The 72,089-nt window shown below is 36.2% G+C and overlaps 4 protein-coding genes across 4 annotated transcripts in view; all 4 read left to right on the forward strand.

The window, feature by feature from the left end:
• The first annotated feature begins 10,795 nt into the window (after positions 1-10,795).
• Positions 10,796-18,737, forward strand: LOC117332159 (semaphorin-5A-like). The gene is made up of 6 exons (XM_033891043.1): positions 10,796-10,835; positions 11,010-11,180; positions 14,899-15,069; positions 15,499-15,663; positions 16,065-16,196; positions 16,403-18,737. The coding sequence occupies exons 1-6, from the start codon at positions 10,796-10,798 to the stop codon at positions 16,594-16,596; spliced, it is 873 nt and encodes a 290-aa protein (XP_033746934.1). The 3' UTR covers positions 16,597-18,737.
• Positions 18,738-24,205: 5,468 nt separating this feature from the next.
• LOC117333355 (properdin-like) lies at positions 24,206-30,857 on the forward strand. Its single transcript, XM_033892619.1, has 8 exons — positions 24,206-24,293; positions 24,708-24,844; positions 25,290-25,404; positions 25,773-25,949; positions 27,128-27,298; positions 27,763-27,927; positions 28,309-28,440; positions 29,816-30,857. Coding segments are annotated over exons 1-8 (1,116 nt in total). The 5' UTR covers positions 24,206-24,292; the 3' UTR covers positions 30,034-30,857.
• A 1,841-nt stretch (positions 30,858-32,698) lies between these two features.
• Positions 32,699-44,038, forward strand: LOC117332990 (splicing factor ESS-2 homolog). The gene is made up of 8 exons (XM_033892092.1): positions 32,699-32,893; positions 33,888-34,050; positions 34,544-34,642; positions 35,696-35,844; positions 37,350-37,470; positions 37,975-38,333; positions 40,376-40,491; positions 42,423-44,038. The coding sequence occupies exons 1-8, from the start codon at positions 32,786-32,788 to the stop codon at positions 42,742-42,744; spliced, it is 1,437 nt and encodes a 478-aa protein (XP_033747983.1). The 5' UTR covers positions 32,699-32,785; the 3' UTR covers positions 42,745-44,038.
• A 19,754-nt stretch (positions 44,039-63,792) lies between these two features.
• LOC117332160 overlaps positions 63,793-72,089 on the forward strand; it is a 16,964-nt gene continuing 8,667 nt past the window's right edge. The window contains exons 1-7 of the mRNA XM_033891044.1: positions 63,793-64,647; positions 64,805-65,851; positions 66,505-67,062; positions 68,002-68,686; positions 68,863-68,979; positions 69,705-70,015; positions 70,142-70,243. Of these exons, the coding sequence (XP_033746935.1) occupies positions 63,793-64,647; positions 64,805-65,851; positions 66,505-67,062; positions 68,002-68,686; positions 68,863-68,979; positions 69,705-70,015; positions 70,142-70,243 (3,675 nt within the window). The remainder of the gene's footprint in view (positions 64,648-64,804; positions 65,852-66,504; positions 67,063-68,001; positions 68,687-68,862; positions 68,980-69,704; positions 70,016-70,141; positions 70,244-72,089) is intronic.

Here is a 72,089-nt window from a genome sequence, read left to right on the forward strand (position 1 = left end):
TAAAATCTTATCGGTGCCTTTGGATTCGTGTTACATTATATCATTTGACGAATCGTTTGTTTGTCCAAAGCATTAAACCTTAGAAACTTAAAAAGAAAAAAATATCGGTAGTTGTGACCTTTTTGACAGACATGGCATTACTTGCGTCTCCCAATTTCTTTCATGTTATAGTGATGCAGATATGCTCTTTATGTATTTAGGTCATAGACTAAGGTATAAATTAAGAGTAATCTGACTTGGTGTGCGGGCGATATCATAGCACGTAGAAGGTTAGCTACGTCAGATTACATATAGGGTGTGTACAAAGGGACGCAACTCTTACTGTTCCATACACTTCTTGGCATGCTTGGCGACCATTACGTTGAAGCACTATTACGACCCTGATGCTAAACACGAATCCAATGCGATCAATTTCAACACAGTTGTAGCTAGATACATACACATATCTTCAGTTTGCAGAATTGAATATCTCGAGTTTCGGCCTTGTTTCCATAATATTAAGTTTAAGACGGAACTATTTTTTGAATGACGCCCCGGCTTACATTATTAATGGTCAATTAACAGTTTAATCTAATTAAGCATAAACTGCATTCCCTTTCGGGGTATTCAGGCATTGAACTATTACCAGATGCTCGTATACTGTCGATATGAATACAATTTGGGTAACAGATAAATGGAATATACTAGCATCTGGTAACAGTTCAATGCTTATATACCTACATTATATATATATATATATTTTTTATTGAAACAAAAATATGTTTGAATTTTCCGCATAACGTATAATTGACGTTAGTAAGATCTAGCCCAAGAGCGTCCAAATTTTACAAAAGAAATAATACAGTTCCTCGAAATACATAATGTAATGATGGATTTTAGAATCGAATAGATATTTAGACATTTGCACAAAACTAGTCATAAAATACACCAACACATTTGTCTGGACATGTAGTTTCTTAAAGTCATCAATAATTTGCTGTAGATGCTAACAGTGTCTTCTATTCGGTTACTTTGTGGTAAGACGTAGCAGGGGATAATGTACAAGTCACAAACATTAACAAACCCCAAAAATAGCCATGCTGAAATTGTCTATAGAACAGAATAAGTATAGCCACTTATTTTGTTTATACTTTGAAATGAAAATGAAGGCCGAGAATAATATTACGCTTCCCAGTTCATTAAATTTGTCTCAAAACAACTCAATTAATCACCTTAATGAAATCGATCAGTAATATTAAATCCTTAATCAATTAATGGATTTTTAGTAACAACATTATTCTTATTTATCTTTGCGAGTAAACCTACAGTTACAAACGTGCCTCAGTCGATGAAAATTAACCAGACCGACACATATATTATTGATGGCGGGCTGGGTCATTTTGTCAAGTCCCTGTGGGTTACAATATACCTACATTATACTGCCGGAATTTACAAATGCAGCCATGCATTCAACTGTAAAAGCCAGCCTTTGGCATAAATTATCGACACTGTCAAATTGTATTCTATATACACTTCCAAGATTGTTGTCAACACTGCCTTTATATCAATGGCATTTATAGACAGCACGTTTCATATTTAATGAACTTGTGCTAACTAACACAGAAACAGACTGTATTGTTATAGACATCAAGTGGTAATGACGACTGATACCAATCAAATCAATACTTAATTAAATCCTTACTAGACAGTAATGTACGTTTATACACGTTGGACATCCACGGCATTTAAATCAATACATGTATATATCAGCACGCTTTCGTTTTTAGATACATATGTTTGTAAATCACATTTTAAATCATATGTAATGACCATAGCTAAATGTAGGTGCAACCAATTCTGTAAAAACAGTATTTTCCTATGTTAAAATTTTCGAAGTTATGACAAAAAATTTTTTTTATCATTTTGTTTTTATATAAAAAATGAAACTGTAAAAAAATGAAACTGTAAAATGTATTTTGTAAGTATATATGTTTATGCCTTAATCCTGTCACAGAAAATTCTAAAAGGAGTTAACAGTGTATTGCCAAGCCTTTGTCGCGGAGTTCACAACATGGAACCGAAGTAATTTACAACCCTATATCAAACCCCCTCGGAACTATTTGACAGTTACATGCTAATACTAATTGCACAGCAATTTCGAAACATGTAATACCAACTTATATAAATAACCCATGTCGGTCGGGATGGAGCGACCCGGGGTCTTTATATCGGAAGAAACCGGCTCGGAGTAACCGGAGAAAACGTGATCGGGCAGGTGTGATCCCGATACCTTTCCGCGCAATAAAGGGAAATCAACACTTGATCTTCAATAGGTGAAAGGGGAGCATTTAACCATTAAACAACATGCAGATAATATGTTGCTGAGTTGGGTCTGCTACGATATTCGAAGGGAATAGATGGAAAACGTTAAGACAAAACTTTTAAAATGTTGATAATTATTTTGCTATCCTTAATTATACTTGATCATATTTCAGATTAACAGATCAGTATAATGCGGTACAGCTTAGTGGCCTTCTCCAGTATCTAGACATAAGATACATTTTGATAGTTATAGTTGATGGGTGGTGTAAATTAGTCGTTGTTGTACGAAGATTAAATCACACCAACAGAACACTGACATAGTTGATGAGATGAAATCTAGCAAAAGGAGTCCTGAGGGACGTAAACAAGATCATTTGTAATTCGTAAGTCCCCCAATAATTAGTTTATATCTAATAATGAGTTGACTCGATTCAGTTACATGGCTTGGCCAACAGAAACAGCTATTCACTTTAGCTACCATAACATTCACGTTAGCTTACATTGGGTTCTTAGTATACATCTTATACATTTTATGTTGGCCAGGTCATCTACTAGAGAACAACACAGCTGTTATAGCCCCTTAGCCTAACGAACTAACGCCGAAAGAACACTAACTACAGTCGGTGAGATGAAACATGGCTATTGGAGAAGACATGTAGGCAGTAAGCTAGTAACTAACGAACAAACGCCGACTGAACACTGACTTTAGGTCGATGAAATATAGCCTGACAATAGGCATAGACCTTTAGGCGGTTAACCAGTAGCTAAATAACTAAACCGATTTCAATTTTACGTTACCTTGCTGGCAAGGTTTTCTGGCAACGGCAGAAATAATAGAACGAGATTTGCCGCGATCCGCTAGCAACGTTGTCGGTTACCTTATGTTTCATTTGCATCATGGAATGTATTCGTTTGCAAACAATATTTTGAAGTCATTAAAATATCTTTACTTACTTACCATAAACATAACGTTAAATGTTCGGATTAGTTACATATTGAAATTTCAGAAACTTACCAACAAGAATATTTTTTCTGTCTCTGGCAATAATTATTATCTTAAATCTTAATACATAATCTCGTAACAATTGTCTGATATCTTTGTATGTTATAAACAGTGAGAGTGGTTTAGTACTCCTCGTGAACCAAATGCACTCTCATTAAAAGAACATTGTATGTAAAAAGTACATATCAGCCCATCTACATTTTTTGCTTTGTATGCCAACTCTTGTTCGCAATCGTATTAAACATTAATTTTTTTCTCTTCAAGCCACAACACATTCTCATAGAAATCATTTTTTATTAAAGAGGCATTAACGCGTGACTACTTATCATTAACAAACATCACAAACAGTATCATTAGTACATTTTCCAAGTACATTTTCCAATACAAGTAAACCTCGGCTTCAAGGAGTAACATATTTCCACATTGGACAGTTCGTTTAAAGTAGGCGGTTCTCCACGTAGGGAGAATTCGAACATTTACATGCAATTAGGATATCCGTATGACAAATGCTAAATAAATCGATTGTTTATATCGATGGTTGACTAGTTACTGGGGAGCTTCTTTCTGGTTAGAGAAATATGCTGTTGCTCATTTCCTGACAACAGCATTGCTTCCTCTTGAATCATTCGAAAACACATGCGTGACAAATTTGTAAACAGCACCTTGCGGGGCCCTACAACGCTAGATGGGGTCATAGGGAAATCGTACCAAATCCCTATGGAAATGATTATTAATTGAAATTCTATATAAATACATAAGTAGCCCTGGCTTCGAGGTAAAAAGTACCTTCAATTCAACAACGACACCGGTACAGATAAGGATGATAGTTTAATTTACAATTGCAATAGTACTAGTACTAACAGTGGGCCTGACCATGGCGGTACACAAACACGTCGGAGGAAGCGACAGTTCTACCTGCAATCTGAACTCAATTGGTTGAACGACAAACAGGATACGCTGTCGATATTAGCCTTTGTAATCACGAATTTGTCAACTTTATCAAGATGTGTACACAAATGTAATATAAAAAATAACCACCTCTTTGTAAACACCGGAGTATGGCTTCAGAATCTATACGGATCATGTTTGACATTGGTATGTATATCAACAACCTTAAACTAAATTGCTCTCGCATCGTATTTTCCTCTTGTACACCTGTATAAAAGGTTTGGCAGTTTCAGCATATTTAACCGTCCTTGAAACGACGAGTGTCTTTCTCTTTTCATTTTACAGTTGTTCTATATGTTTCATTGTGTAGTCTTTTCAAACAGCGCTATGATCTTCGAGATGGTTTCTTACTATTGATCTGTATAGTAGGATGAATAATTAAGACTTTGTACGATCTTGTTATCGTGCCAAATTGCTTAACCAACAAGTGTCTTTTTCCTTGCATACACTTACTCTCGTTCCGGTTGTTTGGCACAGTGGTAACACACTTGCCTTTCACCTAGGCGGCCAGGGTTCGATTTCCGATCGGACGTAAAGAGGTAAGGGGTTATCAGCCCAATACAATGGGTTTACCCTATGTTCTCCAGTTTCTTTCCACAGTAAGACCCCTCGCGCCCTTCCATCCGGGCCAACAACAGTGATTAATGTAACTTGTTTATTAATTGCAATTGCAATCGGTTTTCCTGTAGGATTTTTTTTTCTTCTTTGAACTTTATAATCTAAAGCATTTTTGTGACATCTGTAGTAAATATGCATACAGTTTACTCAACTATTTCTGACAATTGGTTTATAACGAACCCAGAGGTATACCAGATGTTTCAACAGTGTGAGAATTTCTTCGTTGATGCCGTATGCCTTAAACATATATGCACCATCCTATTGTCAGGGTCTGTTACAAAAACCTTTCTGAAACCTCTATTTAATACATTTTTACCCGTGAAATATTAAAAATTATTCATTTTTTAAAAGTCTTTGGATTAGATTTGGTTTCCCTTTAAATATTACTCTCAACGTTTTCCCTGACCTGACCTGTATGTTTAGCTACTTGATTCCTCGCCCAATATCATACTGTCCTAACACAGTTTCTGTTTTCTTTTCTCTGGCTGTTTTGTCCTAAGGGAAATTTAGGTTTTATATATCCGCCTACTTTTAGAATTTAGTTTCTTCATTGCCACATATTATCTTCCCGTGCCTAATTTTTTTTTTTTTTTTTTTCAAAATATTTTTTTTTCTTCTTCAATTCTTTTATTACTTGAAGTTCATTTTCCCGATCGATCTTCTTAATTCCTTGTCTGCTTAACCATAGGCCTAAATAATAATGTGGTTTTGGATGATAAAAGAGGCTACCTGTTTAACACATGTTCCTATTAGAAGCTGTATATCAACAGTGATGACAAGTGATCTCGAAAACGTGTATCAGAAATTCAATATCAACAGTTTTGAACCATTTAAACAGAATATCATTGGTGCCCTTATCTGTTATCAGGCATTTCAGACCATCTCAACACCAAGGTATTGTTCGATTTTGATACTCCTTTTAGTTTATTGACGCCCAAATCACACATGTACTGTTCCTAACATCCTCAAACGGTGCCGTACTATAGGTTATTCTCGTTTAAGACACTAAAGACTTGTAGGAATTCTTGTCCCCTATATGTGTGTAGCGTCCTCTCTAAACCGAAGATATCTTTATCTGGAAGGGTTATTTTGATTGTTTTTTGTTTTGTTTTTTGTTTTTGATGAAGTCAAGTAATTGAAACATCAAGATTTCATTTGGAAGTGTTCTATTTCCCCATGCGATATGAAGTCAGACATGTTGGATAAATGTTGATATGCCTAGTCGCTAGTTGTGACATTCCAGATTTGACCTAGATGTGCAAGGCGGTTGCCCAGGATGCAGTAGAAGACGCTTACTCTTTCGGAACATGTTTGGTTTTTAATTCTCTTTGCACTTTTTAAAGAGGCTTCGTGACCATGCGTTTTTGTTCCAATTTCGCCCTAGGTAATAGGATATCTCATAAACTATGTATGTATATATATATATATATATATATAAGAAATGTTATTAAAATATCATATGTCTAATGAATTTTCATTACATATGAGATCTTATTAAACGAGTCCAAGAAACTTTTTGTGTTTTTTTTTATTCATTTATTTTGTGAGCAAAAATGACATCTTATACGCAAGTTTAATAAAATTTCAAATGACGTAAAATCGAATTTTTAAATATTTTTAATCAAATAACTCAAAAAGCGTACATTTTGTCAGATTTTAAAGTCAATAAACGTCATTCACAATTCACATGCCATAACATTCCTATCCATATTATGACGTCACAATTGATTTATGATTGACACATCCAATTGAAAATGTCCCAGGGTATATTACACTAGCGACATATGCAAAAATATTTTATATGATTATATGATCAAAAGAAAATGGTATCTTATTTAAAAAGAATATATATTTATCTTATAAATATTTAATGTTTATAAGACAAGTACTATCTTTCAAGAAATGATGCATATATCTCAAGTTATCTTATAACTTGATGACATATACTATATTTCATATCAATCAGATATCTCTGAAAATTCTGTAATACAAAATATGATAACATTTCTTATATACATATACGATTATCATTATATTATCATTTCAAAGAAATCAGATATCTTGCATTATTCGGTTACTTACAAGATTAACTTTGCTCCAAAATAAATGATATGACTTTCGATAAACTGTTCATTTTAAAAATTGGCCTTGTAAACTACACTACCTAATATTTTATCGTATAATATTTTCATTTTATTAAAAAAATCTGTCTCTTGTAGAATTGATATTGGTGTTAATAGCGACTCTAACCTCCGTCATCTGTCACACTCACAAGCCAGAATCTGAAAATACTCATGAAGCAACCGAAGGTACATTGACATTTTTCTTATAACTTAAAATAAATGTTGTATGTTAAATTAAACCAAGATGCTATGCATTGCCAAGACTAAGATTGATAGTTGATTTTCAAACACTGCATTTTGCTACAATGTAATTTGTTCTATAATCACATCGATTATCAGTATAGTCGAGGTTTGGGGTGTTTACATTTTTCATTCTGTTTATTTAATCTTTGTCTTTATACGATTTGGATTGTAGTTATTTGATCCGATTTCGCCATAATAATATTCAAATTGTCTCTAGTTGTTTAACTCATTTTATACAAAACGCCGGTGAGCTAATACGCTGTGTCAGTCGTCTCTCCCTCTGTCCGTCATTTATTTCTTCAAACGGCATTCAGCCTTAAAAGATTTTAAACAAATTCATATTGAGCGCGAAGATGAATCAATTTTATATAATGGAGGTCATGGCTTTAACAATAGGAATATAAGCACACCTTAATTTTCTTTTTTCGGGAGAAATATAGAAATTAATTTTGTTCAAATTTGGGTTGTAGTGTCTTTGGATGAAGCTTTTTATCAGCAGGAATTCTTGCTCCCCTTGAGTTGAGTGTTTAAATATTGCATTTGCAGTGGGTCAGATTAGGAACCAGGAAATCAAATTTTATACATCATGTGCATAATTCTGAATGCTTTGAATGAGAAGTTTTTGAAATGATTGTTAAAATTGCGAAATGTGCGATAGAAGTCCTTTACGCCTCTTGTTTCCATACGGCTCCATAATTCGTTCACAGACTGCTGGAATATACAGGCGTATGTGGTATTCATATATATTATTCATACATAACATTCAAATTATCAGATGGTTTTTTTTTCTAATACTGACCTCTCTGTAATTGATATAATGTTAATGTCATTTTTGTAATTAGCAAATATTTCCCCGGGGGTTCTCTATATTTGCTATGCCATATCATGCGAGAGTTGTTATGACTGATTTGTCAGTTTCCATACTCAATATAGATAACTTGATCATCATTATATATTTATGACATTGGTACATATAAACGAAAACGTGATTTAATTAAATACTTACAGACTATTAAGTTAACATAGTTTAGTCATTCCTAATATGTGACCTTCCAATGAAGGTAGTCATGAAAATCTAGTTCTTACTAGTATAGCAAATAGCATTGGGAGGGAAAATACGGTCACATATGAGAGGAAGTAGCTGAACCCAGGCGATAACTAAAGCGGTTTTGACTGTTTTTCATAATAGTTTCAATGTAATCAATAAATGAAGATGTAAGTATTACTTACTGAGTGTGTTCAAATATAGATACAGTTTATAACATATATAGACCTTCTTATCCATTCCGTAACAGAAATAGTGTGTGCAACAAATCGATGTTGTTAGTTTCATTTACCAATCAGTTGGACTGGACTGTAATTGCGTATGGATATATTTCGAACAATCTACTCATTATGAATTATTTATTTATTTTGTAAAACATTGAACGAATTCTATTGAATGCAAGGGCATTTTAATATCTTACTGATGGGCCATGCATATATCCATTCTCTAACTGTGACGTTACAACTTCAGTTTTCAGTTTTCAGAAACCAATAAAACCAGTACCTATTTCTATCATTAATTAGTCAAAATATGTTAATTTGTAGAATGCTAAAAAGAAATAAGCATGTAAATTTCATTGCTGTTGTGCTGAATATCTTTCTGTAGATATTGGATGATTGGGCGTTTGGTGGTTCTAAGAGAGCTGATGTTCTCTCGACAAGTGCTGTTTTCATTGTGTCCTTTACTTGGACACGTTACTAACCTCAATACACCTCTTAGTTGCTATACGTCAGACCTCTCACATGTTGATCAATAGAATAGCCACCGGCTACTGCACGAAAACATATCCTAAAGATGCCAAAACTGCTGCCAAAAACGCAACAAGCAAAGCTCTATTTTTTTTATTTTTTTTTTTTATATATATATATATAATTTGTCAAGTAGTAATAACGACTGCATAGACAATTTAATTGTAAAATAAATTTATATATATACATTGATACTACATTCTGTGTGATTTATCAACTGAAATAGATAATACTTGCTACTAATTTCAAAGCATTGTTGAAATAAATCCATGTTAAATTAGTTTGGACACTCGAGAAACATGTTATATCCTCATCAATGTTTTAGGTAACTTTTGCAACTCTGTTTTTGCAGTCGATTTTTTTCTGACTGAAAAAATAGCAAAGTCATTCCTGAATCATGGGCATCGCGTCCGAAGGGGGGATAATCCTCGAGCAGAATGTAGTGAGACGGGAGGATGTTCCTGGGAGGAAGTGAGGGAACACTATGGAAGCCACAATGCTATCGTAAGTAGCAGTAAAGCGAAATAAACTTTATATTTCATACTCATTAAACAGTGGTGTTTTTTTTATCAATAGTAAATAGGCTTAAACTATAGTTATGCACGAGCTTATGCTGTAAATAAATGTTCTATACATATTCTATAAATATATGTTTAAGAGTTTTAAAACGTTGTTTACCTCGTTTACTGTTGATGCTACATTTAGAAAGCCGAGTGGCGAGTCCTTACAGCGGTCTACTTACGAGCTGTAACTTATGCATTATTTATATAAATATATACATTTGCTTTTAAATCACGTCTGATAATATTTTCAAACAGTGATTTTCACAGTTATATTCGCTTTTACTTACTTAACTGCAATACATATATATAATTTTTTATTGTTGTTTTTTGTAGAAGGGAGTTAATATATTGCAACAAAAGAAATTACTAATTACTGTAGTAATTGCTTTTCAGATTGAGTTCTCGCGTGAATTCAAATGTGGAAATGACTGCCAATATGATAGTTTTACCTATTGTGAATTAACGACCAGTTCCTGGAACGAAATCAGCGAAGTTAAGTACAGATGTTCTCGTGAGTATAAATGAAATTTTAACAATTGTTATTAATCGTTAAGTTCTGATAATAGAACGAATTAACATAAGAATTGGTATTGTCGATACCATTTCGGTAGCTGTCAAGAAATCGAGCTTAACTTTTACGACCTTTATTGATAGCTGGACTGTATACAAGCTTCACGTTTTCAAATAATTGAATTATTACTGGGAACAAAACGTTGAAGCACAATCAGAGACTTAGTCAATCTGCGTTATGTTAGTTAAACTTACAATACACGTACTCTTGAAATATGGTCTCATTTATAATTTCATGACTTCTCTTCGGGATTTTTTTTTTTTTTTTTGTAAAGATTTGTCCCAAATCAGTCTTGAGGAATAGAACATAACATATACATAATTCGGTTTGACATTCTTAATTCGGTATACAAAGTACCATATCCGTAACTTAATGTACATGTGCTATTCAGTTTAGTATCTTTGATTTGCCCTCTATTGGAAAGATTCACACTCCGGTCTTTAGCAGTAGTCATTCCAATCTCAATATCTCGGCCAATCTCTTCAAGACTCAGTATCACGTCTGATTCCGTACATTTACGGAACTGATCGTGTTTGTCACTGATCGTGATATCGTGATGAACATCGTCCATAAATGTCTTTGTAGTTTAGGGATGTAAAGTTCAGTGCAATTACATGTACGAGTGCAAGGAATGTACGGTTTACTGCCCGAACCCGATAGTGGGACGCAAGGTTCAAATATACTAACAGTCAGCATCGTTATAATTCAATATTCCCCTTAAATATTTAACCAATCACATGCAAACAGATCCAAAACCATAATTAGGCTGCATCTTGCATTTGTGAATTGTGCATAAATGCAATCTTCTTAATGATATAGGTATCAATGTTGCTATATATTTATAGGAGCAGGTGGATGGGGAGGATGGGGTGAATGGGACGAGTGTTCAGTAACATGTGGAACAGGAAATAGGCAGAGGGAAAGGAACTGTGACAATCCAAGTCAAATGGGTGGTGGCGCCAATTGCCGGGGTAGCTCCGTCCAGACCACAGCATGCGTATTGACAGCGTGTCCTGGTAAGTGTTAGTTGCAAACGTTGAATACGGGCATTGAAACAAAACTGTCAAAAGAAGTTTCGTACATTGGCAGGAGAAGGTGCTATATATATATATAAACAACCAAGTGCTAACGCCAAGAAAAGGTCAATAAAATTGACACCGGGGGCTTATTTCCTTCTGCTTCAAGTTTAACATTCTTACGCAGTCTTATTATCAGTAATCTATGTGTACATTTTTAGCTCACCTGGACCGAAGGTCCGGTGAGCTTATGTCATGGCGCAGCGTCCGTCGTCCGTCCGTCCGTCGTCCGTCGTCCGTCAACATTTGCTTCAAATCGCTACTAGTCAAAAAGTTCTCGTTGGATGTTGACCAAATTTGGCCTGAAACATCCTTGGGGGCAGGGAACAGATTTTGCATAAATGGTGACTCTGACCCCCGAGGGGCCTAAAGGGACGGGGCCCAATAGTGGAAATAGAGGTAATTCCTTTAAATCGCTACTAGTCATAACGTTATGAATGGATTTGAACCCAATTTGGTCAGAAACATCCTTGGGGGAAGGGGAACAGATTTTGCATAAATGGTGACTCTGACCCCTGAGGGGCCAAAGGGGTGGGGCCCTAATAGGGGAAATAGAGTTAATTCCTTTAAATCGCTACTAGTCATATAGTTATGAATAGATTTGAACCCAATTTGGTCAGAAACATCCTTGGGGGAAGGGGAAGAGATTTTGCATAAATGGTGACTCTGACCCCTGAGGGGCCAAAGGGATGGGGCCCAATAGGGGAAATAGAGGTCATTCCTTTAAATCGCTACTAATCATATAGTTATGAATAGAGTTGAACCAAATTTAGTCAGAAACATCCTTGGGGGAAGGGAAACAGATTTTGCATAAATGGTGACTCTGACCCCCGAGGGGCCAAAGGGCGGGGCCCAATAGTGGAAATAGAGTTAATTCCTTTAAATCGCTACTAGTCATGAAGCTATGAATGGATTTGAACCCAATTTGGTCAGCAACATCCTTGGGGGAAGGGGAACAGATTTTGCATAAATGGTAGCTCTGACCCCAAAGGGGCCAAAGGGGTGGGGCCCAATAGGGGAAATAGAGGTCATTCCTTTAAATCGCTACTAGTCATAAAGTTATGAATGGATTTGAACCCAATTTGGTCAGCAACATCCTTGGGGGAAAGGGGAACAGATTTTGCATAAATGGTAGCTCTGACCCCAAAGGGGCCAAATGGATGGGGCCCAATAGGGGAAATAGAGGTCATTCCTTTAAATCGCTACTAGTCATAAAGTTATGAATGGATTTGAACCAAATTTAGTCAGAAACATCCTTGGGGGAAGGGGAACAGATTTTGCATACATGGTAGCTCTGAACCTAAAGGGGCCAAAGGGACGGGGTCCATAAGGGGAAATAGAGGTAATTCCTTTAAATCGCTACTGGTCATGAAGTTATGAATGGATTTTGACCAAATTTGGTCAGAAACATCCTTGGGGGAAGGGGAACAGATTTTGCATAAATGGTGACTCTGACCCCCGACGGGCCAAAGGGGCGGGGCCCAATAGTGGAAATAGAGTTAATTCCTTTAAATCGCTACTAGTCATATAGTTATGAATAGAGTTGAACCAAATTTAGTCAGAAACATCCTTGGGGGAAGGGGAACAGATTTTGCATAAATGGTGACTCTGACCCCCGAGGGGCCAAAGGACGGGGCCCAATAGTGGAAATAGAGTTAATTCCTTTAAATCGCTACTAGTCATGAAGCTATGAATGGATTTGAACCAAATTTAGTCAGAAACATCCTTGGGGGAAGGGGAACAGATTTTGCATAAATGGTAGCTCTGACCCTAAAGGGGCCAAAGGGACGGGGCCCATAAGGAGAAATAGAGGTAATTCCTTTAAATCGCTACTAGTCATATAGTTATGAATAGAGTTGAACCAAATTTAGTCAGAAACATCCTTGGGGGAAGGGGAACAGATTTTGCATAAATGGTGACTCTGACCCCAAAGGGGCCAAAGGGCGGGGCCCAATAGTGGAAATAGAGTTAATTCCTTTAAATCGCTACTAGTCATGAAGCTATGAATGGATTTGAACCCAATTTGGTCAGAAACATCCTTGGGGGAAGGGGAACAGATTTTGCATAAATGGTAGCTCTGACCCCAAAGGGGCCAAAGGGGTGGGGCCCAATAGGGGAAATAGAGGTAATTCCTTTAAATCGCTACTAGTCATAAAGTTATGAATGGATTTGAACCAAATTTAGTCAGAAACATCCTTGGGGGAAGGGGAACAGATTTTGCATAAATGGTAGCTCTGACCCTAAAGGGGCCAAAGGGACGGGGCCCATAAGGGGAAATAGAGGTAATTCCTTTAAATCGCTACTAGTCATAAAGTTAGAATGGATTTGAACCCAATTTGGTCAGAAACATCGTTGGGGGAAGGGGAACACATTTTGCATAAATGGTGACTCGGACCCCAAAGGTGCCGAAGGGGCGGGGCCCAATGGGAAAATAGATTTAATTCGTTTGAATCGCTACTTGTCATAAAGTTATGAATGGATTTGAACCCAATTTGGTCAGAAACATTCTTGGCCCAATTTGGTCAGAAACATCCTTGGGGGAAGGGGAACAGATTTCCTTTAAATCGCTACTAGTTATTAAGTTATGAATGGATTTGAATCCAAATTGATCAGAAACATCATTGGGGGAAGGGAAACATATAGTGCATAAATGGTGACTCTGACCCCAAAGGGGCGGGGCCCAATAGGGGAAATAGAGGTAATTCCTTTAAATCGCCACTAGTCATAAAGTTATGAATGGATTTGAACCCAAATGGTCAGACATATCTTGGGGGAAGGGGAACAGATTTTGCATAAATGGTGGCTATGACTCCAAAGGGGCCAAAGGGACGGGGCCCAATAGGGGCAATAGAGGTAATTCCTTTACATCGCTACTAGTCATAAAGTGATGAATGCATGTTCTAAAAACAATTCTTGAGGTCTTTCAGACCTTAGAGAGTCTGGACTTCATTCATCTTTAAAGCAGTTCGGATTCCCACACTATAACCATATATAGCATTGTTTGAGATTTACAAATAAAACAAATTGAATATGAACATTATTTTGACATTTGGTCTAATCCAACCAGGTGAGCGATACAGGCCCTATGGGCCTCTTGTTTAAAACTAAATTAAAATCTACAGGTACTTAAAATGTTTGTGTCCTTAAATTACATTGACGACACGGAATGGTTATTATTAAGGGAGATTTAAGCGATATTTTCTATGTTATGCTCTATCAATAAAATAACAATGACCCAATCATCGTTATTAATGTTTCAATGTATCAACCACAGTCCTCATTTAGAGAACGTGGCATTACCAGAATTCGACTGAGACCAACATGGCACACAAGTATCGCCGATGAAGCAATGGCAGTTGCTCGTCCGAATAGTGGTCTCATTACCTTTGTACTTTTTTTAAAGGTCTTTATCGTATATTTTGATCATATTTTACCTACGTTATGTCAATTATGGGTTAGAATCATGGTTGTATTTCGTTATCTGTTAATATTTCTTGATAGTAGTATCTCTGCTTTCACAACATATTCCTTATATATTAGCAATATAGACACTATATTTTGCATATATATTTCATATTTTCTGTAACGGAGATGTCAAAAGAGCTACTTAATTAGAATTTTCATTTTATATGTCTTCTGTTATATTTGGGATCTACAGTTGATGGCGTTTGGGGAAGCTGGGAACAATGGGGAGCTTGTCCTGTAACCTGTGATTCGGGAAACCAGTTTAGAAATCGTACATGTGACAACCCCACACCCAGCAATGGCGGTATCTACTGCCAAGGAAGATCTTTCGACTCCAAACAATGTACTTTGGCTGCATGTCCAGGTAAAATATGATCTGTAAAGGAACATCTCAAATATTTACTGTTACATGTACCTCTATTCCTATTGTAACATGTATGTTGTCTTGGTTTTGCAATTTCAAGTTGTTGCACGAATTCGTGTTCGCCAAGTAAATCTAGGATTATGTGGATGAACAAACTTATTCAGTTATTAAACCCAAAGTTCTAACCCTTAAATAATTCATGTTTGGCTTTTGAATAGAGATGTTTGACCCTGAAGAAATGCAGATATGTGTAAGGGAAATATTCCAGGAGAAAAATCTAATCATTATGATTTAACAAGACACAACTTATGATCTTCCTTCTAATTCATAAACAGTACGCATTCAATACCTTAGTTGAAATTAAGCAGTAATGACATGTTTGTGTTAGATAATTATCTAAATGTTTTATATGCATGCATATTTGCTTAGTTCATGGAGGTTGGGCGTCCTGGAAAAGTTGGAGCTCATGTGCTTTAGTGAACAAAAATGTCAAAAGGACAAGATGTCGCACGTGCACTAACCCTGTCCCTGAAAATGGGGGAAATAGCTGTCCTCGCCGTCGTATACATTCTGAGCGGTGTGCCATTCCGAAATGTAAGCTTTTTGCATATCTGAGCTGTATAACATTCAATTATTTAGATTTAACGTGACGCTTTTTCAACATTATTGCAATGACACGATTTATTCACGTGATCACCAATGTGTTTTCATCTATGATATTGTTAAATCGCCCTTTTCCCAAAAACATGCGTAAGGGAAGTGAAATCATAAATGAATTTCACTCTTCAGAGACGACACATATTAATTATGCGATAAATTCAATCTTTGACTCTTTTAGTTAATGATATCATAATAACATAACACCCGTGCATTCGTATCTATTGCCGACAGCATACGTAAATGCCTATCGAACACTTAAATAACGTGGTGGCGAACATAGCATTAATTGCTAAACATCCATTGTTTAAATATGGTCTAATTCTTTTGCCCATTAGCTGCTCTTCGGCGCCCATGTCGATGTCCGATATCGCGAGTCGCTGTGGCTAAGAACATAAGTGCAGATGAATTAGTGGAATTGGTGAACAACATCAAAGAGGAGCTGAGCGTCGATGTGTCCAAACTATCAAGTAAGTATATCAGAACAATAGCCAAATGTCAAAATCTATTGAATTATGCTCAACTACAGGTGGCAGTATTTCATTAGCTTGAAAATAGTCTGAATACGACGATGATTGTGATTGATCTTTTAAAGAGTATAGCAAAACATTACAAGCTAAGTGAAAGACAAGAATAGATAATATATGTCATTAAAGGTATTGGATTTTGTTTTCAGAAACTATCAGAAAGAAAATATCTGTGAAAGATACAAGATCGTCAGTAAAAACAATAGGAGTTCTGGGCACAATCATGTTGATCATCCCGTTGTCGATTGTCATCGGTCTTGATCTTCTAAACGTTTACAGATACTTCAAACAAGACAAGGTGGGGGTCGAACCAGGAGATGGACCTGCCGGAAGTCAACAGTGATGTAGAATACTATATACCTTTTATCGATAAAGGGTACTTGTCGCTTATGATAGGTGACAGTGATGTCAAAAGCTTCGGAAATGACATCGGCGAAAAGACGATAAAAGCATCACCATTTGTGATACTTAAACAAACATGTGTGTGAAGTTTAAGGTGATATAAAGATGTAAATACATTCCCGTGCTGTTTATGACGAATCACGTACGTTTGTTTTTGCTGAAAAAAAAAGACCCAAAAAAACCTGATACGTGTGTTGATGTTGAAACATAAGTGATCCGTGTGTTACTGGTGATAAAAAACTAACACGTGTGCTGTTGGCTACAAACAAAATGATTCATTTGACGTTAAAGACAAAAAACGGTATCTCCTTTCTGACAGACAAATCTGTGACTTTTATAAAACTGTATCTTATTGTACATATTTTTCTTCAAATGTAGTAAAAGTTATCTTGTTCTTGCTTATGGTGACCTTATGTGTCCTTTGCAGTCTCGGCGGGAAAATGGACCTGAAATGTGAACGTAAATCAAAAGAAAACTAATTTGGTACTTCGGTACAAACGGCCGGCTACATCTAATATTCAAAATCTTTGAAAAAAAATAATCCATTAGGTTTCTGAAATACTTTTTTTTAAATATAGCGTGTAAGACGATTTACCAGTTTGTTTTATACTACCATTCATACATGATTGAACAGAGATAAGTAGTTTTAACGCCTTTCTTTAATGAACATTTAATATGTTTACCTATACTGTACAGATAGATTGTCTTTTTAGAATTTTTTTTTTCATCATTTGAATATTGAAATGGATAATACAGCGCCAAATGGTAACTTGCAAAACATGTACTTTAAAGACGCCCGTAAAAATACCGAAAGTTCGTATTGACCTACGTTGATGTAGATTTTCGCTCAACCAATCGCTTGAAACAAATGCTAATATGGATCGAATACTGATGATATTGAAGAGTTCGAACGACCATGTTTACACAGGAGAAGTTTTACACTGACAGTCTTCTGTGGTAGGCTGTTTTTAATCGCAGATCAAATGTCAAATAATTTGTCAACGACGCTTTTGAATGAACAAACGGATATATTTGAAAAGTATTATATTAAAGTGTCTTTCCTTCGTTCGAGTGGCACTTGCACAAAGTTGCATACTTATGAGCACCACGGGGCGAAACACCTGTATCGTGTAAACAAAGCCTGTGACATGTATGTACAAAAAGGAAACGCCGACAAATTTAGTACCAAGATAAATACACAAAACTTTCACTTCTCATTAATTGGTGTTCGATGAGGTAATATTTAGTTTAAATGCCTGTGATTTGTCAGAACGGTGCCATTTTTAACTTTGAGCATAGTTTCATTACGAAACTGCCTGGCTTTTGAGTCGAATATCTCGCAGAAGCAATGCCAATTCCTCGTTCGACTCGACCGATGTGGCCTCCTTCGCTCTTTTCGAACTGTTCATCTGGTTGCCGATATATATACGACTTTTATTACTTTCGCTATATTGTCGTGTCCACGTGTTCTCGCTGATTCCGATTTCAGTGACCCATCAGGTAATCGCTAACTCGGGGGCTGCATCCGTCATTTTCTTTCTTGTTAGTGAATTTGTATGCGCATGCCCGTATTGATAGTCGTTGGCGGCGTTTAATTTTCACACTTCGGGTCGAAGTCACGTTTTCAAAAACTTAAATTTTCAAGAACTTTGGGTTATCTTCGGACATTGAGTGATGTATTACGGTAAAGTTTATCACATTTACTAGTTGCGCAAAATACAAGATCCCCGTTTACTTTTATTTTTATAGCATCAACTCATTTCAACAACAGAATGTCCCTTTAAAAACTATCATGGATATTTTGTCATAATAGAATAAATGCCTGCTGTACATACATACTTCATTTTTTATCATTACTTTTTTTAATAGCTTGTATTACTGTCGTTTGTTGTTTTATAGATAGATGACATTGGATGATAACAAATTGATATGCTGCTCCAATTGCAGACCCGATATTTTACTGCTATGTTAATTTATGTATATTTATCATTATCACATTGTAAATAAAACAGATGAATCTGATGAATATTTAATATGTTTCGTGCTATTGGTACTAGTGATACAATAAACATATTGATTTTTCAACACATTCTCATTAGTCATTACACAGACAGTCAGCTGCATATCAAATCATTAAAGACTGCTGATAATGCTCTTTATAGAATCGAGATATTCTGGCTGATGTATATTGCTAGTCATAAGAGACATTACGTTTATGACCTGATGCATGCCCTCTATATGATAAGAGATGAATTATGTAGGTCTGCAAAGAATCGGGACTGTTCTGTCATCCTTTACATAGATGACATTGGATGATAACAAATTGATATGCTGCTCCTATTGCAGCATTTGGTAGCCATCATATATCCCTTTCTTTCCTATTAACTTTGGCGTCGAGCTCTTCATTATGTCACATGACACGTTTTTGTCCATCGAACGTAAAACATTTGCATTTTCGGTTTCTTTTCAGAAACCTCAGAAACCAATTTCAATTAAATTTTGCAGAATTTGTCCATGTATTAAGTATAGCCATACTTGTGAATTATATGGTCGCCTCCCCTAGGGGATAGAATCAAGTATTCTTTATAGATGGAAGGGTCTTAAGGTGTTTTACCAAAATTGTGAATTCCATGACCCTGTTGTTTCACGTGTCTCTGTTTAGGGGTAAACTATACAAAAGTTTATATAGGTGAATCATATGTTTTACTATCGTTTGTTGAATTTCTATTAGATTTAATTTCTAACTTGGTTATAATGATCAGTATCGGATGACTGTTTGATGGTATGAACATGTTGACCTGACTGATTCAAGGGGCTGATGGGCGGGTCCAAACACGGCCAAATTGAGAGAAATGTTAAAAATCTTCTTTTCAAGACCCAAATAAGGTAACAATAAATACTCTTCCTAGGTGGAAGGGTCTTAAGGTGCTTTTCAAAATATTGTGAATGTCATGACTCTGTGGTCTCATGTTTACCCCTGGGGTGGAGATAAGCCTTACTATTGTTTACATAGGGAAATAACAGTTTTGACTATCGTTGGTTGAATTTCTATTGTAATTTGATATAACTTGGTAAGAATTATCAATATGGGATGGTAGTTTTTGACAGCACATATTGACCCTGGTTGACCTCCAGCGGCTGATGGGCGGGGCCAAAAAGGTTCAAACTGACTGTATATTTCAAAACTCATGTGACCGTTCATGCCTTTGGGCCTCTTGTTTCTTTCCTTTTAACTCTGGTGTCAATCTTTCCATTTCTTTCGTGCCTGCTGTTTCTCGTGTCGCTCAAAATATTCGTACAATTATACCATCTTCAGGATGTTTAAAACCCTCAAAAGAAAACGTTTAATATTATTCAATATCCGTGATTATCATAATTATCCAATATTATGGAGTACACTTATATAATTCATATCATAGATATTATTTTCGATGACAAAGAGACGAAGACCCGTGTTTTAACTCAGCCTAAACTGTCGCATTTCGGAATTCCATTGGAAACGTTTTTAGATTAAATACGTTATTTCCAAGAAACTTTTGATCTACAAAAGAAATAAAAGCAATCGTAAGATGTCATTAATGCCGTGCTTTAGATCTTGAATAATGTTTGATCGGAATTTTGTAGGTATATACTTCGAGACCCCTTTCCTGCTATATATACATATCTTTACTTAACTTATCCTCTAGATTTCAACTTATTACATTTTATATCGCTATCTATTATTTTATTTTGCCGTTTTCATAAATAGTGTCAGTTGCCTTGTGGTTCCGTTGTCACCATACTAAATCTCTTCCCCTCCAGGAACGCCTCGTTCTATTATCCTTCTACGTTTAAAATATCGGTTTGGTTTATTTTGTTTAATGTCATATGAACAGACAGAGTCACTTAAGGACGTGCCTGGTTTCGGAGGTGGAGGAAGGCCGGAGAATCCAGAGAAAAACCACCGGTCTACGGTCAGTACCAGGCAACTGCCCCACTTACGACCAAGAGGTGGAGGGCTAGTGATAAAGTATCGGGACACCACTCGGCTAAAAGGGTCTCCATACAAATATGTTTTTTTGTTCGTATTTAATCCTTGTCTTATTGACGTTGACTTTGTATTATGATTAATTAGTTCGGTATTCGCTATTGGTATTGAATGACACAATGCTACTTATACATATAATGATTTATACAGCTGATATAAAGAATGGGTTACGATAAAAAAAAACGATAAATGTCTATCAACAGGGATTTCCCGGATGAATTGGGACTTATTTCGTGCATGAAACCATTAATCGTAAATAATTCCAGTACTGGCTCCGAGTCAACAATATACAATGGAGACAAAAATAGACAAAAGAGGAGCGTTATTAATTATGGATAATATTTTTAAAGGAATAATGACAATTTTTTGTGTCTCTACATTTTGAACAATTATCGCTGACAAATAATGATATAAGTATTTCTGTAGGTCATTTGCATTATTAAGATAACATTGTGGTGATTTATTCGTATGTAAAGGCCGGCTGTAGTTTATCCTGGACTATTACATGAGTTTCTCCGGGTACTCACAGTTAACCAGTCGCGTTCCTTTATCCGGGCCAACGAGAGTGATTACCGTAAATTGATATAACTTGTTTTGCAAGTGATGTAAATTAATTACAGGCTATTTATTTTTTCCGAAAAATTTCCATTTATCATAATGCGACTTCTCAGCATGATTTTTTATTAAGACTATCAAATATTTCAACAGGGTCGGAAACATGCTGAAAGTTTTCACATGGGTTACATTGACTGTTCTGAACGTGTTGACTGAATGTCACCAATACGAGAATGTACATCTTATGCATGACAAGCAGAGCACTAACTCTGGGGAATACTCACAAAGGAAATGTAAGTATATATCTACATGAGAGCGTGGGCGAAGATGAAAATAATATCCTTCTCTACCATCTTATTTCATGAGCGTTTTATCTACATTGCTTTTTCATTTATTCACGTTTATCTGCATTATTTCAGGTATCTTGTCGACATTCGCAACCCTCAAACTCCTAAAATCCTATATATTGTCTGCATTAAAACATAAATTTGTATATGGATTACTGGTGTAGAATTCGTGCCGCGTTCATATGGTCCTGGTGTAGAATTCGTGCCAGACCCCTGTGGTCCTGGTGTTGAAGCGTGCCAGACCCCTGTGGTCCTAGTGTAGAATTCGTGCCGGGCCCCTATAGTCCTGGTGTAAAATTTGTGCCGGGCCCCTGTGGTCGTAGTGTAGAATTCGTGCCAGGCTCCTGTAGTCCTGGTGTAGAATTCGTGCCAGGCCCCTGTGGTCCTGTTGTAGCCTTTTTTTGCATACCTTACGTTCTGTTTAGCGATTCTTAACTAGAATTATGACTTTGTTGTTACGTCGTTATAATCCTGATTTGTTTGTGTTGCTGCACAACTGTATGGCGGATACTAAACTTGTGTGACAACCGATGCCGCACAATTGTATGACTCTTATACAATTATATGGCGGTTGCTATGCAATTGTATAACGGTTGCTGTACATTTGTATGATTGTTGCTGTACTCCTGTACAACGATTGTTATATAATTGTATAACGAATGCTTGACAATTTTATGACAGTTGTTGTAATTTCCTGCGACAGTTGCTGTATCTTTAACATGATTTAAACATTTTGATGATAAAAAGTCGACCCCGATATTGCTTGCATTTATGTACTACATTTGTAGTACATTAAATTCTATACGCGTTGAGTGTAGCTTCATTACATATAAAAATCAAATACTTTGTGCACACATCCTATATCTAGGAAGCAATGTCATAATGTCATTGAAGTAATTTAATGTTTCCAATTAGATTACTACGAACTGAAATGAACATATACAAGGTTATTGAAATTAGACTGCTGTAAACGTACTCAAATTGTCGTGCATTTCCAAATTATAACAAATCAGTACAAACAGAATGATTGCATTAGATTTTCTGTAGGGATAACATACAGATAATGTTATTATCGCAATCAAAATCAAGTGAAATGCTTCAAGAGCGAAAGGCGCTAAAATAATATTACCGCTAAAATATGTACGTTTACATCTAACTGAAGCGTCATTTCTACTCAACATCAATGAAAACAAGTGAGGGAATAAGAAATGTTCACTGTAATCTACTTGTCATGTTGCAATTCGTTTGAATCGTGACAGTTTGCGTCTTAGGCAATCCCTTCAGACTACAAGTTGTAGAAGCTGCTGGTGAACTTTTCATTCTTCAAGGTTTACCATGACCTGTCACGTTTTAATCCATTTGAATAGTGATACGGTTCATAATATACATATATACCTAACGTTCCTTTGAAAGGCAATATTAAATATATTATGAAATCCATTAAGGCATGGATTTTGTGTTCCTTCCTATCTAGCTTTTGACCCGTTTTCAGATTTTTTCGGACACCTCTTAGCTAGGCACCAGTACTTTGGTCCTTAGTATTACTGACTCTATAGTGGAGTTGAATTAATTTTGGTTCTTCTTATGTACCTCTTCAAATGTGCTAATAACTTATCTATTTCTTAGACAATCCTAGCTTTTAAGAACAGGGAAACATGACATCAAATGTTCCGGACTGGTAAACGCTTTCATTTCGCATTAATAATAGCACTTATGACAATTGAGGTCAAAGGACAAATATACCTTTTAATGTCAAATTCTCGAGCTGAGATCGAAGTAGTAATACCAAAAGATTACTATTTTCTGACAAAAGAAAACATTCTCCCGTTGTCTGCAACAAGAATTGTGTCCGTCATCAGTAGTATCTGAACTTCTGAAATCGCATATCTAGCAAAATAAAATCACCTACGGCATTGAATTATCGTACGTTGGACAAGAAGGGAGTTTATACCAAGAAAAGGAAAATTCATGATATGATAATGAAGCCTCATACTTATCATACAGCCTGGTGACATTCCGTCCTAATCCCGTTCTTTGATCAATGTTTAGCCACAAGGGAGCACAAAAATCATCATCGCTATGAGATATCTAACCAGAGTTTATTCTCATTACTTCGGTCATGTTCGGTACGAAATACTGATACCAAACAGAACAATAATATAATCAACCAGGAATTCACGCTAAATTAGTCAAAGAGATATAGTCATTATGCCTGCTTAAATCTATTTGAGTGAATATCATATTTCAAAAAGAAAAAATTAATTTGATATTTTTTGTGAGTCCCCAATGCAAACTTCATGCAGTTTAATTCCAGGATAATATTGTGACTAACGTTCGACATATGGCATTCATTAGACACAGAAAATATACAAATAATTAATCATTCAATGGAAACGGTATTCCCACCAGTGGTTTCGTTACAGCAACATTGTATTGATTATGGCAGCGATATACATATGTATATATCTATATATACTGCTATTGTCCAATGAATATCAAATGTATAACATATGCGTTGTACAGTCTAATCAGCTCGTACATTGTATTACAGTAACTCAATTACTACATGTACAAGCAAAGTGGGATATAAAATGCTGATGAAACAAAAGCTTTAATCAAATAACAATAAAGTGGAAGATGATACAGTGCTTTATATGATAAAAATGCGGATAAGATAACAATGCTTTAGATGAAGTATATGGTATTAAAGTAAGTATATCTATTATACAAATGTACTTTAAGATACTTCATCTCCGTACTTTACATATAAAAGTATTGAAAGGTTCATGCTTTTTAATGTTTTTCTCTTATATTGGGTTTTGCTTGTTTTTGTAGTCTCTGTATTTGTTTTCTCTTCGTGTAGCAAAATAAAAAAAAATAATTTATTACCACTGAAGACAACTTTAAGTATTGTAGCCATCATAATATATTATCTAAAAGTTCCTTTAAATGCAGCGTGTGTCAAAATTTAGGAAAAACTACATTTTACATGTAGCCGCTGAAATATGATCATCGCTATTTTGTATCAGGTGTTTGTCATGGAATTTTACTGGAAATATTTACATTATAGTATTGTTTTATATCTTAAATTGGTTATTGTTCTATTGTCTTTTATTATTGAAGTGAAGGCAGTCATTTCCGAAACTCGGGCTAAGTCATTTCTTCATATGCAACAACGACGCAAGCGATCTGCCTACGAGGAATGCCGAGAAGGGTGTTGGTTTACCGAATTGAATGAAGTGAGCGATTGGGAGGCCAAGGTAAATGGATTTAAAGATTTAAAATTGATTTGTCATTTATTTCGTGTTACATTCATTATTTATGAGAAATACACATGTCCGGGACACTTCGTTTGAAACAGCTGTGCCTTACAAATGACCCCATAACAAAATGGAATCCCGGTCATCTAAGTGAGAGGCGAGTGCGTGTATATTGCGTGTGACTCCTGCCACCTGACCTATTTTTCAAAACAAGTAAAGCCTTTCTGTTGTCAGTGGTAATACTGATATGGAATAGTTCCTCTTCATATATAAATCTTAATTTTTTAAGTTTTTATTTTTAAGCTTTTCATTACAGTAATTTTGCAGTGACGTTAATATTTTAGATTTTTTTCATTTAGTTGTTTAGCTTCAGTACTCTGTACATTTCCGACATTTCAAAAATGCGGCATAAAGAATGACCACTGACTTGTATCATTCATTTCAGAAAGTGTTTATGAAGAATGTCAAATGTTCACATTACGACTGCGGCCCGGGAGGTTACTGCACAAACATCAACAATAACTTCGTCCATTCCGACTATCTGCATGTCCATTGCATTGGTAGGTAAAATCGAATACAAATAATATTTACAGTCACAAAATCATCATTTGATGATGAGAGTCGTTATGCCGTCAATTTTGTAGGAATGCTCAACAGCCAAAGTACCTGCCTACGAGCGGTGTGTGTGCTAAAAATTTCAAAAGGAGGTCGTGCGAGGCCAACGGGTTTTTGTTTTTTTTTATTTGGGGGGGGGGGGGGGGGGGGGGGGGTGTTCGTACCCCGTACGGCGGGTTGTGACAGAGGCTTGAACGATTTTTATTTGTTTTTCTGTTTCATTTGTTAAAGAGGTAAGTGACATTTTTTTTCTCGTACATTACATAAAATAACACATATTCTGAGATGATTTAGTTTAATCATTACGTTTTAGTTGATGGTTCCTGGGGTACATGGAGTGGCTGGGAGATGTGTTCAGTGTCTTGTGGAGGTGGTACGAAGAAAAGGTTCCGTTCGTGTGATAACCCAGCACCACAAAATGGAGGAAATCAATGTCCTAACCCTAGTACCAGTAGTGAAGTAATACATTGTGGCGAAATACCTTGTCCAAGTATGTACTGATTCTTTAGCACTCATGTTGGAATCATAGTACAGACAAAATCAGAATAAATGATGTGATTTTGGTGTCTACTTTTCGCTGTTGTTGTACAGCTCAGACTAGAAGAAAGTTCCCGTTTAGAGTAATGAAAAATACTCTGCGCTGGGTCTCGATTTAGCGACCTCAAGCAGTTACACGAACGTTTAAAATACCTAAATACCCTCAGTTTAGTTCCTTCAAGTTTGCTCAATTACTTCAACAATTCATAATTAAAGTATGTAATAATTATCTCAAAAATAGACCATGAACAAACCCTGTGCTTGCCAGGTTATATCTCCGGATGATAAACAAAAACGCGTGAGTTTGTTAATCGAATGCCGAGAAGATTCACTGTCATTTCATGGTGGCTTTTCCCGTTTAACATATATCTCTTTCTTGTATTGACTCTGTAAATCGTAAACTATAAAACAATTCTGTCACTCCATTTCTGTTCTTCGCGGCAGCAACTGGTCCGTCTGATCGCCATTGGGCTTCTGATGCGTGGCTTCGATCGTTATTCTACCATTCTTCCAAACAACCAAACAGGTTTACGCATGCGTGTATGACATAATTCTGTAGCACATTTACATGTAAATATAGAGAGTGGTGTATAAGCATTTCCCGTAATCAGCGGATAGTTCCCTGTTTTAATTGCAATCATGAAAACCTACTGTATTGATTCAAACATGTTTTTGTAATTTTGTTATAATTTATATGTCACGAAGACATAGAGAGGCAACCTATCAGAATATACACCGCCCTCCCTCAAGATCAAAATTCTTGTTTAAAGTCTTGGAAAGCTTTGAATCTGATAATTTGATTTCTTCTTGGTCTTAGAAAACATGGAAAGTGAACAATTTCTCATAACCATTCCTGATGCAAAATTCTTACACGATCAACTCAACTTCAGTTTCTGACGACTATAACATATCTGACACAAGCATCCAATGTAAATCCTTATTTCCTAATTCATAATAGTTATTGTCTTTTATCTATATTTAATCTCCACAAGTTTGGGTAATACATTTTACATATCCGCAGTGTTATATAGAGCCATAGGTTAGACATGCAATGAGTATCGTGTGTTCGACCTTGTAAATTGCAATTGTGAATCCATGTGAAAATCAATTAAGTTTAGATTAATTTTGCAGTTGACGGTGTATGGAGAAAATGGAGCCCTTGGAGCATCTGCTCGGTAACATGTGAACTCGGATCAAAGGTTAGATCTCGAGTATGCGATGATCCTGCCCCAGCTCATAACGGCCTGCCTTGCGATGGAGATGCCGCCGGCACAGCTCAGTGTGAACTTTCACCGTGCCCTGGTATTCTTCTTTTCATCTGTACTTGGCTTATTTTGGTTTATTTTGTTTAATGTCTTATTAACAGCCAGGGTCATTTAAGGACGTGCCTGGTTTTGCAAGTGGAGAAAAGCTGGAGTACCCGAAGAAAAACCACCGGCCTACGGCCAGATCCAGGCAACTGTCCCACGTTGGTTTCGAATTTGTAACCCTGTGGTGGAGGTCTAGTGATAAATTGTCGGGGCACCTTAACCACTTCGCCACCACGGCCCCTCATCTGTATAATTTACAGTTTCGGAGAATGTGCATGCAATATAACATCATGTTTAAAGGGTCAGGGGGAACTTAGGAAAGAGAAATTCATCTGAAGCCTTTTCAATGATTCAGATTCAGGTAATGAAGTATACTGAGTTTTAGAAATGTACATGTTTGTATAAGTAATACCTAAGTAGTTAGCTTAGACATCAATAAACATTGTATCATTCTAGTGGATGGAGCTTGGTCGCCATGGAGAAGCTGGAGCCCATGTTCCCTTGTTAATAATGATGTCATCCGGTCAAAATGTAGGAAATGCACAAATCCGATCCCACAATACGGCGGGGCATTTTGCCCTGACAAAGCCCTGGACTCCGAGCAGTGTGCGCTTGCGCCAGGTATTTACACTTAAACACTAATTTGTCACGTGGTCGTCTTGATAACTTTGATTGAACGAAAGTTCGATACATACGATGGATATTACATGTATATAGTTGAAATATCAACTTGCATTGCAAATTATTTCAATTGTCGTTCAATAAATAAACGGCCAATTTCAATTCAATAAATAGGTTAGTTGTCCTTCTTCTTTGGTCTAACAAGCTTGTCCTGTCCGAGGTCATGTATAATGAGTTTCTGAAGTATGGTAAATGTTATTGTTTTGGAATGTGCTATGTACTTTACTGTTTGTACACGAATTTATCTATCAGATACCTATTAATCTTTGCATACACCTGAAGCTAAATGAGACTTCATAATTTATTTTTAATTTGGTTTAGATGTATTCAAGCCTAAATGTAGATGTCGCCGATCTCGTATGCCGGTGCTTAGAAATATGAGTTTGTCAGAGGTAGCAGCCGCAGTAGATGAACTGAAAGAGGAATTAACAGTTGACAAATCCCAAACAGCCAGTAAGTAGTGACGACACAATAGCGAGTTTATCATGCATTGTACATGTGCAGTTCAACGAAGTCAATGTTACTTCGTAGTGGACGTGTATAATGCTGTATTATTATAATATTTAGTTACTCGCTGATCGCACAAGTCAGTTGCAGATCATGAAGCATTGTCTTCATGCTGGTAATCATGACTGTGCCAGCCGACACAGCTGTATATGCTTAATCAATGTGGCATGTACTATATGTATTACTAAATCAATATTCAAGCACTGCAGGTAGGACTTTCTTTAGGCGACTAAATTTGGGATCTTGTCTTTTCTCTTCTTTCTAGCATGTTATACATCCTTAAGCCTCCCTTGACTCTGCCTCACTGTTGCCCTCTAGTTGAGCGATCGCCCATGTGAGTAAGGCTTTGGGTTCTGTCTCTTGGCAGAGACCTTGCTCCTTCTGATGAGCGTTCAGCACTTTTGGACTGGGACCATTGATTCGCCCGTTGGTGGTATAACGGGCTTTAAAGTGAAACTTGGGGTAGTACAATCCGGAACAATAACTACACTTTTATATGTAGAAGTACATTAGTATTTTGTTTTTGTATTCACAATAAAGTACATGTAGGTTGAACATCAATATGCGTGTATTGTGTTACCAGGGAGACAAACCGAGTGTAATCGGCAGTATGCTTCAGTGAGGTAGCACTATACAGTTGATACCAACACGAACATACCGCAGCCTCCCAAAACACAAACATTCACCACACGCATGCATGTCGCACACAGAAATGACATTAGGTATAGATAGGACGTGAAACCTAAACAAACCTTTGTATTTAACGGTGCTGTTAGCTGTAAAGCGTCTTTTGTGCAATTCTTAGACATTAAGTAAGTCAATAAGATGGAACAATAACGCGAGTGTTTGTAAAAAAAGGAATATACAAAACACGTACAAGATATTAGCGCCTTTCAAAGAAATTGAGAAGCTTTCGAGTATTGCAATCATGTATGATCATGCTTAATGAATAATACTTTGACACAATCTATTAATAAGTACCTTAATAGCAAAAGATCAAATGAAAACACTTAACAAAATATAAAAAAAAAATCAAGTTGAAATGATTGGAAAGCGAGGAGAGAAAACGCCAAATCAACAACTGGTTAGAAATGAATTGTGAAAGGTGGTTAATATTGTAAAGGAAACGTAAATACGCTGTATAGACCAAATCGAAAAGATATGATAGTGATTTAAATCAAAAATCAGATATTTTCATCCAAGAGCTCCTCAGTAATATCTACCTAATTCACATTTAAAGATGCTATGGTTAACCTCTGTGTCTTTTGTAAACACAAGTCTAAATAATTATAAAGGAAATATTTTGTTTTGTGAATTTCAGTGGCCATTCGGAAGAAAGTTTCCGCTCCAGATTCCCGGACATCCTCGAAAATTATAGGAGCACTACTTGGTGTTCTGATGTTTTCAATACCTTTCACCTTCATCTTTGCCTTCGACTTCGTGAACGTCTACCAATATTTCCTTCGCAGGAAAAGAGTCTTACCGTCACCACTTACAGACAGCCCCACTCCCAGGCGCCGTAGAACTTCTGAAGTTTAATAATAACATCTATAACGATTTCTGCTGAAACAAGTTTCAATACTACTATACCTATAAGGCTGTTGTTTGCATTCCCGATTGATTTCACGATATTTATATTGCCTGTGCGTATGTATATGTGCCTGATTTCACACTATCAAATCATTACTAATCTGGTGCAAAATTGTGATTACCATGTATTTTTTTCTGAATTAGAATAACGAGTATGTGAACTGCGTTATGTATATCGTTTTTCATTTTATTTTCCCTTTTTTCACGTAATACGTTCTATGAAACTGTGCTTTTAATGGCGGACCATATTTGTTGTACATGTATAGACAAGCTCCAATTCAGCATGCTTTTAAAGGTAGAAATTTGAAAACACTATATCTGGGCCCGTATTCATGAAACAGTACTCGTGCTCAATTACATATTTTGAGCTAAGGATCAAATACTTTTTGGTGATATAATATGATTTCTCAATTAATGTGTTTTCAATGATTTCAAGAAATTTCGGAGAGACTTCGGGCGAGATATTATTTTCGATGTTTTTCGAGTTTTATTTTAACTGCTATTTTATTATCTAAGCGAGTTTAAAGAAAGCTTGGTTGAAATCACAGATTTCATGCTTGTGCATGAGAATAGTTTTATGAATACAGACCCTGGTTTAAAACATTAAATGTTGATGATCTGATGGGGTGATTAGTTAAGTTATGAGGAATATTTCGGCCTTTATTGCCTCTTGGTTCGTTTAATTGGTCTTAGTAATATCGCATTAACCATTGAGTGAAGGTAAACATTAAATGCAATATATGTATCTAAGAGGTTAGCTCGATACATCGGTAGTGATGGACAGGTTGGAAACAAAGTGTTTCATGTATTTGCTTCCTTCTGGTATAATAAAAAAAATACATATTGTGATTTGTTTTTATTGTTTTTTGTTTTTTAGTTTTTTTGTTTTTTTTATTATTATTTGTTGGACAATTGAATCAAAAGCCAAAATGACCGCTCTCTCGCCACTCGTCACATCTCGGCAAATGTACATGTACAGTATCACAATTGACGGACGGACGGACGGAAGAACTTTAATATGACAATCAGACAGAGAGTCGGAAAGACAGTCTTCATACCGTACAAAATTGAAAATATATTTAGACAAAATTGTAGAGTAATTTTATACAGGGATCTAGTTAAATAGATATATAGTTACCGTTGTAAATCAACATGTCACTTACTTTTCATTGTCATGGAGTTCTTAGTCAGGTTTGATAATCTCCTCTAGGCCATTGGATCTACGTGTGTAAAACTGATTTCTTACTTAAACTTACCTTCATACAATATTTTTACAATTTTACAATAAAAATGTCATGTATCAGTTATTTATATAGCAATAAAACATATGTTTCATTGAACACATGCTGTGCCAACCATACGTCACCGAAACCCGATGAACATAACTCGTGTTTCAAATGAAAAACCAAGTTTGCCTTACAATTCGACTTTTTGCATTAAGTTCAACTAATTCGTTATAACAAGCCCTCAATATATACAATTATCGGTCTTCAACAGGTATAGCCAGTATCTAACAATAAGAAATTTACAGTGTATATAATATGGAAAAGGACCAACTTCAAAATAAACCATAGAACTATTAACAGGTTTTTTTCACATCCAAAACAGATTTCAAAAACGAAAAAATGTAGCTTTTCAATCTGTAGTGCGGTGTTTAAGCCCCAGACCTCACAACCATACTTCAAAATGCATGATATCATAATGTAAGTATCAACTAATGATAATTTAGTATTTTCATTCAACATAAATTTATTTGCCTTACGATTGAGGAGATAATAAGCTTTTCTGCCTTGTACAGCAATGTTACTCTGTGCCACTGTAAATTGTCCGCTAAAATTAAAAACCAAGCCAAAACAGTATAACTCATGATCTACCACCTCTATAACTTTTAGATCGCATATGAACACAACAAAAATGAGACTTCAATTCATTATTTGGAGAATAAATCAACGGGATACTAATCTTAATGCGCATCTGGAGTTTTCTCAGTTCATATAGGTACCTATCACAAGTAAAATTTATCGACTCACGGTATATGTATTTATTGAAATATAAGTGTAAGCTTATATACTACACACAGAAAACGAACAGGTCGGGATATATACATACAATGTATATATAAATATATAGGGTCTAGTAAGTAATAACGACGGTATAAACCAATATAGGTACTGGATCCTAACAAACAAATGTTGGATGCGTATTACTAGAAATAGATATATGTCAAGTAGTAATAACGACAGTACAGACAAGTAAATTGCCGAATTTTCGAGGCAATCTGCCCCTTTATCAAGACACAGGTAAATTACATACGATCACATATAGACATAGAACATGGAACAGTTACACAAATATAGTAGGTATAGATACATCATGCATTTTTCAGTTTTTTGTATATCAAGTCAGTATACATTTGAGAAGTCACGTTTAATATAAAATCGTATTCAAGGATCTTCAAATAACATTTTTAATTTTAATAATTTTGTGTATATTTTCCGGAGAATTCATTCAGTCTCCGTTTATGAAAGTATATATTCGATATCTCACAACCGCTTGAAACAGTCCCAATATATCAAAGCTGGAAAATGACACAGATTTTCTAGCAAACGTTTGGAACTGTCGTGAAATGCAGCTGAGACAGCTGATACGCGTCTATATTGTGATGTAGTCTTAATAAATAGGCCTACAAAGAGAAGTCGTTATGGCTCTACAGAAAACGAGCGATCTAACTGTTGCTACTACGGATTCACATCGACAAGGAAATCAGAAAACAAATATAAAGGTGCTTGATGAAGAGACCTACACAAAGGTAATCAACCTGGGCAAGTCTTCTGCAGCTGTTCTGTCTTGTTATAGCTTCAATAACAGTACGCTGCTACATGTGAACTGTACATTATATATGTATTAACGACTTTGAGCACATGTTTTTGATAAAGTTAGCGAGAAATACCAAGGTTGGTATCTAGCACATGAGATGTTCCCGTCTCGTGTAGGCAGTACGTATGTACGTCTATGATGAATTCATAACCAATGCACGTGTATGGATGAAGTAGAACTAGCTGAATGTTTCTGACTAATTATTTGGTTTTGATGCCTGCCGACAAGGCGTCTGTTTTAAGTTTCTCGCAGTGGAATCGTTAGCCCGAGTTTTCTCTTCCCTGACACCATGTCTGGTGTACATGTAATATAAGGCCATGCCAGAGTGCACTACATACAGTGATACTGTATATCTAGCTACTATAAGAAAACGTGGAATACTCCTACACTGTTAGTATCGCTAAATCATGGTGCAGATAAAATAAAATCAGGCGTGACATAGCACTTACCTTACATGTATGGATAAACAAGATATTTATCTACCCCAAAATACACATTTAGTCGCATATCAGTGTTCAATTTCGTCCGTATACTATATATATACCCTTATGCTGGTCAAAATTTCACACTGTGGACACGCCACTTTGTAGTCTTCTAACATTGTTGGAGTAGCATGCACGTACGTATTACAGCCATGGTCCTTTCCTGTATGGTGTCAATATCGAAACTCCATATGAAAGCCATACCACTAAAGGGGTTCATTAAAAAATGATATCATATATATGAGATGGGTGGCACAATATCCCTACACTGTGAGATCCATCTCTTTCAGTACAGTATACATATGTTCAGTATATATGTATACTGTACTGGAGCAGTATGTATATTGGGTATTTGGGATGTGGTTACTTTCCGTTCAACCATTAAAGAAATATTCTATATTTTATATGCGTAGAAGAATTATAATGTTGATTATTAACTTTCAGAATCTTGAGAATATAATTGAAAGAGATTTCTTTCCGGACCTGCCCAAACTCCAGTCACATACAGAATACTTCACAGCCCTTGAGAAGAATGATCTGGTCAAGCTTCGTGAGATACAGATGAGGCAGAATACAAATCGACCCCAGACAGGCTCTACAACAGGATGTATGTTCAATAATTGAATCTTTGAAGGTTAAGATATCCTACTAAGTATATATAGCTTGTCTTCATAAACTAACATAACCTGTATGAAAAAAATTACATGAACCAACATCAAGTCAAATGCCACCAGTCACTTTTTAGCATGTTGTTTATAATCATTTGCCCATTTTACGCTATTGTCTGCTAAAAAAAAGAAGGTAGCAATGCATCATAAAAGTAGAAAGCTGCATAATCTATCCACTTTGTGACATATATGATAAATTGTGATATTTCATATAATCAAAGAAAAAACGTCTTGTTGGTTCAATCATATGATATGATTATCAGTACTGAACATACAAATGTATATAGACTTGTTCTTCTCTCAGACTTGATAAAATATATATATATTCAAATCTACTGAGATTAATTTCAAAATTATATTATTTAATAAAATTGTGTAACTTTTCCCACCTTTATTTGTCTTTACATTTATCTAATCTGTTTTATACTACAGATGCCACACCAGCCACTTTTGAGACTCCAGAACCAGACAGTAGACAAAAGTCTCCGAAACACAATGGTCGAGAGCCTGAGCCATCATCCAAGGCTACAAGTATGAAGCAACTGTATAAATAATATTATGTAATCTGTAGATGGATGTTTCATTTCAATGTTTCTATAGTAATTATCTGTATGGAAGTTTCATTTCAATTTTTAAATAGTAATCATCAAATGTTAACTTTGTTCATTTTACACCAATTACGAAACAAGTTAAACCAACTTTATATATCAAAGTATCAAATATCTCGAGATGATATAATTAGTTAATACATTTGTAATTAGGGTCGAATCAATCCTAATGCTAAAGAAGTTTAAGGTGATGTCTGAAAAGCATACGTGAAAAGCCTCTGTTATAGACTTTCACCAATATCATCTTACATGTATTGTCATTTCAATGTAACCCTGGTAAAAACTAGCCAAAAGATACCACTTGGCTAGAAAGATCTTCTCTTTACTGGTAACTTGATCAGTTGAAATTAAGATTAATACATCATAGATTCAGGGTTCAAACCCCAGCAAAGGTACTAAAAGGAAGTTAATTTATCATGCTGTCCGTAAAACAAATATACTACCAAAGTTATTACACGGACAGAATAAAATTGGAAAGGGATAAGAGACAGATTACATCAGTTTCCTTGTTTCCATAAGAAAATAAATACATGTACATCCTTATGCTGCAGTCATTTTCAAAATATCATTGATACGGGAAATTTTGGTTCCTTTTATAATTCTCATGAAAAATAATGTAACCCTTTGTTAATAGTATATGAACTAGCATTTGTTGGTAATTATAATTATACAGCAATTGAGGGGCTTATCACCAGACATTGGCTTATTTCCTCAGAAATATTATTGGGTAAACAAAATTCATATATGCATTTGTGGGCATATTAAAAGACATCTTATTATCAATGTGTTACATTTCAGCATGGAAATGTTTAGGCCTTACACTGCTGAATTAAATAAATTCCTTGATTTTGAGTGTAATTTTCCTTAAATAATCTGCTTGTTCATTTTGTTATATGTCATGGCTGTAATTAAAAACTTTGTTTTCCTATTTTTACCTTTCAATTAGTATATTTTTTTGTTTCAATTTGGTTTATAGAAGAAAAAGACCTTGCATCCTTGGATCGTTACTTATCCAAAAACACAAGTGAAGACAATGCTTCATTTGCTGAAATTCTGGAGGAGACACAGAAGAAAGAGAGAGAGAAACATGCCTGGCTTTATGAAAATGAGAGGGACAGAACAACAGTAGGTAGCTTACATTGGTATTTGTCGATGTCGAACAATCCTGAAATGTATACATAGGAATCCCAAATACATGTAGTACAAAATAGATACAACTATTCTTTGATATATCATACATGTGAAATCATTTTGCATTGACTAACAGTATTTTAAAAGAAGTATACTTTTATTACATTTTCACAAATGCAGTACAAATGTTTATAGTTTTATATTTTAAAAAAAAATCATTTTTTTTCACCCTTCAAAATTTGATGGGAGTCGGTACTGTTATTATGGTATGACATTGTCCAAGTCCAACTGTCCGTTAAGTGTAAAATTTGTTTGTCCAGAGATCTCTTCATACTTTGTCAATCAATCTCTTTGGATTTTTATAGATTTTATAATCGGTATTGTGATTCAACTTTTTTTCAAAAGTGCCCTTTGTTTATTTCAGTAAATAAATCAACATTCTTGTTAGTTGAGGACTTTTGGTCATATTTCACTTAAATATTGAATATTTTTTCGTAATTCTCACTCTTGCTATGCAATAATGAAAAAACAATCACCCCACCTACCTATAGCTACCTTTTGAAAACACTGAATATCTTCTATGGATCACATACAACTATATCTAAGTGGCTCTGAGTTTTCCCATTGACAAAATGCTTAGTGGCAGCTGCCACCATATGCCTATAACACCCAGTGCCTCATGCTATAACACCCAGGGGGTCGGGCTATAACACCCAGTGCCTCATGCTATAACACCCAGGGGGTCAGGCTATAACACCCAGTGTCTCAGGCTATAGCACCCAGGGTCTCAGTCTATAACACTCAATGTCTCGGGCTATAGCACCCAGGGGGTCAGGCTATAACACCCAAGGGGTCAGGCTATAACACCCAGTGTCTCATGCTATAACACCCAGGGGGTCAGGCTATAACACCCAAGGGGTCAGGCTATAACACCCAGTGTCTCATGCTATAACACCCAAGGGGTCAGGCTATAACACCCAGTGCCTCAGGCTATAACACCCAGTGTCTCAGGCTATAACACCCAGGGGGTCAGGCTATAACACCCAGTGTCTCATGCTATAACACCCAGTGCCTCAGGCTATAACACCCAGTGTCTCATGCTATAACACCCAGGGGGTCAGGTTTTAACACCCAGTGCCTCAGGCTATAACACCCAAGGGGTCATATGAAATTTAAAAAGGCGGTTACAAGATTTTTTATTGGTTCAGTTTTCAAAATTGATGAAAATGGTAAGGTGTTTTAAGGGGTTCCCATAGCATTTGCCCCTTATACACATACACCTTGCTGCCATATATCGACTATAGCAACATTAAAACCACTGTTTATTGCTAAATGTTAGCAGTACAAGTACCATGTAACCTCAATCTGCATGGGTGCAGAGAGTGAAAGTGAATGTAACATCTGAAGTATCTAGGGTTAAGTGTATGCTCTTGTCACGTCATCAAGGAACAACATCATACTTGAATTAAGCATTTGAACATTATTTTTTTTGTGCACAGGAAGAGGATGAACGTTTGGCACTACCCAGCATAGAACAGCAGGCTATAGAAGGACCACCTAAAGCTGGGGCAGACTCGTGGAAGTACAAGGCCCGAAACGCCCTCATGTATGTGCCTGATGGTACGTATCAGATTGTATTTAGTGTAATGTTTAAAGAAATTCTTTTTTCTTGTCAATATACGCAATTTGTCAGCACAAAACTGCATACATGTATTCTATGACCTACTGCAAAGAGCTGATATGAAGAAATTATTACCACTTATAATGAAACAAATCTTTTACTGGTTTTGATAACCATCAGTTTAACGTTATTTCATATGACCAACACTCATCAGATTACGTGAAATGTTTATATCACCCTTAATTCCTTATCTGTCATCGGTCTGTAATGCTGCAGTCCAGACTTAAACTGTAGATTTGATGTAGCTCTAGTGTACTCTGGGATCTGAAAGTTTGTTTGAGCTGATCAAGTCTGTGTGCCCATGTAAAAAGCCCTATTCTCCATTGGGAAATGGTACCATAATTAGGGTGTAATATGTAAATAAATCAATCGGAACATTAAAATTTTAGAATGGCTGTGTACTGGCTTCAATATTATTAAAAGTTTGTATGTTTTGTTGACAGGTGAAGAATTAAGTGAAGCTGAACTTATCGAGTTGAGAAAAGGCAAGCCAAGGGAGATAATTCATGAAAATACTAGATTCCAGATCAGTCCTTGGAATCAGTCAAGGAGTGCTGAGCAGATCAAGCAGGCAGCATCTCTAAAAGCCCTTACATGTTATGGCAAGATAGGTCATGATGGAAAGGAAATCATGCCCTTAGAATCTCCCAAGGTCAATGGATATGGTTTTGTAGGGACCCCTTCTCCAGCTCCTGGAGTTGAGGACTCTCCAATGATGACATGGGGAGAGATAGATAGCACTCCATACCGCCTTGAAGGAAATGACACACCGCTCACCAGTGCTGGTGGTCCAACATTCAAGGTAAAGGGAACATTTTATTGAAATACTTAAAAATCAATCCCCGCGGATATTCAATCTTGCTTGTAACAAGCATTTTCATTGGCTTAATAATTATGTTATCAATTGCAACACATGAGGTAAAAAAAAATGATGTTGCCATTTGTAACTTCTCTTTTGACTGGCTGATACAGTGGCGTAATAATTTCTATGAAAAAATAGTTGATAAAAGTGCATTTTCACAGGGATGGTATATATGTAATCAAATTAGGATTAATTTTAATGTATTTCTTCATGATACAGAGCTTAAACCACTTGAGTCTGCTTACACATCATTTTTCATGTTATATCCCCATACCATTAAAGGGACATCACGGTAAAAACGTTGTAATTTTCAATGAATGTACGTGTTTTGTTCCTTTCCAGTTATGTTTCTGTGCTGTCCCAATGTTCAGTCGATCCGCATGTCCAGCTTGACCACTTGATTTAGTTGGGAATCCCCCTCTAAATTTAGCGCGGAAATTATTTTTAAATCATCACGTAACTGTTTTGAAATCGAGGCAACACAAACACACGATAGTTTACAAGGCGAATTGGATTAGTTGGACAACAATATTATACAGTGGTTTAAATGTTTAACACGTTCTGTATATATTCCGGCACATATATTTATGTGTAAATAAGTGTAAACACCGTACATATAGTATAGTGACAGTATAGCGATGTACTGGTACAGACTGTATAAATATTACCGAGTTGGTGTAAATATTACCGAGATTGTCATGACCTACTATCCAGCAATCAAGCAGAATACGAGCAGCGTCCGTATTACTGCTGTTTTCATGTTTGAACTGTATTGTACTGCTTCCCCAGTTTAATTCTAGGATTGTGTTTGACCCATTTTCCAATTATTCTCTTCATTGCGGAAGCTGTTATCGTTTTCAACCGCAGTCGATTCACATTGGAAGCCATTTTTGTTTTCAGGTGTTTTAGTGTGTTGTGCGCATGCGTGTTATCGTATAATAACGTATATGTCACAAAATTTGCATATTCAGACTATTGATCAACGAATTGTGATAACCTTTTTATAATTAATAATTGATGTTTTTTATATACATATATCATCAAATTCGAATGGTTATTGTTCATAAGGATATTTTTTTCAAAGATATACCCAATAATATGAAAAAATACAAAATAAAAATTGGTTTACCGTGATGTCCCTTTAAATTATCTTAAAGTTTATCCTTAAAGAATAGAGAGGTTTAATGATATTGTGATCTTGGTGCATGATTGATGAATTGCCATAACATTTACTCATATTCCCATGGATTTGTCTAGACTTTAGGGGAAACTAATCTTTTCGGAAAAAATGAGAAAAACAGTTCTGAAAAGGGGAAATTTGAAAAATCGCAAAATTTCTTTTATTTACATTAAAAACACATTTTCCATGTGAAAATAGCAAATCTGGAGGATTTAAGGATTTTATTTCCATAAAAATGAAGGAAAATATAATATTTGAGTGAATTAAACAGAAGTCTGAGGGGGAAAATGGAACAAAATACTGAGGAGAAACTACCCATAAATGGCAGTAAAAATTCCTAGGTTGATCCTTGATTCCTTACCGTATTTATCCTGCAGTAAGCCCAGAGGTACTAACACATCTCCTCTAGGTAAAAGACAGCAGTGGGCTAACAGGACAATGATAAAACATATTACTGGACTTGGCTAATTATTAGTTACAGACTGACTGATTGATAAATACAGACAAAGGAAATAATTGATTAGTAAAATTTGTTTCTGTCTAGGATGAGGTTTTGAGCCCAAACACAAGTCGACACCATTGTAGGTAGAATTTGTTTGATAGGGGAGAATTGGTGAGGGGTGTGCTACCAAATTATCCCTGCCCCTTCAGCTCTTGTAATGTCATTCTGCATGTTTTATTATATTGGAGCTACATTTGTCACTGTTATTTTTAAGCCGTGGAACAGTATATAAGCAGGGAAAGATATTTCCAACGGTCGTTTTCACTTCATCCAATGATTAAATAAACTTTTCTTCAACAGATTCCAGAGATGCCAAAAAGAGACAGACTTGCAATGGATCTTGCAGAGAAAGCCAGTAAAGCCCACAGGGACAAAAAGGAGAAAGCATTGAAGTCTGTACAAGCAAGGCTATCATCGTAAGTCTAATACTTATGATAACCAATTATAAATTTTGTTGTTTTACTTGACGGACAGATATCTGGAATAGCCAAGTTTTACTGATCAGTTATAAATTTTGTTGTTTTACTTGACGGACAGATATCTGGAATAGCCAAGTTTTACTGATCAGTTATTATCCCTTCGCGACGAAAGGTGGGGAGGGGATATAGCGTTCCGTTCGTACGTAAGTACGTACGTATGTTTACTTTTTGTCAGCGCTCTTGCGACTTCATTTTTGAACGGATTCTGACTAAACTTCATATATATGGGTCCAGCATGAGAATACCTCGAACGAGTTCGTGTTTCAGGGTGCCAAGGTTAAGGTCAAGGTCACCGTTACTATTTATAGAAAATCTTTGTCAGCACTCTTGCGACTTCATTTTTGAATGGATCCTGACCAAACTTCATATATGGGTCCAGCATGGGAATACCTCGAATGAGTTCGTGTTTCAGGGTGCCAAGGTCAAGGTTAAGGTTACTGTTACTATTTATAGAAAATCTTTGTCAGCACTCTTGCGACTTCATTTCTGAACGGATCCTGACCAAACTTCATATATGGGTCCAGCATGGGAATACCTCGAAAGAGTTTGTGTTTTAGGGCGCCAATTATAATTATAATAACTATCAGGAAATGAAGTTGCTAGTGTGATACGTAACCAGATACCGTTGAATGCATAACAATATATACCATATTTATCAGGCAATGAGCCCATGCCTGATAATCCCATGCATGTCTATTGCAGTTCAGTGCAAATGACAACTGATGTTATTTCAATGTCCTGCAATAACCCCACCCCCCATTTTGCGTCAGAGTTCATGTGTTAGCACGCGAGGGGATTTTTATCGTTTGCGATGCCTTGTTAATTTTGGTTTTTACTGATCAGTTATAAATTTTGTGTGTTTTACTTGACGGACAGATATCTGGAATAGCCAAGTTTTACTGATCAGTTATAAATTTTCTTGTTTTACTTGACGGACAGATATCTGGAATACACAGGTTTTACTGATCAGTTATAAATTTTGTGTGTTTTCTTTGATGGACAGATATCTGGAATACCCAAGTTTTACTGATCAGTTATAAATTTTGTTGTTTTACTTGATGGACAGATATCTGGAATAGCCAAGTTTTACTGATCAGTTATAAATTTTCTTGTTTTACTTGACGGACAGATATCTGGAATAGCCAGGTTTTACTGATCAGTTATAAATTTTCTTGTTTTACTTGACGGACAGATATCTGGAATACACAGGTTTTACTGATCAGTTATAAATTTTGTTGTTTTACTTGACGGACAGATATCTGGAATAGCCAAGTTTTACTGATCAGTTATAAATTTTCTTGTTTTACTTGACGGACAGATATCTGGAATACACAGGTTTTACTGATCAGTTATAAATTTTGTTGTTTTACTTGACGGACAGATATCTGGAATACACAGGTTTTACTGATCAGTTATAAATTTTGTTGTTTTACTTGACGGACAGATATCTGGAATAGCCAAGTTTTACTGATCAGTTATAAATTTTCTTGTTTTACTTGACGGACAGATATCTGGAATAGCCAAGTTTTACTGATCAGTTATAAATTTTCTTGTTTTACTTGACGGACAGATATCTGGAATACCCAGGTTTTACTGATCAGTTATAAATTTTGTGTGTTTTCTTTGATGGACAGATATCTGGAATACCCAGGTTAATATTACTAAACAAATAGGTATTTTGTATTGTGCCATATCATAATTTTGTCTCTGTTGACATTAGACACAGAAATAAATGTTCAACATTCGTGAAACAATGTCAGTAATTTCAGGTCAGATTTAATTATCTAATAATAAAGAGCATTGTATGAGCTTTTGTGGTTTAAATTTTTGTAAAAATGCAACTTAATGTTACTTTTCTATATTGCTAGACCCTCTCCAAAATTTGGACGATCTACCACAGAAAGACTACAGTCAATGTCTCCAGCAGCGCAGAGACTCGCAACAGCCAGACTTGGTGTCCGAACACAGTCAGACAAAGCCTTAAGAGCTAGCTACACTCCATCTCCATCCCATAGTCTCACAGGAGGCAAGACTCCAACCCTTACTCCACAACTCACCCCTAAACACGCCAGTAATACCCCTGAAGGGAGTTCAACTCCAGGGAGTAAAAGAGACGGATCAGATATAGCGTCTCTTACTGACAATCTTCTACAGTTGCCAAAAAGAAAAAAAGCTTCAGATTTCTTTTAAAAAAATTATATTTAATTTCCTGTGCTTAAAGTTATCTTCATATTTTCCAGTGAAGATTTATGTGTGAATGAAATCTGTGATGAACTGTGACAAAAATGCACCTTGAAGGCCCAAATGTGGTCGTTCTCGATCACAAATCAATCTTACAGATTATATGCCTCTGTGACTTGCATTCCAATGTGCATTGATGATGGCACTATGAATAGCTTTCATTACAACTTACATTTTGTTACTGTTTATTAAATATGCGAGAAAGTGAGAAAAATAATCAAAGATGGGTTTGTACCTTGGACAAGGATATCTCGACCCTGTAAGAGTTTTGCTTACACTCTGGTTGAGATTGTTGCAGAGGAACAGGCCCAGTAAGATTTTATAAATGGCGTTCACACTGGAGACCCAGGTTTGATTCCTGATGGAACACTCAACAGGAATGGGTCATTGTCTGTTCTTTCACATCAGTGTGTATAATATTTCTTATAATGTGTGTTCTATTTTAGGTAGGTACACGGTCGGAGCGTTATTTTCATTTCGCCTGTTTTTAGGGAGTTTGAGCTACAATGGTACATTAAGCTTACATTTTAGTGCTTCATCTTAGCTGTCGTTTTTCTTACCCGTCAACATAAGGTTGATGACTGCAATCTGCTGAACAGATTCAAGAAAAAGGACTGACTTTTCTATAAAGTGAATGAGGGGTTAGGGTCAAATAATAGAAACAGAATCGAAAACAGCAGAGGTCATCAGCTGTAAGGGTTAGGGTCAAACCACAGAAATAAAGTCAAAATCTTAATTATTAATTTAAGTGTCAAAAACAAAAATAGAGTTGAAAAATTAACTAAGTTCATCAATTCAGCCTGATATTCGCCTTTAAAGTGATCTGCTGAAATTGCAAAAGATATATACGATTATTTTGAAAACTTTTTTTTTTGCTAAGCTAATATAATCTAAATGCATAAGGTTTAAATATGGCATTGAATAAGCACAGCCATAGACCACTACAAGATTGATTGTACAGCCTTTCAGATGATCCTTTAGAGATCCTTTCATCATTGATTATAAAGGTCTTGGTCAAATTGTTTATGACACTGGACTTTGGTCATCTTACTCATTTATTTTACATTAACCCTTTCACCCCTACTGACCATATTGGACTTCAAATTATGAATGAATGGCTGAGTCCACTAACATTTCTTAGGGTTGAAATGGTTAACAGGATCATCCTAACAAATTATAAAACAAGCTACAAATGATTTTGTAATACATTTAAACATACTGGTATCATTTTTTGCAACCTGTATTTTTAGGTCATCTGACCCGAAGGGTCAGGATGACCTATAGTCATCATGTTTCGTCCGTCGTCGTGCGCCGTCCGCCGTTCGCCGTCCGCCGTGCGTAAACTTTTCACATTTCAAACTTCTTCTCAAGTTCCACCAGTGGGATTGAGCTGAAACTTGCCTGAAATGATGCTGGGATGGTCCCGACCAAGTGTTGTTATTTTTCGGGTCGGTCTGAAATCCAAGATGGCCGCCACAGCCGCCATTTTGAAAACACATTTGAAACTTCTTCTCGAGTTCCACAAGTGCTATTGAGCTGAAACTTGCCTGAAATGATCCTGAGATGATCCCGACCAAGTGTTGTTATTTTTCAGGTCGGTCAGATATTCAAGATGGCCGCCATGGCAACCATCTTGAAAAACACATTTTAAACTTCTTCTCCAGTTCCACTGGTGCCATTGAGTTGGAAATTGTTTAGGATGTTAAGGAGGGAGAGCCAACAAAGTGTTGTTATTTTTCGGCTTCGTAAAAACTTTGACATGGCAGCCACGTCGGCCATTTTGTAACATGATTGCGCAATCACGGTTCTTCTGAACAACACCTATTTGAAACTTCTTCTCAAATTCCAATAGTGGGATTCAGTTCTTACTTACCAAAAATGATCCTGAGATGGTCCTGACCAAGTGTTGTTATTTTTCAGGTCAGTCAGAAATCCAAGATGGCCGCCATGGCAACCATCTTGAAAAACACATTTTAAACTTCTTCTCCAGTTCCACTGGTGCGATTGAGCTGGAAGTTGTTGAGGATGTTAAGGAGGGAGAGTCAATAAAGTGTTGTTATTTTTCGGCTTCGTAAAAACTTTGACATGGCAGCCACGGCAGCCATTTTGTAACATGATTGCACAATCATGGTTCTTCTGAACAACACATATTTCAAACTTCTTCTCGAATACCATCAGTGGGATTCAGCTCTAACTTACCAGAAATGATCCTGAGATGGTCCTGACCAAGTGTTGCTATTTTTCAGGTCGGTCAAAAATCCAAGATGGCCGCCATGGCAGCCATCTTGAAAAACACATTTTAAACTTCTTCTCCAGTTCCACTGGTGCCATTGAACTGGAAATTGGTGAGGATGTTAAGGAAGGAGAGGCAACAAAGTGTTGTTTTTTTTCGGCCCCCATAAAAACTTCAACATGGCAGCCATGGTGGCTATTTTGTAACATGATTGCACAATCATGGTTCTTCCTTAACTACACCTATTTAAAACTTCTTCTCAAATTCCACCAGTGTGATTCTGCTCTTACGTACCGGAAATGATCCTGAGATGGTCCTGGCCAAGTGTTATTTATCGGGGCAGTCAGAAATCCAAGATGGCCACCATGGCAGCCATCTTGAAAAACACATTTTAAACTTCTTCCCCAGTTCCACTGGTGCCATTGAGCTGGAAATTGGTGTGGATGTTAAGGAAGGAGAGCCAACAAAGTGTTTTTATTTTTCGGCCTCGTAAAAACTTTGACATGGCAGCCACAGTGGCCATTTTGTAACATGATTGTGCAATCATGGTTCTTCTTTAACAACACCTATTTAAAACTTCTTCTCAAAGTCCATCAGTGACTAACTTACCAGAAATGATCCTGAGATGGTCTTGACCAAGTGTTGTTATTTTTCAGGTCGGTCAGAAATCCAAGATGGCCGCCATGGCCAACAGTGCCACTTTACTCTCTACAGAGAATGCATACTACAATAGTATAAGGGTCTTTAATTTTGAGTCAGATGACCGTTAAGGCCCATGGGCCTCTTGTTGATCTTGGTCTTTATTCAGAGATTCAATCACTAATTAAGTGCACAGTCTTGTATGTTCATGTAGAGAGTGCGCATATGAGGGTGTGGATATGAGTGTGTGCGTATGAGTGTGCACATATATATGAGTGTGCACGTTTGAGGGTGTGGGTATGAGTGTGCGTATGAGTGTGCACATATGAGGGTGTGGATATGAGTGTGCACGTATAAGGGTGTGGGTAAGTGTGTGTGCTTTTGAGTGTGTGTGAGTGAATGAAATGTTATTCATGACATTGTGTAATTATTTACACAAATGTTTCTATGATGGTTAGTTTTTTCTTAATTATGATATATGACACCTTAGATTGAAGTTTTTCATTCTTGATAACACAAACCAAGTTTCCTTTCAGATCCTTTAGAATACTACATGTGAGTTAACAATTTTCTAACAAGGTAAAAGAGGAAAGAAAAGATTTGTGGTCATGTCGAGAATGCAAAGCTTGGATTTTAAAGATGTACTTGTATTACTGATTGTGTTGTTTTGAATAAATGTTCTAGCTGGACTGGAAACCTCAAATTATCATAATTCCTGTTATTACTATACAGCATGACACTGTAGTTGGTCATTTGTTTAATCAAATTATATATCTTATGAAAAATATAAGTGAACTTATACTGTGGTATGGTGTCTGTCGCGAACTTATGCTGTGGTATGGTGTCTGTCGAATGTCCGCCTGCCCATCCTGACATCCGTCTGTTCGTCAGTCTTCATCCAGTAACATGCTGGGTTGAAGGTCTACCAAGTTTTTTTTCCCAAATCATTGATATTTCATATCTGGTATTATTTGTTCTCATGGTTATGGTATTTTACATGTACTGTACCAGTTACTGAAGAGAATAATATTAATTTGCTGTCGAAGTAGTCTTCCATTTGATTAACAGGCTGCAATACACGTGAATGATACAGACCGGAGAGGCCTCTTTTCTTTTCTTTTTTAGGTCATCTGACCTAAAAAAGACCTATAGTCATCATGCTTCGTCCGTCGTCGTGCGCCGTCCGCCGTCCGCCGTGCGTAAACTTTTCACATTTCAAACTTCTTCTCAAGTTCCACCAGTGGGATTGAGCTGAAACTTACCTGAAATGATACTGGGATGGTCCTGACCAAGTGTTGTTATTTTTCTGGTCAGTCTGAAATCCAAGATGGCCGCCACAGCCGCCATTTTGAAAACACATTTTAAACTTCTTCTGCAGTTCCACCAGTGCTGTTGGGCTGAAACTTGCCTGAAATGTTCCTGAGATGATCCTGACCAAGTGTTGTTATTTTTCGGGTCAGTCTGAAATGCAAGATGGCCGCCGTGGCCACCATCTTGAAAAACACATTTTAAACTTCTTCTCAAGTTCCACCAGTGCTTTTGAGCTGAAACTTGCCTGAAATGATCCTGATATGATCCCGATCAAGTGTTGTTATTTTTCGGGTCGGTCCGAAATCCAAGATGGCCGCCATAACCGCCATCTTGAAAAACACATTTTAAACTTCTTCTCAAGTTCAACCAGTGCTTTTGAGCTGAAACTTGCCTGAAATGATCCTGATATGATTCTGACCAAGTGTTGTTATTTTTCGGGTCGGTCCGAAATCCAAGATGGCCGCCAAAGCCGCCATTTTGAAAACACATTTTAAACTTCTTCTCAAGTTCAACCAGTGCTGTTGGGCTGAAACTTGCCTGAAATGTTCCTGAGATGATCCTGACCAAGTGTTGTTATTTTTCGGGTCGGTCCGAAATCCAAGATGGCCGCCGTGGCCACCATCTTGAAAAACACATTTTAAACTTCTTAAGTTCCATTGGTGCCATTGAGCTGGAGATGGGTGAGGCTGTCAAGGAAGGCGAGCCAACATAGTGTTGTTATTTTTTCAGCCTCGTAAAAACTTTGACATGGCAGCAGTGGCGGCCATTTTGTAACATGATTGTGCACTCATGGTTTTCCTAAACAACATCTATTTCAAACTTCTTCTCAAATTCCACCGGCGGGATTCAGCTCTAACTTACCAGAAATGATCCTGAGATGGTCCTTGCCAAGTGTTGTTATTTATTGGGTCAGTCAGAAATCCAAGATGGCCACCATGGCCAATAGTGCCACTATATACTTGCTACAGAGAATGCATACTACAATAATATAAGGGTTTTAATTTAGAGTCAGATGACCGTTAAGGCCCCTGGGCCTCTTGTTTCTTTATCTTAGAATATATTATTATATAGGAGATCATAATATATGTCCTATTTCTGTTTTAGATCACCTGGGGGAAAAATGTCCATTGACCTATTGTAATCGCCTTTTGTCTGCCGTCATCCGTTCTGAAACAATTTACATTTGCGGCTTCTCAATAGCCAAGAGGCCCAATATCGTGATATTGGACCAGAATCGTGCTGGGAAGACGTGCTTCCAAGTCTGTTCAAATGAATGACATTGGAATTTTCAAATGACCTTGACCAGCTTTCAATGCCACGGGTGTAATGTGTTAAAATGTTTCAATGACGTCTCAATAAACCAAGAGGCCCAAGGTTCTAATACTAGGCCGGTAGCATACTGGGATGAAGGACAATATAATCTGTTAAAAGTAAATACATTGGCATACTTTCAAGGTCACATAGGTCACATAGGTCAAATGTATTAAAAATTTTAAATTATTTATCCTCAATAACCAGACAGGAGGCCTGGCATATGATCATGGTATTATTCAATTAGTATTTTTGCTTATTGGACGTATTTTTGGCACATTCATCTTGTACTGTCTTTCTTTCAATACTTTGTTTTCATCTGTTTGTATTTCCTTGGCACTTGTCCCCACACGGCCAAGATATTATTATATACCTCACACGGCCCAGGTGATAATATATTTCATTCTGTATATTAACGCAGTCCGGATGAATTGATTTTGTCCTCGTAAATCACCGTCATGTTTGCCCAGACTGGTACGCGTAAAACTTTATTTTTCTTTCATGATATTTTATTGATCAGAAGAGAATATAAATTAATCTGTCACTGCGATCGAAACGCGTAAGGTTTTTAATGATTTTTTTTTAAAAGTGGAATGGACTTGAACTAGATGTACACCGCCTCAGCAAAGTGAAATACTCCACAAACAGTTGGTTCAAAGATCCAAAGATCATGTGCAATTTTTATATCGCTGTCGCTGATAACAGTTAAAGATAAGTTTGATTTAAAAGCTTTAATGGCCAAGTGTCATACATATAACAATAACTTAGCTTTCTATGTTTTTAATGACAACTCAAGTGATTTATTATTATTATTAACAATATTATGGGTTCATTTTAACACGGTAATTTTTTTTATAAATATATACCATAAAAAATGCATTTGTTATTGAAGAAAAATTGTTATCGCGATTTGACAAAAGCATCATAATCTTATCTCCAATCACCAGTTTTCATGTTTTTTAATAAAGGATTATACTTCTAAACGGAGAGACTCTATAAAGATGAAGAAAAAAATAAACACTTATGACATTGGTGTTTCTAGTTACTACAAACATTGGTGTTTCTAAACACTTATGACATTGGTGTTTCTAGTTACTACAAACATTGGTGTTTTCAACGTGTTGATGTTTACCATATGAAAACAAATTCGCGAAAAAAATTAACGATCTATAAGCTACCGACATGAACACATTAGACTTCAGTATTACATATATTATATACATGTAACCTGTCTTAGAATTTTTTAATATACATGTACCAGTGGCATCTCATTTCGATCTTGGTTGCTACATATCCGGTTGTGGCATATTCTACCACGAATTTTTTAACCACAAAGAATTTTTTACAGTATATTCATTTTAAAATCAAGCCTTGAAGTATCTAATAAGATAATCCTTAGAAGTTTCACATGCGTTCCTTACCTTCCACCGGCAATTAAACTGATATGTTAGCCATGCATCAATCATTTACAATTATATGTCACTTCAAGTACATTGAATTTACTTAATCATTTAGTTTTAACCGTGTTTCACTGTATGTCATACATTATATATGAGTAGGTACAGGATTCAGAAAAAGGTATGTAAATACTTATAAATAATCTGTCTCCCTAATCAATTACATGTGCATATATCACTGATAAAATAAACTAAATAGCACTTGAAATGACATATAACTGGACACGAAGCTCCAATGAGGAAGTTTTTACGTTATAGAGGTACTGTTTTTGATTGGTCAGCTTATCTTTCGTACGTGTATATTGTATTCCCTGTGAGTGCTATGTCGCGATTATCAGGGGCGTGTCTTGCAATTTTGATAGGTAAAAAGTACATTTACTGAAATACAGCGTACTAATTCTCGGAATATAGAAACTGGGGAATGATATAGCTAGTCGATTGGACTTGAAGCTTCAACGTTCACAGTTCGACCTTTCAATGTGAGTTATTACATAATTGGATGATTCTAATCATTTAATTAAAAGTTAAGATGTATTATACATTATTTATATTTAGAATGAAAATTATTTTGAATATGCTTCTTTTTTACTTTCAGAAATGTATTTTATCAATGTACAATTCAGAATTAGATAATTCCTAACATGACTTATTGACAGGTTTCGGAACAGATGAGCGATACAGACCCACGGGACATTTTCCCTTTAGGAGCTATCTTAGAATACCTAAACAATTATAAAAGACGTCATAAGATATTTCCTATCTAGGTTCATATAAATATAAAGATGAACATAACACATTAAATCATTTTCCTTATTTGAATTGAATTCCAGAATAAGTTTTACATTTGATATAAATCCGTCTCCATTTCTAAGTAAGTTGTTTAAATAATATGTCGAACAGGAAAAAAATATTAGGCGTAAATATGTGTATACATGTATGTGAGAAGAAAAGGAGGGATGTGAAATACTTAAGGAAAAGTGGAGAGGAGGCTTAGTTGTAGCGTTGTGTAGTGCAATCCATCGTGGGTATCGGCAATGTCATACGATACTTATTAAGATACATAAAATCTTATAAAAGATATGACGATCTTAATTTGTATTAAATATCGAACAAGATTGGATAATTGGATCAAATTTTTAAATAGCAAGTCAGCCGATACATTTATACACTGTTTGGGTGAGGTGGAGTGTAACTATCAAGAAATGGATTAATTATTCAAACATGAAACATCTAATTAAGGAGAGATACGTTTTAAGTTTTTAAATCAACCTCTGACATAAACGATAGAATAATCCTTAAAAGAAGTTTTACAATCCGTTCCTCACCTTCCTTCGGCAGATTAAACAAACATCTTAACCATGTATGAACACTATATATCAATGATAGTGTAAATTCAATATTGAAGTGACATATAAATGTACATCAACCTCAGAATAGGAAATTTAAAAGTTTTTGCATTCTGTAGGGCTCTCACATGTTATCAGGTCAGCTTTTCTGTTGTATATTATGTTCCTCGTATGTTAACAAGGGCGTATCTTGTAATTTTGAAAGGTATAATGTACATGTGCTTATAAATACGGCATACTTATTCTTATGTATGGACTAAATATCCTTAATTAAGTAAATATAAATATACTAAAATGTCGAAATATAGCTGTAAATCAACCTAAAAAAAAAATAATTTGGAAAAATAAGCTATTTCATTTTTTACACCGTCTAAACGAATCTAGATAACATCCGGGTGACATCCTCAAAATGATACTAGGTTGGTAGCTACGAAACAATATTAATTCATGTCGCACGAGGAAAATAGAATATTTCCCATTAAGACCATTTTGTCAACATTAAGATTTATCATGGTCTTGTTCACCGTCATCCCTCTAAACTCCTTTTTGTCAGTCGTTTCTGTCAGTAGTCTACATCTGTCAGGAAAATCATGATAATCGGATCAAATTTTTAAATAACAATTCAGCCGATACATCTATAAACTGTTTGGGTGAGGTGGAGTGTAACGATCAAGAAATGGATTAATTATTCAAACATGAAACATCTAATTAAACTTGAAAACTTAACTTGCCATAAATTTAGCTCTATTAACGGATCACAGAATTGGGATCATTTTACCCATTGTTTCTATGAATGCTGCAAGTCTGTAAACCACAAGTACTAGCCAATACTTCCATTGCTGTATAGTTGGTAATATAAGGAGGGGACCTAATTTACGCTGTATTCCCGCTCATTAAGTATAATAAACACTCGGCGAACATTTAATCATAAACGTATAGATATAAGCTCAGCTCATGGTAAGTATAAAATAGATCTGTCCAAAAGCGGATGCTATAGCATGACATGTACAGAGCCATGTTCTATGATGGAGCGCTATGCATCTCCACGCGCGGGATATCATGCTAGCATTCGCCTTCGGCCCTCGCCAGCCGAAAGGTTTATGGTTGTTTTTTCAACTACAACCAAAACTATTACTCTTACTGTATCTTAATGTATTTTCTAGTACTGTTTATATATCATGTGATTGTTTTTGTATTCTTTGTGTCTGGATAAAGGAACGGATTGCCTCGAAAATTTCCATTGTCCACACGGTTGAAATGACTTCTTTGCCCCATATATATACAATATATTTATCTATTCAATTTCACGCATGTTAGATACATTTGTCGTGGTAGGACATGAATATTGACTATGCCCCTGCCACTTTTCTACAGAAAAAACCACGTGCACGCGACCGATCACAAAACTCCTAATGGAGGTAAAAATACATATATTTTTATTCAATGTCTAGTAATCTTCTTTCTGATTGGCTGAAACAGCATTGAAAAGTTTTGATCAGTTACAGTAATTACATATAAATTCTATAAAAATAACCAAAATGAATTAATAGTTAAAGTCTTGATCTAAAATATAAAGAAGTGTGCCCTCTGCTTAATATATATTAGAGACCAAAACTGATCTGCTGCTTCTATAACAATAAAAAAAATTCCCTGTCACCAGTCCTCATTTGGTCCGAGTTATGGAGAGGACGGTATACCCCCTAGATACCGAGTGATATTTTTCATTGTGTACATGTTTATAAATCGCTCAAACTTGATTGAATATATTGACGTAGTTCGGAAGAATGATTGGGCTTTATCCTCATACATTACGCTTTATCTTTCGCGCCATCTTATTGATCAAAAGAGACTAAACCTAATCTGTCACTACGATCGATATTCTTAAGATTTTAACTGGATTACTTTAAAGTGGAATGGATTTGCACTTCGTGCACGCCACCTTAAGAAAATAAAGTACTGCACAAACAGTTCCTTACGACGTAGTTCAAATCACATCAACAGTTCATGTGCGAGTTTTACATCATTGTCGACAAGAACACTTACGTTTGATTTAGAACATAGCTTTGATGCATTAAGCGTCATACTTGTGATGAGAACTTAGCTTTTTATGTCTGGTATAAATGACAATTAAAATGTATTGTCATCATTATCAGCAATACTTTGGGTTCCTGTTGATACGGTACGTGAAAGTAAATGGAAGATCAATGTTATCGCGATTTGACAAATCCTCAAAATTCTTCTCCCATCACATGCATGCTTTCATTTCTAATAATAAATTTCATCCTCATCATAAGAAAGCAAGAAACATTTCTGACAGTGGTGTTTCCAGTTACTGCAAATATTGATGTTTTCGAGATAAGAACAATTTCGCTTAAACTAGATATATTGCAAATAAAACTAACCCAAACAAATTATGACCCAATGAGTTACCGGAGAGAACACATCAATTCGACTTCAATATGCTATCTTTTACCTGTAGAGATCTTTAAATATGCCAGTGGTATTTCTGACCAATTTCCTGGTTACTAGCATAATCCTCTTTCAAGGTTAAACTTTTTCCCAGCAACATGTTTAACCACAAAGTAACGTTTACAGTATATTTTCAAATCAACCTCTGACATAAACTATAAAATAGTCCTTAAAAGAAGTTTTACAATCCGTTCCTCACCTTCCATCGGCAGATTAAACAAACATCTTAACCATGTACGAACACTATATATCAATGATAGTGTAAATTCAATATTGAAGTGACATATAAATGTTCATTAACCTCAGAATAGGAAATTTAGAAGTTTTTGCATTCTGTAGGACTCTTTTCACATGTTATCAGGTCAGCTTTTCTGTTGTATATTATGTTCCTCGTAGGTTAACAAGGGCGTACCTTGTAATTTTGAAAGGTATAATGTACATGTGCTTAAATACGGCATACCAATTTATAGTCCTACACTGTATATTGATCCTTATATTGGTGCTTCATCGCGGTCATCAAGGACATCACTAAATCATACCTCAATGGTTAAACGTTACATGTATTTAAATACGACGTATTATTTCTCAAAGTATAGAGACAAGAGAAGGAAGTTGACAATCGACGCTAACACTTGGACCTAAAAAAAATAAGTAAATTGATTATTTGTAGTGATACGTTTACCTTCGAATTTTATTATAGACGTATTTCTCAGTTTTGATATCTTGGTTGGAAAAATATTATTTTTTTTGTCATTAGTCGATTAAAACCACTTTTTATGTTCGTTGATCAGAAAATCAAGATATAACTGTATTTCGATTGTGTGGTAACGAAATATTTCATAAATTCATATTAACTGAAATAGTACGAGGAATGATTGATATGTTGTAAGCCTAATATTGAAGGTACTCATGGATGTTCTTTTGAAGTCCTACTATTCTCTAACTATATAGGGCCGTGTACCCAAGGACTGGTCTCATTTGTGAGTTTATATCGACGAGGTAGCACTCAAAAGTAAACAAGACAAGCGGTTTTTGCAAAATGGACAAAATTGGTGAAAGAACAGTGATCCAATATTTGCATAGAAAAAGTTTAACACCTAAGGATATCCACTAGCAACACTAGGGAACTATGCCCCTTCATATGCTACAGTTAAAAGTGGGTGGCAAAATTTAAGCGCGGCCGGCAGAGCCTTGAGCATGACCTCCGTCCTGCCGTCCTGGAAGGCCTGTCAATGTTGCAACCCCAGAAATAAAGACAGAAAATTCACAGAAAGATAACCCTAATAACAAAATCTATTATATTAGATGCATTGGTAGTTAACCAACTAAAAATGAACCAACACAATAATAAGACCATATATATAAAGATAAAACAGTAACACTTATCTTATTGTTACATGTTTTATGAGTCTAAATTTATATGAGTATACATCTATCTATAAACATTATGTATATATGTACTTGGTTACAAGCACATGTGATACATGTGGACCCAGGTAGAACTGGAGCCTGATATGACTACAGGTAAACTTGGAGTGCACTCGGAGTGCACTCCAATTTAACCTGGAGTCAAAACGGAGTGCACTCTGAGTGCACTTTGTGTAACCTTTAGTCTACACTCAACTGTAGCCAGTAGAGTTGGAATTTCACAAAAAAGAGTACATTCCATTCTGACCGAGGATCTTGAAAAGAGAAAGCTTTCGGCCCGATGGGTACCAAGACTTCTGACAGTTGATCAGAAGCACACCAGGCGCACATTATCGCTTGCTAATCTTAACCTTTTTGAAGAGGATCCAACTTTCGTCAGAGATTTGTCACTATGGATGAAACATGGGTCCATCATTTTACTCCAGAGGCCAAACAACAATCGAAACAATGGAAGCACATTGTCTCTCCCCACCAAAGAAGGCAAAGCCTATTCCAGCAGCTGGGAAGAATATAGCCTCGGTTTTCTGGGATGTATATATATATTCTGCTGATAGATTATCTCCAAAAGGGACAAACAATAAATGGCACATACTATGCTTCACTTCTGAGGCACTTACGGGAACATATTAAACTTAAGCGCCGCGGAAAGCTCACTATATACATTTGTGTTATTCCATCAGGACAATGCTCCTCTTCACAAGTCTGTCATTGCCACGACTTCCGTTTACAATTGTGGCTTTAAATTGATTGAGCATCCGCCCTTTTTACTTGATCTTGCTCTACCAGACTTTGCTCTATTTCCAAAAGTGAAAACAGCTATTTCAGGCACCCACTTTCAGTCCGATGATGTAGTGGATGCCTTTCTGAACAGCCAAGAAAATGAGTTCTATAAAAGTGGCATTGAGGCCCTTAAATACCACTGGCAAAAGTGTTTAGATACTGAAGGGGATTATGCTGAAAAATAGTACAGTACGCCCGGCAAAATTTTAATCCTTCAATTTGAGGCTCACAACATATCAATCAGCCCTCGTACAGCCTATTCTGCAAATTATAAAGTAGAAATACAATACTAAAGTAATTTAATTTTTTACTTGCCTTTTTCAGATGAAGCGTCCTATCAGAATGGTTCTTATACCCGCCGTGGTCCTAATAATGCTGTATGAAAATGTAAATGGTAAGAACCGATACGAACAAGTACAAATATTAAAACTGCATTCGTGTTAAACAGTGTCGAAATAATTATTTTTACTCGTTAAGCATCTCTACACACAATGAAAACTGAAGCAAAACGAGATGAAAATAGATTCCAGATATCATGCACATGCGGCCAGTTCTTTCAGAAAGGTTAACTTAATGACCAGAGCTTATGCATATTTATAGTTAAATAATTAGTGTAACGAACTTATTGGTTATGTATGTGTGTTTTAGTTCGGTGACGTTTATTTATCGTTGTGTTTATGATTATGCGACTATATTATAATCTGTCTCCGGCATAGGTACCGAAATACTTGGAGCCGTGCACGTGTGCTGATTATAATTACCTGCCGGCCTGTTTATGGTAGCCGGGCTTACGGTAGCGGTACGCTCTCTAAGCTGGCTCCAAAACCCAACAGGTATTTCAATGTTAGGTAGCACCACGATTTGATAATGACCTTGTAGTGTGCGAATGTGAGTAAGCAAGTATATGGTAGGACAGCCTGTTTCCGTGTCCCACGGGTCTCTGATGAGGCACGGAACAGCGGGTGAGTGACTGTGTAATAAGGGATGGTTGTGCATGAGAAGAAGCCTGTGTGACGTCTGACGAGCGAAAGGATTTGTGTAAACTGTGCCACACTGAAGATACTGCTCTTTAACCGAAGTTCTTGACTTTGTATTTCTTCAACCCGGTATTTAGGGTGTTCACGGCCCACATAACTACTCAAAAATTACTCGGGCATTGTAGCGATTCCCGAGGGTTGCCGAGGACTCGGATATATTTCGCTACACTTAGCGACGACATATACAACAACGAGACACATAAGTCATCTACTAAATATTGTTGGCATTGGTGATTAACGTGAACCGAGGCTGAAGTCTTACTTACTTATCTTAGCACTAAAGATAAGAAAACGCTACATTATATTCAAATATCAATACATTTTTTTAGATTCCTTGATTAACCTTATATTGCAGGAGGAGATGCGCAAGGTGTCACTTGTCAGAGGGACTGGACCAGACATGGGCAACACTGTTATAGGATAAACACGAAACAAACAACATGGTCACTGGCACAGGTATATAGCAAAAATACCTTATTATTGTTCACGATATTGTAAGCTAAAATTCCTGAAGAAGTATTTTTTCAAGAAACGACGAAAGGTGTACTTATCGTCCTACGGTCTCTTTCCGTGATCGTCAGGACCGTTGGTTACCGACGATGGTGAAAAAACGATAAGCGTACTTCTCGAGCGCCAACAGAAAACAATCAAATTTATTTGCCTATATTTATCCAATTTTATCCTAAGCGCAATGTTATGGTATGTGCAACTGAATAGACCGGTCTTAGTCGGGTTTTAGTTTTTTAGTTTTAGTTTTTATCTCCATTCCTTTCTCATTGGAAATATACGTGTTTCTCCCGGATCAGTGTCCCCATCAGCTTGGCAACATGTTTTGGCAATTTCGCATTGTAAACACTTCTTTTAATTAATTCGTCCCAATGGAGATCTACCGGAAACAAAATGAACTTCCTGATGATGATATAAGGTTAATGTCCCTAGTCTCTAGTGCCATTATAAACTAATGTTAACATGATTTACCTTCACACCAACAATCATTTCCTTGTAAACAAAACAAAATCCAATTATATGTTTGTATAATTCAGGAAGAGTGTCGGAAAGAAGATGCCAACTTAGTGAAGATAGAAACACGCGAAGAAAACACTTGGGTGAAAAAATTCTCAAGTTCATTATGTAAGTTCATCATGTACATTAACATGTAGTGTCTTTCTATTCTCCTCTATAATAATGTAAACATTTCATAACTATAGGAGAACAAAGATATATACATATTTCAACATGTAGAACATGATATCAATGTAGAGGTCAACTGCCTTTGATTCAATTAAATCAAGCCCAATTGTTATGTGAACTTAATTTCTCTTACAATAATTGCAAAGCGAGTTATATATAAGATAATAATTATAACCACGCTTGTTGTCACAAATTTGAAGTGATGAGTGTTTAATTTACAAACATATACGCATTCCTTAGTTCATCCTTGGATTGGGGCCAATGACATAGCCACGGAAGGCGACTGGAAATGGATTTCCGACAACTCCACGTTAACATTTACGGACTGGTCCTTTGGTATGCCCGATAATCATAACAACGAAGAAGATTGTGGTCATTTCAATGGTGACTGGAGATGGAATGATGAACCCTGTAAGAACAGCCATTCTTCTATATGCGAAAAAGAAGGTTGGTACTATAGTATAAGTGTACCACATTAAAGAAAGTACACTCCTTCGTCATCATTTTTAGAATTGCCTTTTTTGTTTGCAAAATAACCTTGATAGCACTTATTGATTCTTTAATCTTGCAAGACAAAAGTTATCAATGTTAATTGAACCCTGGCATCATAGTTGCGTTTTCCCTATTAGGATATTTTTTATCACTCAAGTGATATTCATTTGACCTTTTTTGCTGGACCAGTTTATTATTTAAACTTGACGTACAGTGCTATATAGATATTACGGATTATTTTGACATTATAAAATTGATTAGGAATGCAAAGGATTCAATTATCAGTCAAAATTATTCCTTTCTCAAAATCGTTTCTGAAATAAGATCTCTTTTGGCGCATATTCTCTGAAAAATATGACAAATGCCAGCAAAAACAAACAGTAACTGAGAAATCAGAATTAGTAAATATCTGCATGGTTTTACTCTAAGCAATTTTACTCACGAGACCCCTGCCGACCTGTTTTTGTTCATGTGAAGCTGGATTTTACAATTTATCAATACAGATTGCAAAGACGGTCTTCATTTCCCCATTTATGAATACACGTGTTGTGTTGTGTTGTGTGGAGAAAGAAACAAAAATGCTAGATGCTTTGAAGTAATACTTTGTGAAAGATATATATGTAATATTCAATATCTTAATACTATTTCAACGTAGATGTATAACACTATTTGTTAAAGAAGACGCTTACCCCGTAGGAAAACATAATTGTCTTTATTTAGTATTCAAGATGCCAAACCGACGGCCCATCGGTCCGATTCACATTTGTTGTACATCACAGTTGTTAAAATATGTTATGATGTATTGTTATAGCATACTACATTTGCCAATAAGTAAAGTAAATCTCATCAATAAATACAGCGATCTGACAATTAGAATGGTATGTTGTGGCGCACATAAGTGGCCCGTTCTACGATGTAATACGGTCATGTCATATATATCATAAAATATCTGTGTAATAACTTGATAATGACGTCATAAAATTGTTACATCGCAATTAATATATGACGTCAAGTGATTGATTCTGTAGAGAAAAACATATCGTCTGAATCTAAAAATTCAGGTCTGATATATAAATTATCTTAAACGTTTTCAGTTACATTCGTATAAATATGATTTATGTGATAAAATGAGCTTTTACTAGTTTCTTTGTCATAATAAACTTAAGATTCTTTGCATATCAAATAATTTGATATATTTGGTAAATTCAATATGATATAGCCACTCATGAAAGATCCTATTATAACTCGAGCTTAATTCACAACGGTTTGATGAATCCCATACAGCGGGTTCAGTGAGTGTTTAGAGTCCGTAAATGACAGTACATTGCTTAAGATAAAAGCTGCATGAAGGCCAAAACCGTACAATTTGTCACTAGTTATATACAGCATATAGTGTATGGTATCCGTATTTGCCAAATGATACATGTATTCGCTTGAATGTGATGTCACATTTTGCATTCCAACAAAAACTTGATTGATGAATCAGAAGACGCTTGACCTTATGAACACCTGGTCTTAATTCGTTAAACTGTTACAAGGGTCTCCATGCAAATCCATGTTTTTGTTCCTATTTTGCCCCCTCGCTTTATGTCGCTCATATGTCGTACTCTTTTTGTTTTTGAAAATATTTAGCGCTATTCCGTTTACCTAACCCTTAACAACACAAATCAAATAAAGAAAATAAAGCATGCTTAAATAAGATGTGTTTACTTTTCCAGGATGTAAGAACATCAGTAACTGTATAACTACAGTTTGTACAAGTCTATCGGATATCACGTGTTCTGAGTGCCAAAAGATATTGTTCAAGCTGTACAATTCAAACAGGGAGTGTGCAAGTATTTACGATAATATTTATTTCACTTTATATAGATAGCAAAAGATATGCGATGAGTTTTATATGAAAGCATATTAGTAACGCGTGATTTTATTCTATTCCAAAATATTTCGAAAATTTTAAAGTTTTATATCTATATTTCGAGTCAATTTATCGAAATACTTAGATAGAAAAAATATCCACCAAATATCTCGAAATCACTGGGAAATTATGAGACAATAATGTAAATAAATAAGAGTTAACTCAATATTTGGAGACCAAAGAAATGCCGATATGATAAATCGAAATATTGGCATATCAAAATAAGTCGCTCTGGTCCATTAACTCATGATTATATATGGACAAGTGCAGTGACCCCTTAAACATATTCATTAAATATTCTTGGGTGTCAAAGTTTCGTGTCATGACAATGTTGTAATAAAACAAATACCCTATCAGTTTACACGTCAAAATATATGTAACTTTTCACCTCAAGGAACGTGTTCATGGGAAGATCGGTGGTGCTGGCCAGGTAACTGTGGTCATGATAATTACGCGATGGATTGTAAGTGTGACTCACCATCGTTCGCTACAGTAGTAGATGGCAACCAGGCTCGATGTCAACGTAAGTTGTGTCTGATTAATTGTTTAATGTAAATATGAAAACAGTACTTATTTCAACATCGACTTACTTACAGATGTATGTTTCTCTTAATGAAACCGTATTAGAACATTATCATCCCAAAAGTTTTTAAATGTGGCGTTATTGTACAGCCATAATAAATAAGATAGATAACAGTTTTTCTATTATAAAAGGAAATATAGCACTCTCAAAATTCTGAACTACCCGATACAGAAAAAAAATCTATACATCTATGCTTGCGACTAAATTTTGTTTCGCACATTTTGATGTTCTGACTTTCTTTCTGGATTCCCTTTCTAAATACCACTCAGTATCAAGCTTGTACAATCTTATAAATCCTATAAAATAAGGTCATACTTTTGATTTCTTTTTTTCTTAGTGGCCAAAGTTCCGGAAGTACTTACCTGTAGAATGATGGTGGTTGACTCTAATAACGACGCTATCATGTCTCCAATTCCACAAAACAAGCCGACCCACTGTTCTTACCAAGAGGATTTCTACGGAAACCTGCAAGTAGACAGAATAGTCACCAACACTACCTTTGAGTTAGCAGTCAACGTTTCCCACGTACCAAAACCTGCATACGTCACAAACCATGCCTTTGGTATAACTGATGTGGATATCCGCGTTGTCCTGAAACAAATATCGGGTAAGTATTACCATTATACTTCCCGCAACGAAGTTATACCCTTTGAGAAAAAATTGGGGGGGGGGGGGGTGGCCGAGTGGTTAAGGTGTTCCGAGACACTTTATCACTAGCCCTCCACCTCTGGGTTGCGATTTCGAAACCTACGTGTCACGTCCTTAAATGACCATAGCTGTTAATAGGACGTTAAACAAAACAAACCAAACCAAACCATTTGAAAAGATTTCGCATTTTTACCCTTTTATAGAGAGTTATGGCTCCTTTTATATTGAACTTAAACACTATCCGTAGACAACTTTGTCCAGCTATGAGTTCATTCGGTGTTCAACGGATCTTTTCAAAACTTTATGGAAATGACCAGTATAATGTGGAGATGTGCATCATGGAATGATTTTGTATTTTACCCCCTTTTCAGAGTTATGTCCCTTTTATATACATATTAAATACTGTCCTCAGGCAAACTTTGTCCGGCTATGCATTCCCTCAGTTTTAAGTGGGTCCTTTCAAAATTTTGTTGGAATGTTCCCCCGAGAAGATTTTTGCATTTTGTGTTAAACTTGAACGCAGCTTTTCCTGTAGATCTGTCGTTGTAAACTGACTCATATATATATAGTTCTGGTTATTATTTATTACGCTTTAACAAAGCGACAAGTTCACAATATAACAGCAATGTCAACTTTTCTTTTTGAATTTTCTGAACGTATTCTTAATTATTTACTAAACAGTTTAGAGCCAGTCAGTTTTTTTCTCCATGTTAGATTTTGTTCTCAATATTATCACGTCCACCGATTCTGAAATGTGATAAGCATTTGCATTGCATGTGTAAATCTTTCTTTTATACTTAAGTTGTATAAATGAAAACAAATTTCCGAAAAAAACCATACATAACTTGAATACGAGTCTCCGCGTGTATATGCACTAATTGTCCTCCACATGAACACACTCTTAATAATCTTTATGATATAATGTCTTTATGGAAGGCTGCGTGCGTGCATGCATGCATGCGTGCGTGCGGACGGGCGGGCGTGCGGGCGGGCGGTGAAGGGGGCGATACGATTAAATCCGAAAATAAGTATTACTACACCTTTTTTGTCTGAACGAAAACCTTAAGTAACAGGTACAATTTGTGACTATTTTTACGGTGAATTTTTTTTTTTGGAAATGGTTGAATACCGACACTTCGCCGTCGTTATGAAATATCCAAAACCATCATGCTGTTTTTAAACACATAGAAATAGGGGTTTCAAATGTTTTATGTTATATAATCAATTTTTGATTTATATCTTTATCTTTGAACGAACAAAAATCTAAAAGCTGCCTTCAATCTTTCCATTCTTACCGTATCAGAGTGTCTTGGACATACACAAAGTTGGTGTAAACTTTATAGAATATTTTAATTTGTAACTAAATTACCAATCACCATTTCGTCTTCCATTCGTAATTATTACTCCTTACTTTCCCCTATCAGGCGATGAAAGCATTGTAAAGACAACCAGTCTTCGAAATGACCCTGCCAGCAACGATCCAGAACATCTGTTATCATTCAACCTTGCCATCGATAACAGTCCAGTACATTATCTTACTAATGGAGAAAAGTGTGGTTTCTTAAAATTGGCGAAGATATGATTGTTCAGTGCAGTATACAATCATATTGATATAAATGTGTCAATTTACCTTGAAATATGGATTTGAGATTATATCATATCCAAGGTTTTACTAGATAATATTTAAATATTTGATCAAAAATAAATTTCTGCCAGATATGTTCGTTACGTATATCCAAAACAAAATTTATTGTCTTTTGACCGTTCTTGTAGCATTTTTTACTAACTTCCATTTGTAATACATTGAGTATTCATCAAACAAAATAATAATAGCATTTAACATCTTATTTCAGACTATGCTTACGATTCATCGCACGAGGCGGAGGTCATCTGGTCTCAAAAAATATTATCAAAAGTGAAGAATCTGAAATTGCATTCTCAAAGACTCGTACCACAAAGGACTTGTGTTATCACTTTGATGACGTGCATCCCGTACATTGCCTAGAACGCAATACCTGCGTCACTGAACCGATATATATCGATAGTCGTATCCTGACCACTCGGAGTTTCGAGGTGAAGGTAAATGGATGGGAGGACCCGACACCTGTGCCAGGAAACACTGAATACGCATCTGGAATTGATACGTATCTAATCAGCATGTATGAGGTGAAGCAGAAACAGCTTAAAATGGGGAGAGTTCTTATTGCCAATGTCAATGTCAATCATTCTATCGGGATCGCCACAATAGTCATTCCTTTTGATCTACCTAATCCTGCTTTGTACGCAGTTGTTCTAGAGGTGAAAGATGTCGCCAATAACGTCAAACAAGCAAGGAGATTTGTAATGTTTGATAATTCTTCAAAGGTGTTCGCAAGAGATAACATTCCCTTATATTCGACAACTGCAACAGATAGTACCGATAGAAAGTGGCAAACTAACCATGGAGATCTGTGTTATTCATGGATAGGCAGATATTACAATGACAAATTTAACGATTTAAACCTGCTACAACCCATAAAACCGGACTATCACGGACATATTAGCGGTATATATGAACAGAACTCAGGGATTCTTCCCGTTTCTGGAACTGAAAACATTGATGGAATAACAAATTTCTATTTTTCACTTGCTAATGACACTAAAATAATCTTTAACAACGAAACAGTTCCAAATTTCACATCGCAGAAAATATGTTTGTCTCTACCTCTGTGTGACGGGGAAACATACCGTTTTAATGTTGTGGCACAAGACATTATGTTTCATGCATATTCCGAACATATATACACTCATATCGATTCAAGCGAACCTGAAATTTTCGATATTGGACTAGAAAAAGACGATTATCAGCTTTTAAATGTCCATAACAGTTCGGATCTTTCTAAAATGGTCCTGAAATTCAATGCGTTGGACATACACAGTGGTTTGCACTCTGTGGCTTGGTCTCTTGGTACGTCATTTGGAGGAAACGATATTGGAAATGGTTCATTAGGAATAGTTCGACTAACACGCAATGTAAGTATGGAGGTATGCTCAGTTGTTATATACTGCTAAGGAGAATTGGGTGTGAATTTTAATGTTTTATTCTAGATGTTTTAGTGATTATTGACATAAAAGATGAGTAATACATTAACTTGTGTGGTGATGCTTTGCACCATTTACTTTTTAACAGGAATCTTGTTTGGAGCATTCGAACTGCTACTGTCCTTCTGTTGGCCCATGCGCTTATTTCAACTTCACTCTGATGCTTAATTCACTGGTGCATCTCAATACACACAAAGGTAATCACAATCGCGCGTACCACTTTACAATCTCTGTGACAAATGAAGCCAGACTGTCCTATGTTGAACACAAAGAAGTGTTAGCCGACGACTCACCTCCGGCCATTGGTGTTGTCAGAGAGGGATCACTCGGGGGATTGGACATCGACTACACAAGTAAGGAGACGGTTATTGCACACTGGGATGGCTTCATAGACCACGAGAGTGGTATCCGTTCCTACAGAGTAGGATTGGCTAGATGGTGTTTGGAGGAAGAAGCGTTTAGAAATAATAAAACCAGCGGTGTACTCGAAACAACAATCATTGATACGATAGAAAAGTCCGCCCGTTTAACACTGACAGAAGAAGGACAATACTTTGTCACAGTGGTGGCATACAATAACGCCATGGAACTATCCAATCCTGTTTGCTCAGATGGTGTCGTGCTGGACAGGACTCCTCCCGTGGTAGTCAATGTTACCATACAGAGTGCGTCTGTCACCGAGGCGATGGTGTGTTCTGACGAAAAAGCATGGTACGTAACAAGGAATCTGACTAGGTACGTAGTCCGAGACGACCACTGTAACAAGCTTTGCAGAAATACATCCTCGAACGATTTCCTGTTATTATTACCAGTGGAAGCCTCTCGCGAACCATACCAATCAAGTTCCTGTTTGATCAGTGACAGTCATGTCACTATTTACCTCCCCATTGACCTTATTCATCTTCAATGGAACATTCTTGAATTGGGCAGTCAGATTCACGACGTTTACATAGGGATTGGTTCTACAAAAGAAAGCAGTGCATCTCCAGATCTGATAGACTATCACAAAGCACCACACACATATCGCTACAAGAAGAGACATGTCGGCCTCAGTGACAGCGATGAAATCTACATATTTCTTAAAATCACAAACAGTGCTGCCCTAACAACTATTTCGACTATCGGTCCAGTTATCGTAGATGAAACTCCTCCTGATTGCCCTTCCTCGCTACCTGTTTTTATCCATAACAGTTCTTTGTATATCTACTGGAATGAAAGGAGCATTTGCTGACAAGGAGCAGAAAGAACCCATGACTACATTTTTGTACCGAGTTGGTAAGTATATTCTACCTTAAAACAAAATAATAATAATGCTGCTCTATATTCATTTGCAAAGATAAAACCACCTGAGTCGAAACGCAATGTGTATATCAAATTCAAATGTCTAAATAGACTATTGTTCATTGTGTTACCCTCAAATGATTACTACACATAATCGCACAAGTGTAATTTTGCAAATGAAATGCTATTTAAATTATAATGTGATTATCAAATATACTGCGTTTTGAAAAAAAATACTCATATAATCACATATATATATTTAATATATATATATTATCAGGACGCAATCATCACGACCGTTTTGATTTGCTGTATATTCATTATACACATGACATGATAGATACTTTTCATTTATCTTTAGGGCGACAAGGAGAGTACGTCTCGTTATTCAAGCCAATAGGTATCTCGCATACTTCAACATGTGTGATGGGACATACTTGTTTGAACATTTCACTATCAGAGTTACAAGTATATGATGTAGACTTAAAATTCACTTTTAACATCCAGCTTCACGTGTTTAACAAAGCAGGATATCACTGTACAGTAAACACCGACACTTTTCATTTGCCATCCCAGAGTCCTCCCGGACATGGTGTTGTATATGATGTCACGAGTGACATCACTAGTTACTTTGACAGAAAACAAGACATTGACGTTGCAATCCTGCCTGACGAATTTTGTATCACGTGGGAAGGATTTGATCACTATGGTGATATTGAATTCCAGCTTGGTTTAGGGAAAATACCAGGGTCAGATGATATCCTCCCATTCCATGTTGTCCCGAATATAGAGATATATTGTGAAAATGCGAAAAATCTTTCACTCTATCGTAAGAACTTTGTTACGGTACGTGCAATCACCTCCGGAGGATCGGTACTGGCGATATCGGATGGATTCACAATTATAAATTCATCAGACATTACAGATTCTGTGCGGGTGTATGATGGGCACGGTTGCACCAGAACCTCACGAGCTCGTATGGAGCTCAAAGTCGGCACAACTTATATATACATTCCCAGCGAAACGACCCTACACATCGGGCATACCTACACGCTTGCGTCCAATGTCAGTTTAGCAATAGAAAGTGATGACGTCATACTTACAATGCAAAGGACAATCGACTTGGTCTTTATTACCAGTTTATCCCACTTACTGTACAGCCACAATTCACAATCATGTCCAACACGAACCATGCTTTCGGCTTGAGTGTCTTGAACTGTGTCCCAGATATTGACAGTCAAATGGGTCCTAATACTATATCGCTGTATTGGAGCATAGGCATGTTTGGTCGGTATATATCCTATTATGAAGTGGAACTTCTATCCTTATCGGAAGGAAATGGTGATCCGTTAATCCTTGCATACAAAAAAGTGTCCGGGAATTCGGACGCCTATACTTTTGGCGACGTGAATTTAGTTGAAGGTCTTTACTCATTTGCTTTGAGACCTTGCATTGAATACACGTGTCTAGATCGAGTAAAGACGGATGGTTTTTCTATCACTGGTAAGGTGTATGACGGTTTTTCTGTATCGTCTTCGATTAATAGAACTGCACGTGGTTGTTCTGACATAAACTTGAGTTTAACAGAGCTTGAATGTCCCAGTGGTCAATCCGGGGACATATCCGGAAGTGTTGGTTTACGTTGGGGACTTTTCCGGGACAAAGAATTCAGGACACAAATAACTGTGTGGAATGTGCACACCCTGAAAACGAAAAGCACTACAGTCCAGGTAGGTTATGGTACTAAAATTTAATATATAGATATAGACAAGTGCCCTTGGACATCATATGCAGATCATATACTTAAATTTCAAAACATAAGCAAATTTCCGTTTAATATCGGTAATGTGGTAAATAATATCTTATAAAGTTAACTTTATATTTAGTACAAACAATATTTTTTTATATAAATTCATACCCAGGCAATATTTATAAGATATTATGAACTTGAATATGTGCTATGTTCACATCAACATGCCAGGCGACACTCTTATTTATTCTCAGATATCAAAATGCCAGAAGATGCCGCTTTATCCTCACGTGGATATATTGACTTGTGTAGAAGTATACTGTCCTGTTGGTTCCATTGGAGTCATCTGTGTCCCACTTGCTGTAACAGAGGACCCGAATGTGTTCGATAAAGTCCGACTGTATGAGGTGGACTCTGACGCAGATGATATTAGACACAACAAGGATTTGTTCTATGCCACGAACATCGGAGACAAGATGGCCTGGCTACACGGTGCCGAACTTGATTTCACAAAGGACTCCGTAAGACCTGGCGGGATTATTCTTGGAATGGGAGATCGACCAATCTGTTGGTATCTAGTCAGGGATTCTCACAATTTCAGCCAACCGTGTGAGGAAAATCCTAATTGTGTGGCGTCCGTAGTAACTCTTGGAGGGTTTTCCGTCTTTCAGGGTGTCAATCTGGAACATGAGATTATGTACTTTATTTGCGCTATCACTAAGATAAATGAAGATGCAATTTCCTCATTTCAAACCTGTGGAAATGGATTTGTCATTGATGTGAATCCACCTTCTACTGGCGAGGTCACGATCGCGTCCGAGAAAGGCTTCCTTGTAGAAAAGGCTAGTCTTATCGTACATTGGACCGGGTTCCAGGATTTCCATGGATATCAAACGTTGGGCTATCCAACTTCTATAGCAAGATTTACTTATTCGATAGGTCAGTATCAGTATTTCTATTAAAATATTAAATCATGACGTTGCTTGGCTTTGGCATCCGATACATACTATGAGAATGACTTTGATACATTTATGTCTTATTATATCGCCCGTTTGCCTTATAAGTGCATGCAAGTCATGTTGTACCTCTAAGTGCAATTCCATTGTTATTCATAGGAAGTAATCCCCATGGACAAGATGTTGTGGCTGAAACCGACGTCGGCCTGTATGAATCCGTGAAAATCCATAACCCATCACTTCATACAGGGGAAGTATATTACGCCACAGTTACAGGTACATAAGCAAGACACAATACCTCGTCTCCGGCAGTTACTGTAGAGTGAAAATTACTTAAGCATTGAACTGTTTTTGTATGGTAATTATGATATATTTGAATGCCAGAGCTTTGCAAGCAAACAACATAATGTGATTTGTTTGCTTGCAAAACTCTGGCATTCAAATAGATTATAAATACCATACAAAAACAGTCCAACGCTTATATTTACATTCCTTTTACTTTTTTATTTTTTAAATGCTATAATTCATACTGAAAATTCATAATTCCCGCCTAACCGACAGTAAGCAGATTTTTTGTCAGTCGTTGGAACAGCCGGAACATGGTCGCGTGCTTTTTGGCAAACAAAATAGTACATGGAAATTTAAAAAAAAACTCAATTTTGTTAATCATTTTATTATCAACGTAATGCGTAAATGGCATATTTTTTATAACAAATAATGAAGACAAAATAATTAGTCGTTAAACTTAATCATCCTGGATATTGTAGTTTCGGTTTGTGTTGTATTAATACGCTGATAAGTGTAGCGAGTGATAGAGGGCATTTAAACGTACATCAATGCCAGAGCTCTCAAACAGACTATAAAGTGACAATGCCAGACAAATGTAAATATAGACATAAATATAATATTATGCATGATTTCAAAACATATCAACATATTATAAGTATGAATTATTAAGAGAAGTATTTATATGCTTTTTTTGTGATATCGCAATTTTCCAGCATTCGATCAAGTAGGACATTCTACCTCTGCCGTGTCAAGAGGGGTTATGTATGACAATACTGCACCAGTAACTGGTGCCGTACAAGTTGGAACCTATCTGAAAAGCACAGACATTGTCGCAGAGGAAATCAACGTACATTTGATCGGCTTCCATGATAATGAGAGCGGCATTTCTAAAATTCGTCTAGGCATCGGGTCAACTCAACATATACCCGATGTCCTCAACTATCAAGATTATGTCGGAGAGTTTGCTTCTTTGTCAAACTTCACAGCATTGCATGATGGCCATCACTACTATGTCATTATCCTTGTAAGTAGTTGTCAAATGCAAAGTTTGATTTAATACATCATTTTTAAATATATTTCTTACTGTGTATTGAATAATACCCAGACAGCTTTCAGTGATATGACTTCAAAGAAAAATATTTGGTTAAAGGTTACAAACGGAGCAGGGTTATCTTCTGTTGCGGCTTCGGATGAATTTGTTGTGGACCGGTCTGCACCAACAGAAGGCGTTGTTCGAGATGGCCGCTTGAGCGTAAGTATATTTAACACTCTTTTTTTGTATTTGAAATAAAGGTCGCAGAAAGATGAGTTTTTATTGTAGGAAACGAAACTAAGTACCTATATATTTATTCTTAGCAAGAATCTTTCTAAGCATAGAGAGAATTTTGTGCAGAGTTTCATAAATCCCACATGTAACCGAAGCGAAGTTAAAGTTTCATTTGATCTTATGACTAGGACAAAATTCGTTACAAGTGTATTTTACCAGACCGATATGAAATATAAGATAACGAATAGCTCACTCCATTCCTCTCTTTGGTGATTTCACAATGCATGCTGCGCAAACAAATTGTCACTGAAACAATAAGGACGTACGACCAATCACGGTTCCGCTAGCTGTTCTGGTATGTGCGCATTCAAAACATGATTTATATGTGTGTGATAAGGAGGTTGTTATGTGATAACAAAACATGGCTTTTACTTCATTAGACTAAGTGTTTTTTATTGTGTAATGTCAGGGCCAAAATACTGAAGTGTGCTTCTGTCTAAATGTTTAGTTGGTAAAGTTGAATCTAACTATTAAATAGTTTAGTTATAATGATCTGCTGTGATGTGTTCTGTATGTCAATATGATGTGATGAGTTCTGATGTGTCAATGGGTTGTGCATTTTTTACTGTGTGTCAATAAATTGTCATGTGATCTGTGTGTCGAAAGGATGTGATGTGATTTGCATGTCAAAATGTTTTGATGTGTTCAGTGTGTTAATGTTTTGATGTGTTCAGTGTGTTAATGTTTTGATGTGTTCTGTGTGTCAATAGGTTGTGATGTGTTATGTGTGTCAATATGTTGTAATGTGTTATGTGTGTCAATATGTTGTGATGTGCTATATGTGCCAATAGGTTGTGATGTGTTATGTGTGTCAATATGTTGTGATGTGCTATATGTGCCAATAGGCTGTGATGTGTTATGTGTGTCAATATGTTGTGATGTGCTATATGTGCCAATAGGTTGTGATGTGTTATGTGTGTCGATATGATGTGATTTGTTCTGTATGTCAATAGGTTGTGTGTTTTCAGTGTGCCAATATGATGTTATGTGTTCTGTGTGTGTCAAAAGGTTGCCATGTGTTCTGTGTGTCAATAGATTGCCCGATGCTATGTGGGTCAATATATTGCCCGGTGTTCTGTGTGTCAATAGGTTGTCATGTGTTCTGTGTGTCAATAGATTGCCCGATGATATGTGGGTCAATATATTGCCCGGTGTTCTGTGTGTCAATAGGTTGTCATGTATTCTTTGTGTCAATAGATTGCCCGATGATATGTGGGTCAATATATTGCCCGGTGTTCTATGTGTCAATAGGTTGTCATGTATTCTTTGTGTCAATAGGTTGTAATGTTTTCTATGGATATGTATGTTGTGATGTGATCTGTGTGTCAAAAGGTCGGGATGTGTTTTGTGTGTGTCCATAGGTTTGTTGTGTTATGTGTGTTAAAAGGTTATGATATGTACTGTATGTCAGTATGTTGTGATGTGTTCTGCGTGTCAATATGTTGTGATGTGTTCTGCGTGTCAATATGTTGTGATGTGTTCTGTATGTCAGTATGTTGTGATTTGTTCTGTGTGTCAGTATGTTGTGATGTGTTCTGCGTGTCAATATGTTGTGATGTGTTCTGTGTACAAATAGATTGTGATGTGCTCTGTATGTCAGTATGTTGTGATGTGTTCTGTATGTCAGTATGTTGTGATTTGTTCTGTGTGTCAATATGTTGTGATGCGTTCTGTATGTCAATATGTTTTTATCTGTTCTGTGTACCAATAGATTGTGATGTGCTCTGTATGTCAATAGATTGACAATGAAATAAATCAGAGTTTGTTGTAG

This window comes from Pecten maximus, chromosome 8 (genome assembly GCF_902652985.1).
Source record: "Pecten maximus chromosome 8, xPecMax1.1, whole genome shotgun sequence".
Classification (NCBI taxonomy): Eukaryota; Metazoa; Mollusca; class Bivalvia; order Pectinida; family Pectinidae; genus Pecten; species Pecten maximus.

Bases quoted from the DNA above. Each gene is read 5' to 3' on its own strand.
- LOC117332159 (XM_033891043.1), top strand. From the start codon at position 10,796: ATGTACGGTTTACTGCCCGAACCCGATAGTGGGACGCAAG. The intron at 15,070-15,498 runs GTAAAATATGAT...ATATTTGCTTAG, and splicing joins TACTTTGGCTGCATGTCCAG to TTCATGGAGGTTGGGCGTCC. The intron at 15,664-16,064 runs GTAAGCTTTTTG...TTTGCCCATTAG, and splicing joins GCGGTGTGCCATTCCGAAAT to CTGCTCTTCGGCGCCCATGT.
- LOC117333355 (XM_033892619.1), top strand. The intron at 25,950-27,127 runs GTATGTACTGAT...TTAATTTTGCAG, and splicing joins TGGCGAAATACCTTGTCCAA to TTGACGGTGTATGGAGAAAA. The intron at 27,299-27,762 runs GTATTCTTCTTT...GTATCATTCTAG, and splicing joins TGAACTTTCACCGTGCCCTG to TGGATGGAGCTTGGTCGCCA.
- LOC117332990 (XM_033892092.1), top strand. From the start codon at position 32,786: ATGGCTCTACAGAAAACGAGCGATCTAACTGTTGCTACTACGGATTCA. The intron at 32,894-33,887 runs GTAATCAACCTG...ATTAACTTTCAG, and splicing joins ATGAAGAGACCTACACAAAG to AATCTTGAGAATATAATTGA. The intron at 34,051-34,543 runs GTATGTTCAATA...TTTATACTACAG, and splicing joins GACAGGCTCTACAACAGGAT to ATGCCACACCAGCCACTTTT.